The sequence below is a fragment of the Lathyrus oleraceus genome, chromosome 3 (genome assembly GCF_024323335.1).
Source record: "Lathyrus oleraceus cultivar Zhongwan6 chromosome 3, CAAS_Psat_ZW6_1.0, whole genome shotgun sequence".
Classification (NCBI taxonomy): Eukaryota; Viridiplantae; Streptophyta; class Magnoliopsida; order Fabales; family Fabaceae; genus Lathyrus; species Lathyrus oleraceus.
The window spans coordinates 334,239,393-334,311,481 of record NC_066581.1 but is presented as its reverse complement, the minus strand read 5'-3'; the positions used below and the strand labels follow the sequence as shown (position 1 = coordinate 334,311,481).

The window sequence follows — 72,089 nt, the reverse complement described above, 5'->3', positions numbered from 1 at the left end:
TTGCAGATTTGCAGGGTTTGAGTCGACCACAAGGGTCAGCGCATGAACCACGGGTCAACGCATAGCATAATGATGTTGGTCACTGGTCAGCGCATGGAAGCTTTGAGTCGACCACAGGTCGGCGCATGGCTTAGTGCAGTTGGTCACGGGTCAGCGCATGGAAGACTCGAGTCGACCATAGGGTCGGCGCATGAAACTTTCATTTTCCCACGGGTCAGCGCACGCCGACCTATGGTCGACGCATACTAAAGCATTCTTCAGCCTGTCCAAAATTGCAGGCCATGCATCGACGCATAGACCTGCTATGGTCGACCGCTCGTGCGCAAACTCAGTTCCTGAATATTTTCCACTCTGTTTGAAAAGCTGTTATTTTTGGTTGGTAAGTTGGTTACTATATATAGAAGTTTAGTTACTTGTATCAACTAACATTTGTCAAATTGATTCAAGTGTTCAAAGAAACAAGAAAAAGTGAAATAGGTGTCCAAGATTCATCATCTTCATCTTCAACATCTCACAACACATCAACTACACACAACCATTTTTGAAGTGCTTTGTGATTGGTTAAAGGTGATAAGGTTCGAAGCCGAGATTGGGGAATCCGGTTCGGGTTGAAGCTTGTGACAGGTTTTTTCTTGAATAAAACCGTTGGGGTTTTGTCCTCCAAGACTGGTTTGTGTTTGGGGGTTTTTGGACGAATTTCTTCATCAATTTTCAGCTGAGCGAAGGTGATTGAGAAGAGGAAGTCTTCGTCAATCTAGTAGCAGATTCAGTGATATTGAAGGGAAGAATTCGGGTTCGATTTGTTGTAGTTGAGATCAGTCGGGCCGAGGATTTGAAGAACTAAGGGTTATTCAACAAAGGGGCTGGAATGGGAGGTTTATCAACAACAGTCGAAGGGCTTGATTCATCTTGAATCAAGGAACAAGGAGTGGAAGCAACATTCAACATCTTGAGAGTTCTGTTGTATATTTGCTTTGCAATCCTTGTATAAACGGTTAAATTCAACAGGTGATATCTATTAAATCATCTCAATTCTAGTTTTAGAATTGAGGGCAGACGTACTCCGAAGCAAGGACGGCGGGGGAACTGCCTCATCAAATCTTTGTCTTCTCTAATTTTCTGCATAATTGTTTTAGCTTAAAAAATTAAGTGATTTTGGTATAAGCACTTTTGTCAAACCTTGGTATTAATTGAGTAAGAGGTTAAACCTCTGTTTTTGAATCCAAAGTATAATAGAATATTGTACTAGATTAATTGAAAGCACTTACTCAACATAAATATCACTTGGAGTGTTTTTGCACACCAAGTGTTTGATAACTTGCCTAAACCAAAATTATCTTAGTTGTGTATATAGTTTGATTTACTCTTTGAATCATTGGAACTAGGAATCCTAGCTAGTGAAACAAATCCTTGATAGTGTAACTAGTGGAGTGATTCGTATTCTACATTATCACTAATCCATAGGCTTGACGCATATCCGGTTTTCCAATAACAGTTCGTTTTAGACTATATTTTCCTCGGCCGCTTCCGCACTTAAAACAAATTTTCAAAACCAATTTTAATTGGTAGCGCCGACTCAAATTTTAATTGGGATCTATTCAACCCCCCCTTCTAGATCTGTGCCATAGTCTAACAAGTGGTATCAGAGCTCCGGTTTACTCTGTGCTTCAAAATATAACTTTGATAGAAAATGGCTAACGAACCTAAAGGAGCTTATAATAGAGCTCCCGTTTTCAATGGTGAAAATTATAGTTATTGGAAAGACTGTATGCGGGTGCACATAAATTCCATATATAGAAAAATATGGAACGTTATTCTCAATGGTCCAATTGAAATAACCATGACCAATGAGAATAATGAATTGGTGCCTAAGCCTGAAGCACAATGGACCGATGATGATGAAAAGAAATACAACTATGATTGGAAAGCCAAAAATATCCTAATTTCCTCATTAGGTGTAGATGAATACTATCGTGTATCCCATTGTCCTACTGCTAAGGCCATGTGGGATTCATTACAAATTACCCATGAGGGTGTCGCAACCTGAAAAAATACAGTGCGAAAAAAAACAACCGGCGAAGAAAAAAGACAGGAGAGTCGCCACCGTGCGTTATTTATCCCAAAGGAGGGAAAGGAAACGCTCGAAGTAAACCTGAAAATAGGAAAGAAAAAGACAAGGTCTCGCAACCAAATCTTGGGTTCGGGAGTCGGTTATGCGAAGGGAAGGTATTAGCACCCCTACGCATCCGTAGTACTCTACGGGATCCACTTATGCGGTTTCTGTTTAAAGGGTACGGTTTTGCCTAATGTGCTATTTACTAAAAAGGTTGAGAGAAATGACTCGCGCGGATGTCGCATCCACTGCATACGTATCTCATCTGAATATGAGAATCAGAGTCTTCGTAGCTCGGCTGACCTATGGGTTGGGGGTAATTGTGCTCGCTAAGACATCGCGTCTTATGCCTACGTATCTCATCTGGAATGAGAATCAGAGCAAGCCGTAGTTCGACTAACTACGGGGTTATGGATTATGTTACGGGGTGAACAACGTTACTACGCAATCTACCGGATGCTCGACCTTTGTAGACTTACTCGCCTGTAGTAGAAGGAGTAAACGTGTTGCTTTGGGTTTTAGGTTTTGTTTGCGTTGTAGGAACGCGCATGCAAAAAGGAAGTCCTAGGCGGAGGAACAGTGCTACCTAAATTGGCATGCAAACGGGAGACTATGCGAAGCCTCGCATCCTATGGGGAAACAATCACATCACACAAAACATATATCTTGAAATAGAAAAAATGCCACCAAGGGGCTCAAACATTGCCTCCTATCGAGGTCTTCCAGCTAAGAAACAGTAGAAATAAAAGGGAAGAAGTAAAATACCACACGGATCAAGATCCGAAGTTACAGCAATTAAAGGATAAGCGACCCTGAGATTCTCCCAAGCTGATGCCATCAAAGAAAACCAATCAGTACGAGAAATCGGAATAAACCTCCGGAGGGTATCCCTGCGAGAATATGTGAGCCCTGACAAAAACTCAACAAAAGGGGTTAGGCAAGCAGGATGAAATCAAAAGATAACAAGGCCATGGCAACACAAAGAACAGGTTAGAACAAAACGGAATAAAAGCAGATACTGTCACATTCGCGACTGCTTCGCCTAGCGAAAGCCTAGCGAAGCTTCGCTGCGTGCTCGCCTAGCGAAGCGGCTAGCGAGCACCTGCGGGATTTGGATTTCCCATTGGTACCTGCACGATGTTAAAGATTCCAGATCCTATGGCATTCACCTCATAAACGAAATTGTTAAACAGTCAAGGCATAAATCACATATTCATACACAAATATAACCCTGTGGGCCAAACCTGAGGTTACTTCATATATTCAGTATTCAACCCGAGGCATAGAGTAATAGGAACAGAGGCATACCTGATGAGAGACCTGTTAAAATTGGAAGACAAGGCCGGATTGGCGAAGCAACGTTTAGGGTTTGCGTGAGGCGGAATGAACTTCTCAGGGCTGCCCGAAGGTTGCTGCAGAGTAGTTCCTAGGTTTGAAACTCCACGTGAACTCCAAGTCTATTTCTCAGGGAATTTCCAAGTGTCTGAAACCCTACTGAAACTCTTATATTTATAGCTGATTTTCGTGGACTTGTGGGCTTGGAATGAGGGAGACCCAAGTCCAAAATAATTTGTTATATTTTAATTATTTATTTTAATTTTAATTTTTTTTTTTTTTTTTTTTTTGAAAAAAAAAAAGAAGGGTAAATTTTGGGGTATTACAGCTGCCCCTATTCAATCAACTGGAGACCCGGAAGGAAGATGACAGCTGCTTTCGTGCTTTCGAGGTGTCAAGGGATTGAATACAATAAAAGCCCAAAAATTTGCACTGAAGTGAAATGAAGTAACAATGTCTGTCAGAATCGGCAAAGAGGTGGTCTTGAAAGAAGAATCCGTCTGGTACGGTGAGAGTCAGTCTGAATAAAGAATGTTAACTTGCATACCAAAATAAATGGTAACACAGAAATAACCATGGCCGGAATGCCGCTCATCAGTCTGAATACTGGAAAGGACTTCGATCTGAACATCGGAACACTGGCCGGGACGCCACTTCGATCTGAATATCGGAAAACTGGCCTGAATGCCACTTCGGTCTGGATACCGGAAAACTGGCCTGAATGCCACTTCGGTCTGGATACCGGAAAACTGGCCTGAACGCCACTTCGGTCTGGATACCGGAAAAACTGGCCTGAATGCCACTTCGGACTGGATACCGGAAATTGGCCTGAACGCCACTTCGGTCTGGATACCGGAAATTGGCCTGAACGCCACTTCGGTCTGGATACCGGAAAACTGGCCTGAATGCCACTTCGGTCTGGATACCGGAAAACTGGCCTGAATGCCACTTCGGTCTGAATACCGGAAAATTGGCCTGAATGCCACTTCGGTCTGGATACCGGAAAACTGGCTTGAACGCCACTTCGGTCTGGATACCGAAAAACTGGCCTGAACGCCACTTCGGTCTGGATACCGGAAAACTGGCCTAAACGCCACTTCGGTCTGGATACCGGAAAACTGGCCTGAATGCCACTTCGGTCTGGATACCGGAAAACTTCATGCCTGTCAGCATCGGCAGAAATAGGGAATGATAATAGAGGCGGCGCATGGGCCAATGACACTTGCTGGGGATAACAAAGGTAAGTCATGAACAATCTTCAGTTTGAGTACTGGAAACAACTTCTAGCTTATCACTTGGGATACCGAGAATGTTTTATGCTTACATGCGTATGTTTGAATTTTTCAATGGCGTAATGCTCCATGAAAATGGAAATGCTACGCGATTTGGAAGGATGCAATGCAATATGATTCTACATGCAGGGATGCGAAATGCTGGGTAGAATGCCAAGCCGAGGCAAGGGGATCTGCTGGGGAAATGATTACCATCCTCTGGGCTCTGGCCAGGCTGCTGGAGATACACACCACAATGAACTCTGTGGGGAGATGACTAGCCATGCGGTGTTCTGGCCATACCGAGACTCTGATCGGGGAAAGAATGGCAATGGAAGCCTGCTGCTGAGGAAAGCTACAATGGTTCTGGCAACCACGATTTGCGAGAGATGACTCAGCAGGGGGAGCAAACACTGATACGGTACCGAGGTTCTGCTTCAAGGAAAGAAACCATGGATCTGGCATTGGGACTATCGATCTGGCATCGAACTCTAAGGAGCAGCCACTTCTGCTGGAAAGATACAGTCTGGCACTGTCAACTCCGCTGGGGATATATAGTCTGGCACTGTCAACTCTACTGGGGAGTGTATGTCCTGAAACAAACGCTTGGGGAAGTACAGTGGTGAAAACCTGCTGGGGATTGAAGAATCCAACGCTCTAATTAGCTCTACAGGGATAAGACACCGAAGTCTGTTGGTGACTTCTGGGGAAGATATTCACGATCATCTGCAAGGGGATTTTAAAGAAATGCCCCGAGGGTATCTGTTCTGAATAGACGATCCAAGGCACTCAAAATTTACAGCAATTTTAAATGTTTACTGAGCATGTACCTGTAAAGCCCTTATGTGTCATGATGCAATGTTTATCAAAAATTCGGACGTCATTTTCGCAAACAAAACAGTAAAATGAAAATGAAAACAGAGATATACTGAATAACATGATTTTATTGATTGAATGGCCTCTGAATAGGCATTTACATTAAGAAGTAATCCCTGGAAAGAGGTAATCGCACAATAGATAAAACAAAAATTAATCTAATGGCAATGTGAAGTGGATTTCTATTGGGTTCCAATTCTGCTATGACTTGCCCGTCTTCAAGATCCTCCAGATGATCAGCTTTCTGAAAGAGTGATTGGACTGTTTCCTATCCTTCAAAAATTTCCAGTCATTGGCACGAGATGAGATTCAGAGCTACTCAGAACGCAGTCCTTCGCTTAATCCCTAACTTTTGCCTGGATCGCCCTTTTCGGGTTTTCGATCCACCGGGATACCCATTTTTGCCTAAGTTGCCTTTTCAGGTTTTCAACTTACCGGGTGTACAATCTTTTTTTTATTTTTTGATCCCTAATTTTTGCCCGAACCTTTTCATTTTCTTGGTTCGTCGGGATGCCCATTTTTGCCTGGACTATTCTTTTTACTGTCCAGCGGGTCTATTTTATGCGAAGTATTTTTTAACTGCGTCTGAGTTCACAGGGGAAGCGAAGTCTTCACCCTCCATAGTTGCAAGCATTAAGGCCCCACCATCAAAAACCTTGGTGACAATATACGGTCCATCATAGTTAGGAGTCCACTTGCCCCTGTGATCTGTCTGAGGAGGAAGGATCCTTTTCAAAACTAAATCTCCAACTTGGAAACAACGAGGACGCACTTTCTGATCAAAGGCTCTCTTCATCCGACTCTGATACAACTGCCCATGACAAATGGCTGCCATTCGCTTCTCTTCGATAAGACTCAACTCATTGAACCTTGTCCGAATCCATTCGGCTTCGTCTAACTTGACATCCAACAAAACTCTTAGAGAAGGAATCTCCACTTCAACAGGTAGGACAGCTTCCATACCATACACAAGGGAGTAAGGGGTTGCCCCTGTCGACGTACGTACTGAAGTACGGTACCCATGCAAGGCGAAGGGTAGCATCTCATGTCAATCTCTGTACGTGACGACCATCTTCTGCACAATCTTCTTTATGTTCTTATTTGCCGCCTCAACAGCGCCGTTCATCTTAGGGCGGTAAGGGGAAGAATTGTGATGCTGAATGTCGAAGTTCTGACACAACTCCTTCATCATTTTGTTATTGAGATTGGAACCATTATCAGTAATGATTCTCTCGGGAATCCCATAGCGACAAATGATTTCTTTCTTGATGAAACGGGCAACCACATGTCTGGTGACATTCGCGAACGACGCTGCCTCGACCCACTTGGTGAAATAGTCGATGGCAACAAGGATGAAGCGATGCCCATTGGAAGCAGTCGGCTCAATCTTTCCAATCATGTCAATGCCCCACATGGCAAACGGCCACGGCGAAGACATCACATTCAGAGGATTCGGCGGTACATGCACCTTATCAGCATAAATCTGGCATTTATGACACTTCCGAGCATACTTGAAACAATCTGATTCCATGGTCATCCAATAATAACCCGCCCTCAACAATTTCTTAGCCATTGCATGTCCGCCGGCATGAGTACCGAAGGAACCTTCATGAACTTCCTGCATTAACATGTCCGCCTCGTGTCTGTCCACGCATCTGAGCAAAACCATGTCGAAGTTCCTCTTATACAGCACATTGTCTTTGTTCAAGAAGAAACTGCCTGCCAATCTTCTCAAAGTCTTTCTGTCGTTGTTGGATACCCCTGCAGGGTACTCTTGATTCTTCATAAAGCACTTGATATCGTGATACCAGGGCTTGTCATCGACTACCAGTTCAGCAGCAAACACATACGCGGCCCTGTTAAGGCGCATCACATCGGTCCTGGGAGCATGGTTCCAACGAATTACCTTGATCATGGAGGATAGAGTAGCAAGTGCGTCTGCCATCTGGTTCTCATCACGAGGTATATGATACAATTTTACTGTTGTGAAGAAAGTTAACAGTCTTCTCGTGTAGTCTCTGTAGGGGACCAGAGTGGGTTGGAGAGTATTCCAATCACCATTCACTTGATTGATCACCAGAGCTGAATCTCCGAAGATGTCCAGAGTCTTGATTCTCAGATCAATGGCTTGCTCAATACCCAAGATACAGGCCTCGTACTCAGCTTCATTATTTGTGCACTCAAAAGTCAAACGAGCGGTGAAAGGCATGTGGGCACCTTTCGGAGTTGTAATGACAGCGCCAATTCCACTAACTCTAGCATTGACAGCCCCATCAAACAACAAAGTCCACTTTTCGTTTGGATCAGGTCCCTCCTCAACAACTGGCTCTTCACAGTCTTTCATCTTGAGGAACATGATGTCTTCATCAGGGAATTCAAACTTCATTGGCTCATAATCATCAATCGGTTGCTCGGCAAGGTAGTCTGACAGAATACTCCCTTTGATGGCCTTCTGTGACGTGTACTGAATATCATACTCTGTTAAAATCATTTGCCAACGAGCGACCCTTCCGGTGAGAGCTGGCTTCTCGAATATGTATTTGACTGGATCCATCTTAGAAATCAACAAGGTAGTATGGTTCAACATATACTGCCTCAGTCGGCGAGCAGCCCAGGCCAAAGCACAGCAAGTTTTCTCAAGCTGCGAATATTTGATTTCACAGTCGGTAAACTTTTTGCTAAGGTAGTATATGGCATGCTCTTTTCGACCAGACTCGTCATGCTGTCCCAATACACACCCCATCGAGTTCTCAGTCACTGATAGGTACATTATCAGAGGTCTCCCAGGAATTGGAGGTATAAGGATTGGAGGTTTCTGTAAATACTCTTTTATCTTCTCAAAAGCCCTTTGACAATCTTCATTCCACCCGATAGCCTGATCTTTCCTCAGCAATTTGAAAATTGGCTCACACGTGGTTGTTAGGTGAGAGATGAACCTTGCAATGTAGTTCAACCTCCCTAAGAAACTACGGACTTGCTTCTCTTTTCTTGGCTCAGGCATTTCCTGTATTGCTTTCACTTTTTCAGGATCCACCTCAATCCCTTTTCCGCTAACAATAAAACCCAGCAATTTTCCCGATCTCACCCCGAAAGTACACTTGTTCGGATTAAGCCTCAGCTTGAATTTCCTCAAACGCTCAAACAGTTTCTGCAAATTCACCAAATGTTCTTCTTCTGTCTGAGATTTGGCAATCATATCATCAACATAAACCTCGATTTCATGATGAATCATATCATGGAACAGAGTTACCATAGCTCGTTGATATGTTGCTCCGGCATTTTTCAGACCAAACGGCATCACCTTGTAGCAGAAGGTGCCCCATGGGGTTATGAAAGTTGTCTTTTCCATGTCTTCTGGTGCCATCTTGATTTGGTTATAGCCAGAAAAGCCATCCATGAAGGAGAATACCGAGAACTGAGCTGTATTATCCACCAAAACGTCGATGTGAGGTAATGGGAAATCATCTTTAGGGCTAGCTCTGTTCAGATCCCGGTAGTCGACACACATCCGTACCTTTCCATCCTTCTTAGGTACTGGGACGATGTTTGCAACCCATGGCGGATAATTGGCGACTGCTAGAAACCCTGCATCCAACTGCTTTTGCACTTCTTCCTTTATCTTGACAGCCATCTCTGGTATTGTTCTTCTGAGCTTCTGCTTGACCGGAGGACAACCTTCTTTGAGAGGCAAGCGGTGTACCACGATGTCTGTGTCCAGCCCAGGCATGTCCTGATAAGACCAGGCGAAGATGTCAACGTATTCTTGCAGCAATTCAATCAGCCCTTTCTTCACATTGTCTTCTAAAGCAGCCCCTATCTTGATTTCTCTCTTGGCGTCCTCGGTGCCGAGATTAATCACTTCAACAGACTCTTGATGCGGTTGAATGACCCTTTCCTCTTGTTTTAATAACCTGGTGAGTTCTTCAGGGAGTTCACAATCTTCATCATCCTCTTCTTCAGCTTGAAATATTGGATTTTCAAAGTCGAAGCGAGCCGTAGCAGAAACGTTATCAATAGGATCCGGTGATGTGCATCTGCATGAGTGATGGTATGTGCTTATGAGTGTGAAAAAAATGTGGAAACTAAACAAAACATTGCCATTTTTTTTTTTTTTTTTTTTGAAAAACTGCAAAAAATAGAAAGACAGGGAACGAAATATTTGAATGCGAAAAGACGTCCTTTATTTATGATAAAAAAATGCAAGTGTCACATAGACGGGCCCTACAATGAGTCGTTACGCCCTGGGTGGAACGTAAGACTTGGATATGCATGGATAAACAAAGAAAATTACTCTTCAAGAAGAGTGACTTGAATAATCTCTTCAGAAGACCAATTGTTGATGACTTCACCCGGGATCCTCGGACGCACCCAGTTGTCGATGTCGCAGTCACTATCCCCATCTTCTTCGTTGACAGCAGAGACTTGACCATACTGAATGATGCCAGCACTGGAGAAAGTGATCGGCCCCTGAAGAGTCTGAAGTGCTGAAGTTGTAGAAGTCAGAGTTGGCTGGTACCCAATCCCGAACTTATCCTCTTTCACTGGTAATTCCAACAGACGCCCCCAACCGGGAGCAACACCTGAATCCGCCACGGCCTGTGCCTGCTTAAAGGATGAGATGGAGGCACCCGCTTTAACTTCTTCCACCGGAGCTGCATCCTTGACTTGAACTGACTCAAAAGCTTGACACAGAGTCTCATGAATTTCACCTTCTACTTCTACATACTTGAATGTAGACAGGTTACTGACCAGGATGTCCTCTTCACCACAGACGGTGATAATTCGTCCGTTGACCGGAAACTTAATCTTCTGATGTAGAGTTGAAGAGACTGCCCCAGCATTATGGATCCAAGGACGACCCAGCAGGCAACTGTAGGAAGGACTGATATCCATCACGTAGAAGACAGTGTTGAAGGTTTGTGATCCAATCAGAATTGGCAATTCTACCTCTCCCAACACCGATCTCTTAGAACCATCGAAGGCTCTCACAATAAGATCTGAAGGTTTCAAGACCAAACCCTCTACTTCTAACTTTGACAGGGCTCTCTTGGGTAGCACATTGAGAGAGGAGCCTGTATCCACCAGAACATGCGATAGCACGGTGTCTCTGCATTCCATCGAGATGTGCAGAGCCTTGTTATGATTGCGTCCGGCCGGTGTCAAGTCAGAATCGGTAAAACCTAACCCGTTGCCTACATGAACATTTGCAACGATCCCTTCTAGTTGGTTTACTGAGATCTCTTGAGGCACATATGCAGCATTAAGAACCTTCAGAAGTGCCTCCCTGTGTTCCTCCGAACACAATAGGAGTGAGAGAATGGATATCTTGGACGGAGTCTGAATCAACTGATCGACTACCTTGTAATCACTTTTCCTTATGATTCTCAGAAGCTCGTCCACGTCCCTTGCGAAAGTGGGCTCAGAACCAGCTTGGGGTGTAGAGGTACCCTCATTCACGACTTGCTTGCCTTTGGTTTTCGCCACAGCATCAGCATTATCAGCTTGGGTAACCGGTGGTGAGAGCAATCTACCACTCCTGGTGAATCGCCAGATTCCACCAACATTATCCACTGCGGGACCTTCAAGTTCAGGCTTCTGACCCTCTTCTACTTTCAGTGGCCGTTCCACCTTATGATCGTGCGTATACACGCTCCCCCCATAATGCCACGGAATGGCCCTTTCACTGGTGAAGGGTAAAGGACCAGGGGTTGTGATGGTCATAGTAGGTCGTCGCACTGGTGGCGCGGGTTGCGCTTCTGGCACACTGATCTGATTAGTTGGATAGAAAATAGTTATAGTTGCAATGTCACAGTCGTACTCAGAAACCTCATTTGTTGGAGCATAAACATCCGAAACATCGGAATCAAGTTCAAATACAAAAGAGTCAACCATATTGGAAAGAGTAAATACATCATCATGGACTGCAGAATCAGCAGGAACAACATCTAGGAACTCTTCAGTAGCACCTTCAAACCCTTCTTCCTCGACCCCTTCCATAGACTCTCGGACAGACAAATCTTCAACCTGGAGGATACCCTTGTCGAGCAAGGCCTGGATACCCTGCTGTAGCTTCAAACAACCTCCACTCTGAGTAGCACAATCCAAACAACCCTTCCCACAACCGGGGAAAACATCGGCCTTCAGCAAGCATCCTTTGATATCCAACAATGGAGTCTTCAACTTCAACACATCCTTAATGGACTTGGCTTCTCCTTCTACCAAATTAACATTCGCACCACCATGCTGCGGCATGGGATTGTTAACGACATTCGGAGCCGGTGCAAGGTCGATGGCCTTTGAATCTATGAGGTCTTGAACTACGTGCTTAAAAGCTTTGCAGTTCTCAATGTTGTGGCCAGGTGCCCCAGAGTGGAAACTACACCTAGCGTTGGCGTCGTAACCCACCGGAAGTCTACCAACAGGAGGAGCCAGAGTGCGTAATTGCACAAGCTGTAGTTGTTGAAGACTAGAAAGCAACTGGGCGTACGACATTGGAATGGTGTCGAAACGCCGATCCATCATCCTTTGTCTCTGTTGATAAGCGGGTCTGTTACCCGGTTGTTGCTGCTGTTGGTACTGAGCTGGTTGACGCTGCGGTGGTTGTTGTTGTTGTGGCACTGCAGCTGGAATGGTCACCGCCGCAACATACGGTTGTTGATGATAATTCTGAAAATTATTCCTTCTAACACCTCTGTTCTGATAGGAAGCCAAAGAATTCACTCCCCCCTCTCTCTGCTTATGCCCTCCAACGAACGACTTTTTTACCCCTGATGAGGATCCTCCTCCACTTTGGATCTTGCAGGTCTTCAGGTAATTCTCCACCCTCTCTCCGGTAGCGACCACATCAGCAAAGTTGGAAGCATTGCACCCCACCAGACGCTCCAGATAAGGTCCAGGCAACGTATTCATGAACATGTTGGCCATTTCTTTCTCCAACATAGGGGGATGAACACGGGAAGCTGTCTCCCTCCAGCGTTGAGCGTATTCCCTGAAGCACTCATTGCTTTTAAGAGACAGATTCTGAAGTTGAGTTCTGTCCGGAGCCATGTCTGCATTATACTGATACTGCTTCACGAAGGCCTCCGCCAAATCCCTCCAGCAACGGATGTGGGCTCTGTCCAGCCTCATATACCATTCCAAGGATGCCCCAGCTAGGCTGTCCTGGAAGAAGTACATAAGTAGCTTCTCGTCATCAGAGTATGCAACCATTTTACGGAAATAGGCTTGCACCTGAGTCTTGGGGCAAGAGTTGCCCTTGTACTTGTCAAAGACCGGGACTTTGAATTTCGGTGGCACTCTCACACCTGGGACCAGCCCTAAGTCAGCAACGTCTACTCCCAAAGGATTCTGTCCTTCCACTGCCTTCAACCTCTCTTCCAATCTCCTGAACATGGGGTCTACGCCATGACCCATGCCAAAGTCTTCCTGAAGTGGGGGAAACTGATCGTCCTGATCATCATGAACGGGTTGTTGACCGGGGTTGGCGTGCGGGATCGGGATAGGCCCTGGTCCACTGGGTCCGTTAACCTCTCCAGCTGGAGGATCAGTCACTGTCTCTGGTTGAGCAGGGGGATTCCCCTGTATTATCTGCCTGAGCTCTTGTTGTCCCTGAGCCACCCCTTGAACCACATCCATGAATTGGGTCATGCGGGCCCTCATCTCAGCGAGCTCTGCTTGTACACCTTCCATTGTTCTCTGTTGATTCCTCCGGGTACCGTATCGGTGAATGCCTGAGTCAGCTATCCTGCTAGTGGAACACCAAACAATATGAGAACACCGCAGCGGTACCTGTTATGCAAGATATGACAATGAATATGTAAATGCAATGACATGTTTATCAATTCCAAAAGGTATTCTACCCCCTTGATTCCAGTCTCACATCAAGTGGGTAGTGCAAGAAGGCCGAGTCATGGATAAACTTCTGAGATCAAGATGTAATAAAGGGAAACCATCATACAAATGAGTTCAAGGAAAGGGTCTTAGCCAAAAATACATCAAAGGAGGATCTCCACAACAAGCCTGTGGATCATCACTACATAACACCAAAGCAGTAAGTAAAGAGAGGAACAAGCAAATCAGAAATCAGCCTCCTGTATGCAACCCATAAGGACCGTTCCTCACTTTATCCAGTAGCGCCACCGTGTCAGGATGCTCTGGAGATTCTGTCAAACGTCGGATAAGCAGATTCCTCTTGCGAATGATCCTATCCAGTTCGTTGATGTGTTCTCCGTAGTAATTCCCATCATCTTCTCCAAATACCTCTTCAAGTCTGGATTTCTTCAAACTTGCCAGCGTCTTGAGTTCTTCGATATATCCTTGAGCCTCATTAAGTTGATCTGTGATATAACCATTAGTTGATCGGGTACACAGCAGCTCATGGTTCTTCCCCTTCAGCAAAGTCTTCAATTTCTCTATCTGACCAGTCAGTTCAGCCACCGTCTCTTCCTCCTTTGTCTTCCGAGAAGTTGAAAATGCATCCCATCGCTCTTGCCACCCAGCTAATTTACCACGAGCATCCATTAACTGCTGCTTGACTCGCCTCAACTCAGAACTGGATGATCTCAAGGCTTCGTCTGTCTTCCTGAAGAAATTCACCTCCACAGCAAATTTCCTTTCGGCTTCCTCTTGCAATTTGACGGCTTCCTCCTTCTGATATTCTGACTCATGGAATCGATGCATACAGTCTTGCAATTTCTCCCTTAACTCCGAGTTCTCGATTTGAAGTCCTTCCGTGGTGTTCTTCAACTTGTCATACTCCTCTCGGCTCACCGTTGCTGACTGCTCGAGAGTAGGTGAATACAAGGGTTCTTCAATAGGAAACGGTAGACCAAACTCTTCGATTCTTCCTTGAAGCCATTCTCCATACTGAGGGTAAGCTCTACAATCTCCTTTCCCAAGAACAATTCTTCCTTTCTTGATCACCTTGAGCCAGGCCTCAGCTGCCTTACGGGATACCGTCAAATCAGGCGAAGAATGGAAAAACAGATACTCTTCCACATCCTTTTCCACCGGCGGAGTTCTTAAGGCATATCCAAACTGTCTAACTGCAAGAGAAGGATTATAGTTGATTCCTCCTTTTCTTCCTACCAACGGAACATTCGGGAAGTTCCCACAACTGTGAATAATATCTGCCTGAAGCAAACTCCGGTCAGACCACCAAGAAATATCTTCAGCTCTCAACCCCATCAATCTCTTTGACCAACTCAACGAGTCCTTGACATCAATGAATGCTCCTGACTTGGGTAGGTGAGAACTGAACCACTTATAAAACAAAGGCGCACAACAATTCAACAATCCTCCTTTTCTATTCTTATTCCTGTGGTGCACTGAATGAAAGAAATCTCCCAGCAAGGTCGGCACTGGATTTCCCAACACGAAGAGGCGTATGGCATCTACGTCTATAAATTTGGCGACATTAGGGAACAAGACAATCCCATACACACAAAGAGCCAACACAGCATTGAAACCCCTCTGGTCACCATCTTCAAGCTTCTTCTTTGCTTCTCCCAATAAGAAACTCAGATGAAAACCGTTAACTTCTCCCTTCTGACACATATTAGCCTTCAAAACTGATTCCCTCAAATATGTGGTTGAAGCAACCATGCTGAGATCGGGCAGACACTCCGAGCTGTAGAATAGCAACTGTGACTTGATGGGAATTCTGAGAAAACTGACAATCTCTTCCAAAGTAGGGACCAAAACATAATCCGGGAATGTGAAGCACCTTAATGGAGGGTCATAGAACTGCAGTAGTGTGAAGAGAGCATCATGTTGATCTTTGGAAAGAACCGCGACGAAACTTAGAATTAAACCGTAATCCTCTCGGAATCCTTCTAGAGAACCAGGATCCATTAACTTCATCAGTTGTTGGATGGGCTCCAAACAGACCACCGGAAACTTGTAGGCGACGAGTCTCTTTCTGCCAATATCCATCTTAAGAGAACCAGAAAAAAAACCCCGACCGGAATCAAGAAGAAGATGTAAACCCCCTAGAAATGGATAAACATGTGTTAAATGATATGAATGCAGAATGATGTGATGATGTGAATGTAATGCAGCGGCGTGTCAATCAGGATTGCTGTATCTGCTTGAGCATTTGTCAGGTTGCACTGTCTGAAGGGAAAACCACTGAGGAATATAATACGAGATCAAAGCACTGCTCCAGAAAACCGGGTTGGTCGGAGGTTAAGGTTTCCTGAATTTAGCCCGCCCCTCACTGGTAGGTTCTAAGAACAGAAGTTCGTCAACTTCAGCCCTTCAGTTGCGAATAATACGTTTACCATTGAAGGTTTGGCATTATTACGGAATAAAAGACCTCCACTGACTCCCCTCAACAGGACATCCTAAAGCAAGTTCCCAGTCTCGGGGTCCTCGGATTGATCAGCGAGAATGCGCCCACCAGAGCTAACATAATCACGTCTCGGAGGAGAGGCCTCGACTGAGTTCTCGGGAAATGGTCACCAGAGTCGACAATTTCTAGGGGAATATTATGTCGTTACGGAACATCCGTAGGACATAGTATATCCAAGAGAAACCTCGTCTGGGTGTGGTTCTTCACGAACGACTTAACGCAGCAACATGCCATGCAAGCCTCATGAACATCCACTCTAAAACCTGTGTGTACACTCAAGCCTGGGTAATGGGCTTATCTCTCGTAGAACACCCCATCCCAACAAACAAACAAACAGCAGCAGATACAGCAAACATATGTACATGAATGCAATTAGGCAAATAAGTAACTGCACAAAAGAATGAACACTCAATAAACAAGAAAACACACAAGCTAGGAGGGACTCGCTTAGGGAAGATGGACCAGCAAGAGGTCAACTTCTAAATTCCCCAGCAGAGTCGCCAGCTGTCGCAACCTGAAAAAATACAGTGCGAAAAAAAACAACCGGCGAAGAAAAAAGACAGGAGAGTCGCCACCGTGCGTTATTTATCCCAAAGGAGGGAAAGGAAACGCTCGAAGTAAACCTGAAAATAGGAAAGAAAAAGACAAGGTCTCGCAACCAAATCTTGGGTTCGGGAGTCGGTTATGCGAAGGGAAGGTATTAGCACCCCTACGCATCCGTAGTACTCTACGAGATCCACTTATGCGGTTTCTGTTTAAAGGGTACGGTTTTGCCTAATGTGCTATTTACTAAAAAGGTTGAGAGAAATGACTCGCGCGGATGTCGCATCCACTGCATACGTATCTCATCTGAATATGAGAATCAGAGTCTTCGTAGCTCGGCTGACCTATGGGTTGGGGGTAATTGTGCTCGCTAAGACATCGCGTCTTATGCCTACGTATCTCATCTGGAATGAGAATCAGAGCAAGCCGTAGTTCGACTAACTACGGGGTTATGGATTATGTTACGGGGTGAACAACGTTACTACGCAATCTACCGGATGCTCGACCTTTGGAGACTTACTCGCCTGTAGTAGAAGGAGTAAACGTGTTGCTTTGGGTTTTAGGTTTTGTTTGCGTTGTAGGAACGCGCATGCAAAAAGGAAGTCCTAGGCGGAGGAACAGTGCTACCTAAATTGGCATGCAAACGGGAGACTATGCGAAGCCTCGCATCCTATGGGGAAACAATCACATCACACAAAACATATATCTTGAAATAGAAAAAATGCCACCAAGGGGCTCAAACATTGCCTCCTATCGAGGTCTTCCAGCTAAGAAACAGTAGAAATAAAAGGGAAGAAGTAAAATACCACACGGATCAAGATCCGAAGTTACAGCAATTAAAGGATAAGCGACCCTGAGATTCTCCCAAGCTGATGCCATCAAAGAAAACCAATCAGTACGGGAAATCGGAATAAACCTCCGGAGGGTATCCCTGCGAGAATATGTGAGCCCTCACAAAAACTCAACAAAAGGGGTTAGGCAAGCAGGATGAAATCAAAAGATAACAAGGCCATGGCAACACAAAGAACAGGTTAGAACAAAACGGAATAAAAGCAGATACTGTCACATTCGCGACTGCTTCGCCTAGCGAAAGCCTAGCGAAGCTTCGCTGCGTGCTCGCCTAGCGAAGCGGCTAGCGAGCACCTGCGGGATTTGGATTTCCCATTGGTACCTGCACGATGTTAAAGATTCCAGATCCTATGGCATTCACCTCATAAACGAAATTGTTAAACAGTCAAGGCATAAATCACATATTCATACACAAATATAACCCTGTGGGCCAAACCTGAGGTTACTTCATATATTCAGTATTCAACCCGAGGCATAGAGTAATAGGAACAGAGGCATACCTGATGAGAGACCTGTTAAAATTGGAAGACAAGGCCGGATTGGCGAAGCAACGTTTAGGGTTTGCGTGAGGCGGAATGAACTTCTCAGGGCTGCCCGAAGGTTGCTGCAGAGTAGTTCCTAGGTTTGAAACTCCACGTGAACTCCAAGTCTATTTCTCAGGGAATTTCCAAGTGTCTGAAACCCTACTGAAACTCTTATATTTATAGCTGATTTTCGTGGACTTGTGGGCTTGGAATGAGGGAGACCCAAGTCCAAAATAATTTGTTATATTTTAATTATTTATTTTAATTTTAATTTTTTTTTTTTTTTTTTTTTTTGAAAAAAAAAAAGAAGGGTAAATTTTGGGGTATTACAGAGGGGACGAACGATGTTAAGTTGGCAAGAATCAACACACTAACACAAGAGTTTGATCTCTTTTTCATGGAGCAAGGGGAAACCATTGCTGACATGCAAAAGAGATTTACTCATCTTATCAATCGATTACATTCACTAGGTAGGCCTATTTCCAATGATGTTGCTACTAACAAGATCTTGAGGTGTCTTAACAGGGAATGGCAGCCTAAAGTGACCGCCATCAAAGAAGCAAATGATCTTACCATATTAGACTTGACAACATTATTTGGCAAACTACAAGAGCACGAACAAGTACTCTTGAGCCTAGAACAAAACGAAAAGAAAGAAAAGAAGGACAAAGCTAAGGTGAGTGAAAAGAAATCAATGGCTCTAAAGACTTCCTCCTCAAAGTCGCAAGCAAAAGAGCAAAGTGATTATTCCTCGAGCGACGAAGAAGAAGAGGACAAGAGCGAAGATATGGGGTTGTTCGTTAAACGTTACAATCGTTACGTGAGAAAGAACGACATCCAACATTCCGAGAAGAACTTGGTAAACTTCCGGAAACAATCTAGGTACTCTAAAAATGATGACTCAAAAGGTAAAATGACTAGAGGGTTGTGCTATACGTGTGGAAAGCCCGGTCATTACAAACCGGACTGTCCGATGAACAAGAAGACAAAGGAAAAGGAATCATACAAATCACACAAGAAATCATCAAAGCCAAGGAGAGCATACATAGCTTGGGAAAGCGATAGTGACTCCTCCGATGATGAAAGTTCTAGTGATGAAGATGAAAATGCAAACCTATGTCTCTCTACTCATCAAAAGAACAAAAAGAAACAGGTACGACATGCTAAATATGAAAAATCCTTTAGTATGTCTCATCATGAATTACAAACTGCATTTGATACTTTACACTGTGAAGCTAAAGAGGCCTTTAAAAGGCTTGCCTCAAACAACAAAATTTTTACTCATTTAGAACAAAAAATTCGAGAATCCGAAAGGAAACTTGAGGCACTTAAGGCTTCTATAGTAGAAAGCATAAAAGCAGGTTGTGAGGACCTTAGAAGTAGAATGATGAACTTTGGGTGTGATAATTGTTACATTTGTCAAGGTGAAGTAAGAAACCTAAAGGCCAAACTTGACAAGGCTCTTGAGCCCAAGATTACCTTTGCTATCGATAAATCAAACTTTCGAAAAAGTATGGTTAATCCATATCAAAAATATAAATATATTATAAAGGATGAAGATAGCAAAGGCAATCAAAATGTAAATTTCTCTTGTCTTTATTGTTGCAAGAAAGGCCACTCCATTGCTAAATGCAGATTTAGGAGATTTTTAGTTCCTAAAGGCATTTATCAATGGCTTCCCAAATGCAACCATTCCGTTCCTCACCATTCAGGACCCAATAAGCCATTGGGTACCTTCTCGTGTTAATTTCATTTCCATAGGTACAATGCCTCGAGACTACCGAGAGAAGATGGGTTCTCGACAGTGGATGCTCAAGGCATATGTCAGGAGACATATCACTCTTCATTGACTTTGTGGCTAAGAAGAAAGGATATGTAACCTATGGTGACAACAAGCGTGGAGCAATACTTGGTAAAGGTAGTGTAGGTAATCCTTTTTCCACTACTATTTCTGATGTATTGCTTGTCGAAGGTCTTAAACACAATCTACTTAGCATCAGTCAATTATGTGACAAAGGATACAATGTATCGTTTTCAAAAGATTGTTGCAAAATTGTACATAATGATGATAAGAAGAGCATGTTTAATGGCCTGCGTGTGAATAATGTCTATATGTTTGACTTAAATGAAGTATCGTTAACAAGTGACAAATGCCTTGTAACAATGAGTGAAGATTCATGGTTATGACATAGGCGTTTAGCACATGTTAACTTTGACTTACTAAATAAAGTAGTCTCAAAAGATCTAGTCCTAGGTCTCCCCAAAATAAAGTTCACCAAGGATCACCTGTGTGATGCTTGTCAAAAAGGGAAGCAAACGAGGATCTCATTTAAATCCAAAAATATCGTTTCAACAACGAGACCTCTCGAACTTCTTCATATGGACTTATTTGGGCCGTCTATGATTAAAAGTCGTGGAGGAAACTATTACGGTTTCGTAATAGTGGATGATTTTTCTAGATTTTGTTGGACTAGCTTTTTAGTAAGCAAGAGCGATACGTTCGCCGCCTTTGATAGATTTGCTAAGCTTTCCCAAAATAAATTAAATACAAACATTGTTGCAATTAGAAGCGACCATGGGGGTGAGTTCGAAAACCATTTATTTGAAGAATATTGCGGTAACCATGGTATCGATCATAACTTCTCCGCTCCACGTACTCCTCAACAAAATGGGGTTGTGGAGCGTAAAAATCGAATTTTGGAAGAATTGGGAAGAACAATGATTAACGAAAGTGGTTTACCAAAATAATTTTGGGCAGACGCCATTAGTACGGCATGTTATGTTTTGAATAGGGTGCTCATTCGCCCCATTCTAAACAAAACACCGTATGAGCTTTTAAAAGGGCGAAAGCCAAATATTTCTCACTTACATGTTTTTGGTTGCAAATGTTTTGTATTAAATAATGGAAAGGAAAACTTGGGCAAATTCGATTCCAAGGCCGACGAAGGTATCTTCCTCGGATACTCTCAATCGAGTAAAGCATATAGAATATATAATAAACGATTACTTGCTGTGGAAGAGTCTGTACATGTCACTTTTGATGAATCCTATCCGAGAAATGTCGGAAAGGGTAGTGTTGTTCATGGTGCAGGTACATCTATAGAAGACATACTCAAAGGTGGCGAGCCGGGGATTGATCAACCCAACAAAGTCAAAGTTGAGGAGGATAAAGATGTACACCATGAGGAAACCGAGGTAGCTCATCCGCCTTCAAACGATGATCTCCCTCAAGCTTGGAAGTCTCCCAAAGACCATCCAATCGACAACATTCTCGGAGATATCTCAAAGGGTGTTACAACTCGATCGAAGCTAAGTAATTTCTGTTATCACTTTGCTTTCGTTTCGCAAATGGAACCTAAAAACCCTAAAGAAGCCCTACTCGATAAACACTGGTTTTTGTCAATGCAGGAGGAACTAAATCAGTTCACTAGAAATGAGGTTTGGGACCTTGTCCCTCCTCCGCGAGATCATCGAGTAATCGGCACCCGATGGGTGTTTAGGAACAAGCTGGACGAAAACGGGGTAATAACCCGTAACAAGGCGCGTTTAGTCGCGCAAGGGTATAACCTAGAGGAAGGCATCGACTATGAGGAAACTTATGCGCCGGTTGCCCGACTCGAGGCTATACGCCTTCTCCTTGCCTTCGCTTGTGCGAAAGACTTTAAACTATTCCAAATGGATGTTAAGAGTGCGTTTCTTAACGGTCACATAAATGAAGAGGTCTACGTCGCACAACCTCCGGGTTTTGAATCTCATGAGTATTCTGATCATGTTTATAAACTAAAAAGGGCTTTATATGGTCTCAAACAAGCTCCTAGAGCTTGGTATGAGCGACTAGGTAAATTTTTACTCGATCAAGGTTACTCAAGAGGAAAGGTTGACACAACTCTCTTCATTAAACGTCAAGGAAAGCACTTGATATTAGTGCAAATTTATGTAGACGATATTATATTTGGGTCTACTAACATGAATCTCGTGAGAGAGTTTTCGGATCTTATGCAGGGTGAATTCGAGATGAGTATGATGGGGGAGCTCACGTACTTTCTCGGTCTGCAAATTAAACAACTCAAAGAAGGAACATTCGTGAGTCAAACAAAGTACTGTTTGGACCTTATCAAGAGATTTGACATGGCAAAAGCCAAGGCCATTGACACCCCCATGCCAACATGTACAAACTTGAATAAAGATGAAAACGGTAAGGACATAGAGGTAAAACGGTATAGAGGTATGATTGGATCACTTCTCTATCTTACTGCTTCTCGTCCCGACATTATGTTTAGCGTGTGCATGTGCGCAAGATATCAATCATGTCCCAAGGAATCCCATCTAAAAGTTGTCAAACGAATACTTCGATACCTATCCGGTACTCCGAAGTATGGACTATGGTATTCCAAAGGTAATGATTGCTCATTGGTAGGTTTCTCCGATTTCGATTTTGCCGGTTGCAAATCGGATAGGAAAAGCACCAGTGGCACTTGTCACTTATTTTCAAATTCTTTGGTCAGTTGGCATAGCAAGAAACAAGTTTCAGTTGCTTTGTCAACCGCCGAAGCGGAATACGTTGTCGCCGGTAGTTGTTGTGCTCAAATCCTATGGATTAAGCAACAACTATTGGATTTTAACCTCAAACTCGAACGTATTCCCATTTTTTGTGACAATACAAGTGCCATTAATCTTACCAAAAATCCTGTGTTGCATTCTCGCACCAAACATATCGAAATTCGACACCACTTTCTTCGGGATCATGTAGAGATAGGTGATATTGTATTTGAACATGTTAATACTGAAAATCAACTAGCGGACATTTTCACAAAGCCGCTAGCTACTGAACCTTTCTTTCATATTCGCCGAGAACTTGGTATTCTCGACATTTCAGAACGGGCATTATAAATTGCTGGATTTATCTTATTTCATTTAGAACTATAGTCTTGTACTTCTAACAAGCTGATGTTGTTGCAAGCACAAGTGTATTGTTCATCAAGCTATTCCGGCATCGAGGTGATATTGTTCCTTTACCCTTCTCTCTCTCTCAACCTTCATAGTTAAATGGTTGTACTACATGAAAATATTGTACATATATGTATCGTTTCTTATGCCATATCTGTTTGGATGTTTAAATGTTGTGTGGCTTTGTATTTATGCATCAAACATGTAAGCATATGTGCATAATAGTGAAAATTGCAAATTTTGCCTGTATGAGTCGACCATAACAGGGCAATGGTCGACGCACACTTCAAAATTTTCTTCTTTTTCAAAAATCAAACAGTATGCGTCGACGCATGCAGAGGTATGGTCGACGCATCGCTCAAAAATTCAGTTTTTCTGCAGAAAACCTTCAAACTTCTCATGTATCTACATTCAAAATTCCCATTAAGTGTGCATTTACATTTACATTTCAAACTTCCCACTACACTGTGAGTTGCATCTACATAGTGCCTAGTGTCTCTTGGTCTCTCCTCTTCCCAAAACCCTAAATCCTCCTCTATAAAAAGGGGAAACCTCCATCTTGTAAACCATTCTCAAAAACTTTCACCAAGCTTCACTCTCTACCCACACACAAAGCTCCAAAATCATTTCCAATGGCTTCCTCATCCCGCAGACCTACCGGAAAGAGATCACGGGAACCATCCTCTGCCTCTCTACCCATTACCGATGTATCGCTAGTTCCACCGGTTCTCGTCGATTCCTTCAACAAAGATATTGGTAAAAGAGGAGTTGTGCGGCAGCATGCATTCTACAAACTCACCGCAGAACGCATGTATCTCGCAGAAATCATGTCTCTGCTACAGTACCACGGCATTATCAAATTCCTGGAATGCAATGCCAAGTATAGCGAAGACCTGGTCCGCGTGTTCTACGCCTGCCTTCATGACAAATTTCGTGGGCACAAATTTCACTCCAGGATCGGCACGAGAAAGGTATCGTTTAAGTCAAATGTTTGGAACAAATATTTTGATATGTCATTGGATGCTGATGAAAATCCTCTAGCTGAGGTAACTGACTCTCACCCAATAGAAGGTTATGAGTTTAAGAGCGCGTTGAACGACATGCTGAAACGACCCTACCCTGATCGGATTGTGAACAGTGATGCGTTCCCACGAACCGTCACTGCCGGTAAGCTGAAAACAGGAGAGCGGATTCTCCAGTGGATTGTCTTACGCATCCTGCGACCTAAGAAGGGTGGTCTCTCCAGAGTTGAACAGGCTGAGGTTCATCTCATATACATTCTGAAAAATAAGCGGAAAATCAACTGGCCCTACTACATTGCTAGTAGGATGTTCAGTTTACGTGACTCCGGACGAGGAACGACTCTTGCCTACGGATCTTTTATTCAAGAGGTCCTTACTGCAGCCGAAGTTGATTATCCGTCCTTCCCGTATACCTCCATTTCATCAGACAAAGAATTCAGCCCAAAAACTTTGTCTATGATGGGATATTTTTGGTGTGATGAGCGGAGAATTTACAAATTTGTTCGCAGAGGGTATGTCCCTACGACTGTTGAAGAAGATGATGAAAGTGATAAAAGTGAAGAAGAAGACGAAGAGGAAAATGAAGAAGAGGGAGCAGGACAAGCCTTTGATCAGCATGGTGGAGATGATAGTCCTCCACAAGTTGACACTCACGACTACACAAACTCCGCTTGGGTTCAGCATTCACATTCAACTGAAGAAGATTCCCCCGCCCAGGGTGGCTGGGGTGAATGGCAACATCTAGGCTGGTCAACACAACGCCAATTCTACCAGCCGTATCAATATGGTGATGAAGAATCTCCTCCATCTCCTCCACAGCACGCAAACTCTTCCGAACTGTTGGATATGATGCGAAATATGCAGCTGGCTCAACAATCCTTCATGCAAACTCAGGATGAGCGCTATGCTCATATTAGCAGCCAAATTCAAGCACAAAATGAGAGGCTCGATAACCTCTCTACAAGCATGAATGAACGGTATGCAGCATTTACCGAAACATTTGAACGCCAGGAGCGGTCGGTCGACGGGGGTATCAAGTATCTAGGTGGTATTGCTGAGCAAATATCGTCTCTGGCAGACCCCTACAGAAACCCGGATATATGTTACCATCGAGGACGAGACCATTAGCACATAGAACTACATATGCATCTGTATTTTTGTGTCGTTTGACTGAACTATTTTTCTGTTGTGCTCGTTTATGCCAATCCAATTTAATGTTATCTTCTTTTTTATTTCTTCAGTAATGATATTTGGTGTGATATTATTATCTGATTTGCTATCTCCTGTTAAATTTTTTTGTTCCATTGAATTATCGTTCCTTTTCTCTTTTTGATGTTGTCAAAGGGGGAGAAGAGGTACAAGCAGCCAAAATATTCACCACAATTAATAGCCGTTTGTGCAGATAGCCTTAGATTACAAAAGAAAGGGGTAGTAGGCATAATGTGTGTAAATATTGCATGTTATTTTTCTCTTTGGCTTTACACAAGTTGTCATCATCAAAAAGGGGGAGTATGTAAAGGCAAATTGTCATACAACACACAATCATAGGTTTCGATGATGACAAATGACCACCATGGATGAATCGGCATTGTCGATTCCACTTCTACAAAACAAATGCAACATATCCTTTTCTATGCTCATCTAAAACTGCTATATTTCATACAACATATGTGGATAAAATGTGATCATGACAAAATGCATGAAAATCACAAAAATATAAATTTTTGCAGATTTGCAGGGTTTGAGTCGACCACAAGGGTCAGCGCATGAACCACGGGTCAACGCATAGCATAATGATGTTGGTCACTGGTCAACGCATGAAAGCTTTGAGTCGACCACAGGTCGGCGCATGGCTTAGTGCAGTTGGTCACGGGTCAGCGCATGGAAGACTCGAGTCGACCATAGGGTCGGCGCATGAAACTTTCATTTTCCCACGGGTCAGCGCACGCCGACCTATGGTCGACGCATACTGAAGCATTCTTCAGCCTGTCCAAAATTGCAGGCCATGCATCGAGGCATAGACATGCTATGGTCGACCGCTCATGCGCAAACTCAGTTTCTGAATATTTTCCACTCTGTTTGAAAAGCTGTTATTTTTGGTTGGTAAATTGGTTACTATATATAGAAGTTTAGTTACTTGTATCAACTAACATTTGTCAAATTGATTCAAGTGTTCAAAGAAACAAGAAAAAGTGAAATAGGTGTCCAAGATTCATCATCTTCATCTTCAACATCTCATAACACATCAACTACACACAACCATTTTTGAAGTGCTTTGTGATTGGTTAAAGGTGATAAGGTTCGAAGCCGAGATTGGGGAATCCAGTTCGGGTTGAAGCTTGTGACAGGTTTTTTCTTGAATAAAACCGTTGGGGTTTTGTCCTCCAAGACTGGTTTGTGTTTGGGGGTTTTTGGACGAATTTCTTCATCAATTTTCAGCTGAGCGAAGGTGATTGAGAAGAGGAAGTCTTCGTCAATCTAATAGTGGATTCAGTGATATTGAAGGGAAGAATTCGGGTTCGATTTGTTGTAGTTGAGATCAGCCGGGCCGAGGGTTTGAAGAACTAAGGGTTATTCAACAAAGGGGCTGGAATCGGAGGTCTAGCAACAATAATCGTAGGGCATGATTCATCTTGAATCAAGGAACAAGGAGTGGAAGCAACATTCAACATCTTGAGAGTTCTGTTGTATATTTGCTTTGCAATCCTTGTATAAACGGTTAAATTCAACAGGTGATATCTATTAAATCATCTCAATTCAAGTTTTAGAATTGAGGGCAGACGTACCCCGAAGCGAGGACGGCGGGGGAACTGCCTCATCAAATCTCTGTCTTCTCTAATTTTCTGCATAATTGTTTTAGCTTAAAAAATTAAGTGATTCTGGTATAAGCACTTTTGTCAAACCTTGGTATTAATTGAGTAAGAGGTTAAAACTCTGTTTTTGAATCCAAAGTACTATAGAATATTATACTAGATTAATTGAAAGCACTTACTCAACATAAATATCACTTGGAGTGTTTTTGCACACCAAGTGTTTGATAACTTGCCTAAACCAAAATTATCTTAGTTGTGTATATAGTTTGATTTACTCTTTGAATCATTGGAACTAGGAATCCTAGCTAGTGAAACAAATCCTTGATAGTGTAACTAGTGGAGTGATTCATATTCTACACTATCACTAATCCATAGGCTTGACGCATATCCGGTTTTCCAATAACAGTTCGTTTTAGACTATATTTTCCTCGGCCGCTTCCGCACTTAAAACAAATTTTCAAAACCAATTTTAATTGGTAGCGCCGACTCAAATTTTAATTGGGATCTATTCAACCCCCCCTTCTAGATCCGTGCCATAGTCTAACACATAGAACCTCGTGTAAGTATTACTTGTGCTTTTTGACATTCTTTTATTTTTGCTAATGTATTACTTGTTTTTTGTGTGTATTAATTAATAACTATATGAAAATTATTTGTAGTTGCATAAACAACCCAACGACCATGAACGTGGATATTATGTGATGAGACATATGTTTAATATTGTCTTTAGAGGTATTATCAATTTACAGACTAAGGTATTAACTATCCATATACATGTAATTTATGTATATTTGTTAAGTTAATGTTGTTGTTATTAGATCATCATTATTTAAACTTTGTTCAAATTATAGAAGTTTAGCGATGAAACACCATTTCATGAGAAGATATAGATGACATTTGATCATGTTTGATCGGTGTCTTCCTATCTTATCAAGAATCTAGTAAACACTAGTTTTTGTTGATTTACATCTATACATTATAATTTTATAGAGGTTTTGACATTATAGGTGTAAATATGTATAGGTTCAATTATGTATAGGTTCTCTTGGTAGAAGTTTTTTGTATCTCAAATATCATTATAAGAATTGTAAGCATTGTACATTTGGTTTTGTAAACAATGTAAATTTTGTATTCTGTGTTATGTTTTGTATCAATTACAAATGATCTGATTATGTCACATAATTTGAAGTTTATGTGTAAAAGAAAATTATCCAGGTCAGTCAAAATTTGATTTTAAACAAAAAATGGTTAAACCCTTCAGTTATTAACAAAATCTGACGTAAATATGGGCGTATTTACCTCGATTATTTAATAAAATTGAGAGGTATGTGGCATGCACAACATGGTTTTTAAATTAATAAAAATGTTACTGTTGGGGACCAAACCCATGTGAAGAACACTTTATCCCTCGGTTATACAATAACCCAGGGGTAAATTGGCAAGCTTTCATGACGTATTTTGTTACCTCACCTCTAAAACCAAGGTTAAAGCCCTTTCACATCTGAGGTTAAATCCTTTTTTTAGTAGTGTTACATCTTCTACCATGCTCAATTCAAAGTCATACTGCATCTGATGAACCATGTGATCCACCATGTTGTCTGACACGACAACAACACACATGAGACCTCTCTCATTATCTTTCACAATGACCTCCTCCAGTAGTTAAACATCCACTTAAAATGTCAAATCTTATCTTAACAGCATCCTATAGGGGTTAGATATTTTCATTTCAGCACAATATCCTCATAAAGGTGAGATAAGTCACAAAGATCAGAATCCTTAGTAACACCTTCATTAAATAGTTCAAAACCATCATGAACTTCCTTATTCATATGGATATAATTGGCACAATCATTGACAACATCGTCAATGTTTTCATTCCCTTTTTTATCCTTTTCATGAGTAGCCTTGTCACAAGTCTTGTTCAAAATCTTCATGATCTTCTTCATCATGTTGACAAAAGGAATGTCTTCAACTTTCACATTCAAGTTCCTATTTATGAATGTACTTTGTTCATCTTTCTGTTTAAGTTTGAGCTTCAGGATACATGACAGTCTAGGTCTCAAATTGATGGCTCAAAAATTATTGGCATCACATACATTCCCATCTTCTCCAACAGGTAGCATAGGGTTACCTGAATTGTCAGTAACAACTTCCTTCATAACAAGACCACTGAGATCCACATCTTCATCATATAGGGGAGCCATATCATTTAAAGATTGTGTGACCTTAATAAACAACCCATACACCTTGTTATCTATAGCACAAGCTACAAGTAATCCCTCATCCTTACTTATCATATCAACACATAAAGTCTTTACATCTTCAGCATGATCAACATTTTCATGTATATGATCATCATTCTCCTTAAGCCTTTAAGACTCTGTCAACATGTCGGACAAGATGTCTAGCACATTTTTATCAACATATTGATTTCTCGAATTAGATTTCTGGGATTCGTCACTAATAGACATGTGAATGAGAAAATGATTTCTCTTAGGCTCATACATGAGTGGGACTTCAATCACAATTCGTACAGTAACTGGGTCAGTCTTATCAGCCTGTGGAAATTTATAGAGAGCAATATCTGGAACAAATTCCTTGTCAAATAGCACGTGGAAAGACGTCAAGATATTAAGCGAAACTCCAATTCCAATTTTACCAAATACGTTATCATGTTTATGGTTAAACACAACTCCATACATATGATAAGGTATTCAATAAATCCTCTTCTTTTTCAACTCCTTCTTCTGAACCACTACTAGTTGTTCCATGTTGGGAGGACCTCCAACCTTACCATCATCCTTCCCTTCAATGACAAACCCTTTCTTGAGTCTCATAAAGTCAAAATATTGTAAATCAAAAGTATGAGTAAGATGCAGGGCCATCTTGAATGACATCTTGGTTTTCTTCTCAGGATGGAAAACTTCATAACTACTTCCTTCTTCAAGACCAGTACACATGTGACAGAAAATTTCAAGCTTTCTGATTACTTAACCATGGTTTTCAACAATTTGCTCTACAGTGGTAGCCATCATCTTCATCTTTACAAACTTATTTCTATTCTGACTATCACAAGGAGAAACAAAGTATCTTTCTCCAATCATCTGCTTAATGCATCTAAAACCCTAACCTTCATAGTAGAACTCCTTGTGGGAGAACCAAGAAACAAGAATATTAGGATTGCCAAACCATAATTGCCTGAAACTTCTCATTCCACTTAGGATGCAATTGTTGTTGGTGTGGTAGACTACCATACATCTTAAAATAGTACAAGGTAATGAAGGATACATACTTAACTAGTTGATGATCATGTTTGTCTGATGTTGAGACTCGTTACCTGACACTCAACATTCTAATATCTGAATAGGTGCAATGCACCTTTTCTTCGAATTTGATTGCTCATCAGTATGCATATATTTAACAGAAACCATATTGTTTCCTTGATACTTTTCACCTTTTTCATCATTCGTGACATTAAATATTCTCCTTTGTTCCCTTGGAACACGTGAGCATTCAGCTTGAATATGTCCAAAGTCTTTGCAATTACAACATTGGATTCCTTTGCATCTGAGATTTTGACTATCACCATCTTTTCCTATATGCTGATTTGGAGAGACATTCTTCCCATATCTCTTATTTAGTTTTCTCAATACTTTAATAAAGATCTTATTAAGCCTGTGATATTCTTCAGAATTACATTCTGCTTGAACATCACAATTTTCATAACTGTCAATAATTTTTGGAGGATTCTTTGCACCATGATAAATATTGGATTGATGAACATCTACCCCTTCATTGAAATTCTCCATCTTGAACATAATATATCTTCCCTGAAGCTCATCCAACAAGTTAGGGTGTCTGCTCTGATGCCAATTGAAATTTTACTTCTCAGGGGAGAGATGTCGAACATGATGTCCTAGACAACTGGTTCGAAAAGTTATACTAGATCCACCATAATTAATACGGATTCAATTGTACAAGATGATGGTGCAGAAAAGGAATAAAGAACACAATAATTGGTAACCAAGTTTGATGTAATAACACATACATCTAGAGGGCTGACTTCCAACCCAAGAAAGGAAATTCACTATTAGTAGTTTAGTACAATTAGTTTTAGAAGCAACAAAAAGCCTTATGTTGTTCAATTCCTCTTCCTAACACTACCCAAAAACTTTATATTTAGGACTCCCCATAACGATTCAGCACTAATCCGGTTATGGAATTAGCATAGAAAGCAAGAAACATAATATTCATAAGCTTGTAGACTTAACATCTTGGAACAAGGTTTACAATTCAATAAAACAAAACTATATGCCTTATGATATGAAAATTAGTTCTATAGTGGTGGACATAAAGAGATACAAAAGGAGAACCCTAACACTAAGTATCTTCAAAATAGTCACGCCTTACGCACCTCAAAAGTGAGGTTTGAGTCTACTTAAATAGCAATGCAATCATGGGTTTTTCTTCTTGAATTTCTGATTTAATTTTGTCCATAACCTTTTCACAATTTGTTGGATAAGATTTGTTCCATAAATATCTCCAACAGACAGACATGATTTGTTATCAAATCAAATTCAAATTTAAATCTCCATTTAAATTGATTTTATCTTCAATAACTGTCCAATAAATCATATAATCATATTGCTAAATAAAAGCAATAAAATCTAACTGAATCTTCAATAGAAAATTTATTCCAAAATGTAGCAATCTGGCATATTGAGCAAGGCCCAAGTGTCGTACCCACATGTTGTGACATCGCGTTCAGCATGTGTCCCTTCCGCACCAGTACATCCAAATTCATTCTCTCCATAACTTGTATATCTTCTAATGTAGAGTGAATCTTGGATAGAAACTATTATGCAATATCATTAGTTCTTTGCAAGAGATCAGATGTTGTAGATAGCAATAATATTTGTCTTCTTGATGGGGACCAAATGTCATACTAAACATGTTGGAAAATCGTGTTCCACATGTTACGCCAGAGCTTCCAAAATGACTTTTCTTCATATAAGTCTTCTTTGTAGAGTAGTTCTTAGACCAAGCCTTCCTTGAAGGGACATTTAATCAAATCTTCTTTGACTGAAACAATTACAAATCTTCTCCAATTGATTTTGGATTATCAACACAACCTTCTTCCCAAAAGCAAAACTCTGGATCATCTGAAGAAATCAGCACCTCACCACTTCTGATGGACATCAAAAGACAATCAGATTCCAAACCTTAAGCTTATTGCTTAACTTGTTCTGCCAAGCACTTTAGTCAGTCAGTTATTTGGCACTTTAGCCAAATAACTCTTGTTGGCAACAACCTTAGATGTTGGACCACATGCTGGAACATCTTGTTCCATACATTTCCTAAACAACATCTTGTACATAAGTTGTTTTTACCAAATGCAACCAATTCTAAAGGAACAACATTCATGTTCAACAACTATAATTACTACTATAAGGCCAATGCATTTCGGCTCAAGAATGAAGGCCCCACTTACATAGGCTTCTGGATGTGGTCTTTTCAAATCAGATAAGGCGGAACCTCGAGTTCTAAAAATACAATGTGTTCGTGAAGACTCCGGAGGATGGAAACCAATGCAACAACTTAGAGGACATCTTAAATTCAGTCTGGAAGTACAAAAAATTCCTAAACCCTTATCAAGTGTTCATTTGGCGTCTAGGAAGGAAAACTAATGATATTAATGTTAACCCAGAGATGAATAAAGGCCAATCCAGATACATGTCATACCATCATTAATATGAGGAGCCCTACCATAGTGGAGGAGGTTCAACAATTAACAAGATGCATACACGCATTCCCAGATTAGGATTACATAATCAAGTCATAATTATAGTGATGGAAAGACTAAAAGAGGTTCGACAATTTTTCATAGGTCATTACCCTAGAGGAAAGTAAAGAAAGGCTAAAGATGACTCATCACATTCTGATAGAGAAAAAGTAAAGAAACAAAAAAGTCAAGAAACGCTAAAAGGGACTCTAAAGTTTATTCTCCTAAAAAAAATCATTTTCAAAAGCATAAAAGTTTGACTCGTGTGTACCAAACAAATTGAACTAATAGCCACATCCCGACTACATTAGTCAAGTTTATGTACTCTATGAAGGCCTGATAAGAGAAACGGTTCAAATAACAAAGAGCCTAAATACTCTGTTTAATTTAGGACTTTATGTCTAGTAAATTAAATGGGGAGGGTTACCCTAACTTATTCTTGGTTGTAATAAAATTACAACAATATATAAAATTAAGGAACAAAATTGTGTTTGAGGTGTTTAAAATTGCATTTCACATAAAAATAGCATGAGTATAAATACATTTAAATTTTAATGTTAAATGAAAAGTAGCACGACCTTTTTTTAGTAACTTAATAGTTATTATTTCACTTATTTATAAGTGAAATATTGCAAATTTAAATTTACATTCTTACAATTAGATGTCTCTGCAACTACATGTCAGATGAATTAACAAGACTTAGAATGACAATTCTAATTATCTTCGAATATAAATATATATAGAACTAAAACATTAATATTTTTTAAAAGAAAAATTCAATTGGTAGTAGAAGTTTTGAAATCCTTTTATCAAAAAAATATTCATTGATGTTTATCCACATACTTCAATTCAACTCTTCTAGTAAGTTTATTTCAGAGTTAAAGAACGAGTTCAAATATTTCATTCTTTTAGGAAGAAGAATGGTTGTGTATAGATATTTTATGGAGTCTCTTGTTGGAATCAATACCCTTTTATTAAATGATGTTAGTAAATTTTTTCTTTCTTTTTGTACCTTCCCACTTGTATAAAAAAACACTTGAACGCATTAATTGGGACGTGCATGTTACTTCATCCTCCATGAACATTAACTATCAATTAAGATAGAATTGATTTAGTAGTGATTGACGTTGAAATTTATAGGGACTGTCGTAGTTCGATCCCCACAATTATTATCCGAAGAGAGCTAGAATCACTTATGTCAGAGCTGACTCTTAAATCGGATTAATCGATTCAATACTAAGATGAAAACAAAAAAATATATTAATATTGTTCTAAGCCGATTTAAATTTGCGCCACTGAATTCTCACGATTTTGTCGACACATTTTTTTAATTGAGGTGTATATACTACTTTTAGCATCAATGATAAGGTAACCGCCACACTATTTTGGCCAACCCAAATCATTCATATATATGGATATTGAAATAAAAAATATCCCAAAAACAAAAGATAAACCCTTATTGGTAAAAAAAAAAAAAAAAAGTAAACCTTAATTTGTTACTAAGATTCGATTTTTTCTTTTGTACGTAAAAAATTTCTGTATTAGGGTTTTAGAAAAGTTTCCAAGTGCACTTTAAAGGTGACGTCAAGGTTTCTTATTTGTCTATAACAGCAACGTGACTGCAACTTAGACTCCATCACCATCAGCAATATTTAACTGTGATTTTTCGCAATATCAAGAATTGTGACACATATTTATTGACCTTAACGTTATGCTGAGATGTGTTTTGCTTTGATTGAATTATGTGTGCTATGAATTATGTTTGATATATTTGGTTATATATTTGTTTTCTCATATTCAATAAGAAAGAGAAACAGAATCGGCGAATAAGCGATCTGCTTTGATACTATGGCAGAAGATGATGACATTTATACACAAGATGGAACCATTACTATCAGAAAAAAACCTGCCAACAAAAAAAAGACTGGAAATTGGAAAGCTTGCTGGTTCATTCTTGGTACGTGATTATTAGTTTTTGTTCTTTTCGTTTCGATGAAATAGAAACATTGTTTTGTGAATTTGCATGATGTATACGAATGTTTGTATATCAGTGGTCAATCGCAGATCAAAGAAAATAGTTGTTGGTTCAAATTCTGCTATGCTATTGTGCTATAGTGCCAGCGTATTGCATGACAATAGCAATTTGTTCAAATACCGCTACTCTATAGTCGCGATTTGATATTGTTGAAAAAACATGTAACAGGAAATGAATGTTGTGAAAGATTGGCATATTATGGAATGAGTACAAACTTGGTGAACTATCTTGGAGAGCGTTTCAATCAGGGAAATGCGGCTGCTGCTAAAAGTGTCACAACATGGTCAGGCACATGCTACGTCACACCGTTGCTCGGCGCCTTTTTGGCTGATTCGTACTTGGGAAGATATTGGACTATTGCTAGTTTTTCTGTCATCTATGTAACTGTAAGTCAAGAACAAACCAAAACATTGTTTTGTTGCTAATCGCGCTGTTTTCAACTCAATGTAATTTTAGTTTCAACTTTTTGGTGTACTTGATCTCTGCATTTCGGAGCCGTTTATGAGGAATTAATGCTGATATTTGCTTTGCAGGGAATGATACTCTTAACATTATCTGCATCTGCCCCTGGACTTAAGCCGTCGTGTGATTCTAACGGTTGCCATCCAACATCAGCGCAAACCGCGGCAATGTACCTAGGACTCTACTTGATAGCTCTTGGAACTGGTGGTATCAAACCATGTGTTTCGTCTTTTGGCGCGGACCAATTTGATGAAACGGATGAGAAAGAGAGAAAAAAGAAGAGTTCTTTCTTCAACTGGTTTTACTTCTCGATTAACATCGGTGCACTTATCGCTTCATCGGTATTAGTTTGGATACAGATGAATGTGGGTTGGGGATGGGGGTTCGGAATTCCTGCGGTTGCAATGGTCCTCGCACTTATATCTTTCTTTGCTGGTAGCTATCTCTACAGACTTCAAATACCTGGAGGAAGTCCTCTGACGAGGATTTGCCAAGTCTTAGTTGCAGCGTCTAGGAAACTAAGGCTTCAAGTTCCAGATGATAAGTCTCTTCTTCATGAGACTATAGATGTAGAGTCTGTCATCAAAGGAAGCCGCAAACTAGATCACACAAACAACTTAAGGTGAGTTATTGTATTCACATATACATGCACTTCTACAATTAACATTAGCAGTGAAAATGAACTTTTCAATTGTTACTTGTAATGTAAGTGTAGGATAAAGATATTATTAGTCAACAAAAAGTACTTTCTAGTGATGGTGTTATTGATTATGATAGTAAACTAACAACTTATATCGGATATTGTTCCATTCGGAAACTAGAATTAGTGATGAATTGATGAGGTGGTTTCTTGACACGGTGCTGCGGTATCCAGTACGGCAGCGTAGGGGTTGGACCTGTAAGGTTAACACTCTAACGCCTAAGTCAGATATGGAATCCAGATTCTCTTAAAACCGTCATTATAGTTCTTTTACTCGAAAATTCAAGTTATATTATAGTTCTTTGATTAAAAAAGTGCTGAATCCATGCCATGCAGGTGTTTGGATAAGGCAGCAATAGAGACACAATCAGACCGCTTCTTGCGTGTGATAAACCCTTGGAGGCTTTGTACCGTAACACAAGTTGAGGAACTCAAATCCATAGTTTGTTTACTCCCAGTTTGGGCCACTCTAATCGCCTTTGCAACCGTATACAGTCAAATGAACACCATGTTCGTTTTACAAGGAAACACAATGGACCAACACATCGGCCCTCACTTCAAAATCCCATCAGCTTCCCTCTCACTTTTCGACACCCTAAGTGTCATCTTCTGGGCTCCAGTTTACGACCGCGTCATCATCCCGTTTGCAAGAAAGTTCACCGGCCACGAACAAGGCTTCACACAGCTCCAAAGAATGGGAATCGGTCTCATCATTTCAATTTTCTCGATGATCATTGCCGGTATTCTAGAGGTCGCTCGCCTCAACACGATCAGGAAGAACAACTACTACGATCTCAAGACTATCCCCATGTCGATTTTCTGGCAAGTACCGCAATATTTTCTTGTTGGATGTGCAGAAGTCTTCACCAACATTGGTCAGTTAGAGTTCTTTTATGGTCAAGCACCTGATGCTATGAGAAGCTTAGGCGTTGCCCTTTCGCTAACAACTAATGCGTTGGGAAATTACATTAGTACTTTGCTTGTTACTATAGTAACAAAAGTTACCACAAGACATGGTAAGATTGGTTGGATACCAGATAATCTGAATAGAGGTCATCTTGATTATTTTTACTGGCTTTTGTCTGTTCTTAGCTTTCTCAACTTCCTTGTTTATCTGTGGATTGCAAGGAGGTACAAGTATAAGAAAGTGGCTGGAAATGCTACGTGAGATAAAGCTTAAGACAGTGTAGCTCTTATGTTAAGAGTTTATCGTTTTTTATTTGATTAGTTTTTTTCCCATGATATTTGCATCATTTTCTTATACATTTACTTGTATATATAGATGTTATTTTGAGTTCATAGCAAGAAACTACGTTTTTTTGTCGAGGATAAAAAGTGTGTTTTATTGTCCAAGGATAAAAACTATGTTTTTTGGACAAGGAAAAAATATTTTATTTTTGGATGTTTATTTCTAGAGGGCTTTTGCAGGTGAAAAATGTTTCTCTTTAATATTAAAATAGAAAACAGATCATCCATTATTCCGTATAAAATAGGATTATATTGATGTCTAATAAAAATTAAGTTTAATTGCAATTTTAATTTTAATTTATTTATTTTATTTTTCAGTTTTGATTTCTCTATTTTAAAATTTAAATTTTTTGTGTTTTTTTTTAACTTTTTTTTAATTTTAATATCTCTACTAAATTGAAATAATTTTTAATGACATTAGTATTGATGATTTGTCATTGCCATTCATGCCAACATTTTTTCTAAATTATTATTTTTTAATTCAAAATTATGTAAATTATTTTATAAAAATATATTATATAATAATAATTTATTATTATTAAAAATAACAGAAATCAAACTCTTATAATAAAAGAGTTATTTTCTGTAAAATTTAAATTCGGTGTCGTCTTTTCCTCCTCCTCACATCAATGTATTTTCTCTTCTTCTCACACTATCTTCTTTTCTCTTCTCCTCCTTGTGTCTTATTATTTTCACTTCTTCATCTTCTCTTCACGATTCTTTTCTTTACTGCCACAATTTTTTTCATTTCATTCACCTCTTACTGATTTAAATTTCTCATTCGCTAAAACGAATAAGTGTCTGTCTAAGAAAAAGAAGGAAAAGATGTTAGTGTGACATTGAATCATCATTAATGACATCATGGATTTATGAAAATCTCGAAAGAAGTTTTATGGTTGTGGTTGTTTTAAGTTGAGGAGAAAAAAATGATGTAACTATTTTGAATATTTTAATGAAGAGATAAGCAATCGGACAAAGGATGTGATTAGATTATTGAAAGATGGGAATGATGAGCTTATGGATATAACAAGTGACACAAAGAAAAACAAAGAATTGTTGAAGATGAAGAATACATTTATGAGTTACTTTTTGAATTTATCATTTGTGTCTATATTGTTACTTGTATTTGCATTAGTTATAACACAAATATTGAAGTAATGTATTTTTTTTTTTTGTATTTTGAAATTATGCAATGTGTTTTCTTGTGCAATGTGATTGAACTAATGAAATGAAATGTTTATAACCTTTTTTATCACTACGCCAAAAACTGGAATAGACAGCGCCCCTTAGAGGCCGCTTTATTACAAAAGCGCACTCTAAAGTGAAGAGAAAAAATAAGGAGCATACTATTGGAATAGACTGCGCACTTTAGAGGGCGCTTTTGTAACAAAGCGCACTCTAAAGTGAAGCGAAAAAATAATGAGGAAATGGAGGGACACCAATAGAGGACGCTTCATTGAAAGCGCCCTCTAAGGGTAACCTTAGAGGGCGCTTTTTAAAAAGCGCTCTCTATGTCCATGTACATTTCCAGTTTATAAGGCGCTTTTGGAAAGTCTTAGAGAGTGCTTTTAGAAGCGCCCTCTTAGGCCCCCTTTAGAGGGCGCTTTTGTAACAAAGCGCCCTCTAAAGTGAAGCCAAAAAAAAAATAATAAGGAAATGGAGGGACAACAATAGAGGGCGCTTTAGTGAAAGCGCCCTCTAAGGTTACCTTTTGAGGGCGCTTTTAAAAAAGCGCTCTCTAAGTCCATGTACATTTCTAGTTTAGAAGGCGCTTTTGGAAAGCCTTAGAGAGCGCTTTCAGAAGCGCCCTCTAAGGTCCCCTTTAGTAAACATTAAAATTATAACATATACTGCATGTCTCTTTATTTTTCCTCTTTATCTGTAACTGGGTTTTCTCTCTACTGCGATTACTCTCTACTGCGATTACTCTCGTCCTCCGTTCGTTCTCCCTCCCTCACCGTCATCGTCGCCGTCGCCTTTTTCTGCTGCTGCGTTCACGTTCACTGAGTTATTTGCGTCCACCGTCACTGTTCACTTTCTTCTCCATCGTTACCGTCACCTTGAAGGTATTTCTCTTCTCCATCGTTACCGTTCACTTTCTTCATGTGTTTGATTAGGGCATTTTCTAAACTTAGTTTTACATTTTGTGCATTATGTTGATTAATGTTGTTTAGGGCAAACTGAGTTTTTTATTTCTGATTGAAAACTGATATCATTTGAAGTGTGTTTGAGCTTGTGCTTGGAAGTTTGATGATTATGGATGCAAGTTTGTTCATGTTCCAAACACCATAAGTTTGCATTGGTCTTTTGCATGCAGTAGGTGTGTGTGAGTTTGTATTCAATAATGATAAAAAAAAGAGTTTAGATTGTTGTAACATGAGAGAAATGGAAGGTATATGAATGTGTTCACGTATTGAATCATTGTCTTACTTGGGTCTTATTGAATCATTTCTATATTACAGATAAAATGGCTAACCAAGACGATACCCATGACGCGAATGGATCACGTAACAATATTGAAAAAGAAATCAAACGAGGATTGACTGTTATGAAGTCAATCATTCGTGCAAGAGACAAGGGTGTAAAATTTGAAGTACATTGGAGTGCTGAAGACTAACTAATTGAGCCTAACGGTTCAATGTTGGCAAGTTACATTGGTTTCCTTGTTCGACAACATATTCCGATTACATGTGATAATTGGAGAAGTCCGGACTTGAAGGTTGGCAAAGAAAAAATATGGTCGGAGATACAGGTACTTACCATATATTGTTATATGTTTTTTTTGTTGACTATTTGTTGACCATATATTGTTATAATATTACTTTATAATAACACACTCCATGTGTATGTTTTTTACAGATCCTTTCACATCGATGAAACCGGCAAAAATATTGTATTCAATTGGCCGGAAAAAGACTCCGAGGATTTCGATCCTTTTTGTCCAACAAATTTCTCAAGGATGAGGAAGGAAAATTTGTTGAAGCAGAATACTGCTGCTGTACACGGTGAACACAGAAACACTCTGTTTTTTGTTGCATCAACTTTGCAGCCCTGCATTGTAGGCAGAATTTAGGACTTCTCAAAGTTGATTTCTTGTTGCTTTGTCGTTCATAAAATACACCACTAAATTCTCTGTGTTTAATTTTTAATTTTTTTTCATCAGGCTTGTGTCTCAATAGAGGATGGGTATCTACCTAAAGTTACTTTTGTAGTGGTCCAAAAGAGACATCACACCCGTCTCTTTCCTGTCAACCCCAAAGAGACCGATAGAAGTGGAAATATTATGCCAGGTTTTTTTAATATATTTCTCAACGCAGCTGGTATATATTATCATTTGAATTTATCACTTTTTGCTGATTTTGTTATTCTAAATTGTCAAAGGAACCGTGGTAGACACCAGCATTTGTCACCCTAGGGAATTTGATTTTTACCTTAACAGCCATGCAGGAATTCAGGTAATATTAGCTATGTCATTTAACTTTATGCCATTGTTTACTATTTGTTGCTCAATCGCCTTTTGACAGTTCTGTGTTATTTGCATTTGGACGTGTTCTTTTTGCAGGGGACTAGTCGACCAACGCATTATCATGTGCTGTATGATGAAAATAAATTCACTGCAGACCAGCTACAGAGTTTGACCAATAACTTGTGCTACACGTAATGATATGATTTGCTTTTTTAATCTTAATTAATGTTTTCTAAACTTGTACTGTTTTCATTTAATTTTAGAAGCCTTCTGATACTATTTTTTTCCATTCAGTTATGCGAGGTGTACTCGATCTGTCTCAATAGGTTTGTTACTCGATTCCCTTTGCTTGTTTTTGTTTTAGGCTATACAAAACTTTAGTTTAACAAAAATGTTATCTTGTATGCAGTTCCTCCTGCCTATTATGCACACTTGCTAGCTTTCCGCGCTAGATACTACATAAGTGAAGTTGAAAATTCTGATTCTAGTTCTGCAACTGGAAATAGGAGTGCCACCAACTTTGTGTCGACTCTGCCATCTATCTTGGAAAACGTCAAAGAAGTAATGTTTTACTGTTGATCTTGATTTGTCGTACAAGCTTCGAGGATAGATTTGGGAGTTAGGATATTCACCATGCCTTTTTTGGATATACTACTTATGCTGCCATCTGTTTTTTTGGTTGAGCCTTATTTTGTATGGATGTGCGATAGAACTACTAGACAACTTTTGGATATACAGAACATGTTTGCCACCATGGGTGGATGGGCGTTATTTTGTTTAGTATTGGTTAGAACTACTAGACAGCTTTTGGATACAGTGGTCACTGGGTGTTGGTTGCTATGGATCTTTCGAGACTAATAGTGTATTATCTCGATTCGTTATCGGGTGATTGGAGTAAATATCCGAGTATGAAGAAGACGGTTGACGCGTAAGTGAAATTCCCCTAAATATTCGTGTGTATTTGTATATTTAATTATGTCTGTCAGATTGATCTCAATATACGTTTTTATTTTGTTAGGGCAATAATAAAATTTAGATCGAAAAAGAATTATCGTAATAGGAAGGACATTACCTGGGTCAGAGTTCAGGTATATATTAAGTATCTTATTTTTGCTTATAATAGTGTTTGTTTTTGGCTTATAATAGTGTTTGTAAGAAATTAACTATATATATATTGTTTGTTTTTCTGTGTAGTGTCCTCAGCAAAATAATTCGGTCGATTGCGGATTTTTTGTATTAAGATTTATGAGAGATATCATTGCGTTGAATCGTATAGACATCCCAAAAATGGTATGGAATAATAACTTAGGGTTTATTTTAATATCATCGGATATTTCATCTAATTTGTTACTAAATCATGAATATGTTTTATTCTCTTAATTGTAGTACTTTGAGGAATACAAATCTTACTCAAGAGCTCATTTGGATGAAATGAAGGATGAATTGTGTCAATTCATTGTTGATCAAAGAATCATATAGCTAGGTTGAATATTGTTGTACATATATGTATGGAATGTTGTTGTTGTATGCTGTTGTTGTATATATGTTGTATATTGTTGTTGTACTTTTACCAAATCATGAATATGTTGTTGTATATTGTTGATCAAAGAATCATATATTAATGTTGTATATATGGAGGATTAATGTTGTATATAAATGGATTCATGTTGTATATATCAATGGATTAATGGTGTATAACATTGGATTAAAGGATGAAATCAATATGAATTTTACACTTTTGCAGCATGGGAACAGGTTACCAATTAAATATCCACTGTTTTTCAAACAATTTTTTTTAAAATAACTAACACTTTAGAGGGCGCTTTGTCCAGAAAGCGCCCTCTAAACACTTTACATTGACAACTTTAGAGGGCGCTTTTTCCTGAAAGCGCCCTCTAAACACTTTACATTGACAACTTTAGAGGGCGCTTTTTCCAGAAAGCGCCCTCTAAGGTGTCCCTTTATGGACCACTCCAGAGGGCGCTTTCTTCTGAAAGCGCACTATAATGTGGCCACTTTAGACAACGCTTTCTCCAGGAAAACAAAGCGATGTCTTTACCTATGCCAGCGCCACTTTAGAGGGCGCTTAAAAGCGCTGTTATAGGCCAAAATAAGCGCCCTCTTTTCCCTTATTTGGCGTAGTGTATGAAATAAATTTAACATAACTTGTGCAAGTTGAGCATAACAGACCGATACAAGTTGACCACGACATGTGAAATTGGCCACAACATGCAAATTGAGAATAACATAATGATGCAAATTGACCTAACATGTTCATAATTTGTTCCACAACATGTTCATAACCTATGCAAATTGATCACTGCATGTATATAACTTGTTCCATAACATTTACCACAACTATAACAAAACCTTCCTGTTATAGGTGTTCGGGGATGTGAGTCAACCCGGGAATCTGTCAATTCAAACTAATCTAACCTACTAATTATTTGTACTTGCTCATTTACAGGTATATCTGAAACCATGACAATCCGCATAATTTGATTTGGATATTGGGTTTGAGTTTCTCAATTGATGGACTTGTTGACCCAACTCGTTAATGTGAAATTAGTGATTTATTATTTTTTAAAATAAAAATAAATAAAAATATTATATGACTAGAAACTACTTTTTTTCCTAATTTTTCACTCATCACCAATATTTCTACTAAACCAATACTTAACCAATAAATTTATGTAATTTCAATACTAAGTGTGAATGATTAATTGTTTTTTCATCATTTTTCAACTTTTGAATTTTATAGAAATGATATGTTTTGTGGAATTTGATATTATTATTAATGTTATAACATATGAATAAATTTTATTTGATACTATTATGTTTTGAAAATGTATGCAATTGTATTGAATTGTATCACAAAGTTTTTAGAAAGAAATTTTTTTATCAAAAAATCATTTTTTATTTTATACACTATCCACAAACCCAACCCAACTCATCCCATAAATGATGAGTCGGTTTTGATTGTGAAAATGTGGGTTGGAGGATGAACCCAATCCATTAAATTTTAAATGGGTTAGATAATGAGTTAGGTCAAACTCAATCCAATCCATCCCATATACACCCTCCTTCTTGTTATAATATTGACTCTGTGCAAATTGATCATGGTATGTTCCACAACATATTCATAACATGCAAATTGACCGTAATATGTTCCACAACATGTTCATAACATGTGCAAATTGAGCATAAAACCTATATTGTATATAACTTATACATAACCAGAAAAAATATACACATTTTCCACAATCATAACATAACATGTGCGTTGTAACATAACATGTATATAATATTGTGTTTGGAAGGTTGATATGTTGTCTCATTGGGAAGAACTATCGTCTAATATACACCAATATCAAAACTTATTTCGCATTCATCAGTCTCATCATCCTCACCTTTCGCACCTTCCTTATTGCTCATGTTAAAATTAGGATCGGTTTCACTTTCTTCATTAACCTCCATATTAACATCTTCCTCAACATCATTAACATCCACATCAAAATCAGCCTCAACATCATTAACATCCACATCAAAATCAGCCTCAACATCATTAACATCCACATCAACCTTAATATCATTAACATATGCATCAACATCAACTTGAACATCATTAACCTCCTAATTCACATCATTTTCAACATCATTAGCATATTCATTAACATTTACTTCTTCAAACTCCTCATTGGCAACTTCAAGTATATCAATATTGTGTTCAACATAAAAAAATATAATGATCTTAACATCCCCAAAAAATTTCAATGAACCTTAAAAGTTTTTTATCATTATTCAAGGTATAAGTCCCCAGGGAAAATAAATTTTAGGGTTCAAATACCATAGTTGTCTTATATTACAATACCCTTCATTTTTTTTATCATACTATCAACTTGCATATAAGACATTATGTTCACATTTGAATCTCAATTCCTTTTAGAAACTATGTCATCAACATACCACATCACAATATGATAGACCAATTGACTCCTATGGTGTATTTTAAGTCCAACAATTTATTTTTCAGATGACCTACACAAAATAAAATAGAAAAATAACCATAACTTAGTAATAAAACAGAGATACAATAAAATTGAGACCACAACAAAGTGATAAAATAACAACAAACATAACAGACATTAGGAACCACAACACACATCATTACATATTTTGTACATTAGGTACCACACTACGCCAAATAAGGGAAAAGAGGGCGTTTATTTTGGCCTATAACAGCGCTTTTAAGCGCCCTCTAAAGTGGCGCTGGCATAGGTAAAGACAGCGCTTTGTTTTCCTGGAGAAAGCGCTGTCTAAAGTGGCCCTTTAAGGGCCACATTATAGTGCGCTTTCAGAAAAAAGCACCCTCTGGAGTGGTCCATAAAGGGACACCTTAGAGGGCGCTTTCTGGAAAAAGCGCCCTCTAAAGTTGTCAATGTAAAGTGTTTAGAGGGCGCTTTCTGGACAAAGCGCCCTCTAAAGTTGTCAATGTAAAGTGTTTAGAGGGCGCTTCCTACAGAAAGCGCCCTCTAAAGTGTTAGTTATTTTAAAAAAAATTGTTTGAAAAACAGTGGATATTTAATTGGTAACCTGTTCGCATGCTGCAAAAGTGTAAAATTCATATTGATTTCATCCTTTAATCCAATGTTATACATCATTAATCCATTGATATATACAACATGAATCCATTTATATACAACATTAATCCTCCATATATACAACATTAATATATGATTCTTTGATCAACAATATACAACAACATATTCATGATTTAGTAAAAGTACAACAACAATATACAACATATATACAACAACAGCATACAACAACAACATTCCATACATATATGTACAACAATATACAACCTAGCTATATGATTCTTTGATCAACAATGAATTGACACAATTCATCCTTCATTTCATCCAAATGAGCTCTTGAGTAAGATTTGTATTCCTCAAAGTACTACAATTAAGAGAATAAAACATATTCATGATTTAGTAACAAATTAGATGAAATATCCGATAATATTAAAATAAACCCTAAGTTATTATTCCATACCATTTTTGGGATGTCTATACGATTCAACGCAATGATATCTCTCATAAATCTCAATACAAAAAATCCGCAATCGACCGAATTATTTTGCTGAGGACACTACACAGAAAAACAAACAATATATATATAGTTAATTTCTTACAAACACTATTATAAGCAAAAAAACAAACACTATTATAAGCAAAAATAAGATACTTAATATATACCTGAACTCTGACCCAGGTAATGTCCTTCCTATTACGGTAATTCTTTTTCGATCTAAATTTTAGTATTGCCCTAACAAAATAAAAACGTATATTGAGATCAATCTGACAGGCATAATTAAATATACAAATACACACGAATATTTAGGGGAATTTCACTTACGCGTCAACCGTCTTCTTCATACTCGGATATTTACTCCAATCACCCGATAACGAATCGAGATAATACACCATTAGTCTCGAAAGATCCATAGCAACCAACATCCAGTGACCACTGTAAAATAAAACAAAAATTTAGATGCATGAAAATTTTCTACGTAAAAGATATACATAGATTAGAATGAAATTATTAGAAAGAAAATCTAACCCGTTGCCAGAATTAAACGGTAAAAAATACAAACTGGGTGTAGTATTATCGCCGGCCGCCATGAATCTATCGACTAGTTCATTCTTTACGGATGTTGGATTTTTCGTTATAAACATTGTGTTGATACGGGAAGCAGCAATAAAATTGAATCGGTTACACAATTCAATTCCCCGCATCAATGTTACATACATATACCTTAAATAGAAACATAATAAACATTAGAATACTCATTGAAATGTGTAAATAAATTGTTCAACTAAGTAAATAATAGATTGATCGGAGTACCATATGTATGTATGAATGACAGTGATGCCCAATTCTTCGTGTTCAAAAAGTTGTTGCATGTCCTCCTTTGCAATTATTTCGGAATGAGCAATTCCGAAAACACCTTCATCAAAATCTACACTACGGATAGCGCCGTGCATAATATCGGACTCTTCCACCATTTTCTCAAGACGCATCATAATTTGAGATTTTGTCCCGGACGTCGTTGGAATATCCTTACCAGCTTTTTTCAACTTTCTACCGGGAACCTAAAAATTCATATAAATTAAATCATGACTTTTTGTGATGCAACAGAATCGTTGCGTATATAATTCAATGGGTATATATATTTGTACCTCTTTTTGAGATGCAACCGACTCGATGCGTCTTGAAATCCCTTTACCAGCTTTATGTGTGGGTCTTGTAGGAGTCTAACATTACCATGTAATAAGGATTGATTAAATATCATAATTGTAGCTGAATTGAAATGTGAATACTAAATATTCATAATCATTTAGAACATATATACCTCGGCATCTGGGAAAATTAGATCTGACGGCCATCCAACAAAGGATCCGACTACATCTCGCATCAACGTTGTCTCTGAAACAACGTCAGGTAATGGTAGAAGCGCGTCGGTATCTAATACAAGGTCAACCGAAACTTTCATATATCCCACCGGGAGGGGATTATGGTGAAGTAATTCACCCGAAGTGTTGTGCACTTTTCCCTTGCCAACTATGCGATAAGTTGGTGATGATAGATACAGCTGACAAGGTGTAATGCCCTAAGCCAATAATAAATGTTATTGTTAACGTGTATATGTGTCAAGTAAAAAAGTGTTATTTTAATTTCATAATAACATATATAATTACCTCGGGAAATTTCGGTTGACAATTGATACTAGCTCGGTCACTAGTATCTTTTGCCTCGGAACCGCACCTTTCCTCTCTATACCTTGCATTCTCCTTTTGCAGTTCGAGTACTTGTGCCCTTAACTCCGCCAAGGTCTCCATCACCTCTTTGTTGGTAGGATTTTTTGTTTTTGGTTTTTTATAAAATGACGACGGAGTCACACCAAAACCCTTACCCCTCACACGACCGGAATACTCAGGAACATTTAGTACTCGACTAAGTACGCTCCTGCAATCCTGGACCTCGGTTAAAGGTAAGGTTTGGGATAAAGTCTCCTGAAATATTATTAGAGGAGATTAAAAATGAATTATATGTCTAACAAAATTTTCGATATAATTAAAGAAATAATGTTACATATACTTACACATTCGTCATAAACATTTTGAACCGCTTCAACGACAGCCCCATCCTTCGCAACCCGAGCAGCCTTCCACAATACGTGCTCCGGAAGAGATGTTGCGTCACTTTTCTCCTCGGCTAGCTACAAATTGAATCAGATTATAAGATCATCAATTATAACATATTGTGACAATGTATAAGCTCATAGCATTTGAATATACTCACAATTCTTTGTTGTAACCGTGCATATCCCGTACGCCCTTTTTTGTACGGATACGCGGGTTTTGATGCCCTTTTCCGATTTTTGTCGCTTACTTCCTGGATAAAAAAGTTTAAGGCATATTAGAACTAAGTAACTTAACAATTGTATAATACCATAATTAATAGACATTACATGGAATTTTTCGTTTCTTCGTTTGGCGACAAAGTTATCCCATTCTTCGGCTGAAATAATCTCCGCATACTTCATTAGCCGTTCTGCTTCAACAAAGTTTCCTTCCTCATCCTTGAGAAATTTGTTGGACAAAAAGGATCGAAATCCTCGGAGTCTTTTTCCGGCCAATTGAATACAATATTTTTGCCGGCTTTCATCGATGTGAAAGGATCTCTAAAAAACATACAAATGGAGTGTGTTATTATAAGTAATATTATAACAATATATGGTCAACAAATAGTCAACAAAAAAACATATAATAATATATGGTAAGTACCTGTATCTCGGACCATATTTTTTCTTTGCCAACCTTCAATTCCGGACTTCTCCAATTATCACATGTAATCAGAATATGTTGTCGAACAAGGGAACCAATGTAACTTGCCAACATTGAACCGTTAGGCTCAATTAGTTGGTCTTTAGCACTCCAATGTACTTCGAATTTTTCACCCTTGTCTCTTGCACGAATGATTGACTTCATAACAGTCAATCCTCGTTTGATTTCTTTTTCAACATTGTTACGTGATCCACTCGCATCATGGGTATCGTCTTGGTTAGCCATTTTATCTGTAATATAGAAATGATTCAATAAGACCCAAGTAAGACAATGACCATATTCGTGAAGCTACACAAAAAACACATTCATATACCTTCCATTTCTCTCATGTTACAACAATCTAAACTCTCTCTTTTTTTCATCATTATTGAATACAAACTCACACACACCAACTTCATACAAAAGACCAATGCAAACTTATGGTGTTTGGAACATGAACAAACTTGCATCCATAATCATCAAACTTCCAAGCACAAGCTCAAACACACTCCAAATGACATCAGTTTTCAATCAGAAATAAAAAACCTTACAACAAGGTGCTCATGAACACCATATAGTGCTCGTTTGCCCTAAACAACATTAATCAACATAATGCACAAAATGTAAAACTCAGTTTAGAAAATGCCCTAATCAAACACCTGGAGAAAGTGAACGGTAACGATGGAGAAGAGAAATACCTTCAAGGTGACGGTAACGATGGAGAAGAAAGTGAACAGCGACGGTGGACGCAGATAACTCAGTGAACGTGAACGCAGCAGCAGAAAAAGGTGACGGCGACGACGACGGTGAGTGAGGGAGGGAGAACGAACGGAGGACGAGAGTAATCGCAGTAGAGAGTAATCGCAGTAGAGAGAAAACCCAGTTACGTAAACGAAATAGCATATAAAGAGGGAAAATAAAGAGACATGCAGTATATATGTTATAATTTTAATGTTTAATAAAGGGGACCTTAGAGGGCGCTTGTGTAGAAAAAGCGCCCTCTAAAGGGGGCCTAAGAGGGCGCTTCTAAAAGCGCTCTCTAAGGCTTTCCAAAAACGCTTTATAAACTGGAAATGTACATGGACTTAGAGAGCGCTTTTTTAAAAGCGCCCTCTAAGGGTACCCTTAGAGGGCACTTTCATAAACGCGTCCTCTATTGGTGTCCCTCCATTTCCTCATTATTTTTTCGCTTCACTTTAGAGGGCGCTTTGTTACAAAAGCGCCCTCTAAAGTGCGCTGTCTATTCCTCCTTATTTTTCTCTTCACTTTAGAGTGCGCTTCTTTAAGAAAGCGTCCTCTAAGGTGCGCTGTCTATTCCAGTTTTTGGCGTAGTGCCACAACACAAAACAAAAGAAAAAATTCATAACATACATAACCAAGACTTTAAAACAACAAATGCAAAACTAGTACAAGACATAACGACATGCTGAATATGTAAAACGAGTTTGGCATTTTTGAAGAATAATGGAGAAATTGGAGGACGAATGCACACTACTAAAAAATTGGCTTTTAGTGTCCGAATTAGTGACCGAAAAATTCTGATCACTCTAGCCATCGAAATTTTACATCATGTTAGTAAACCTTTAGAATTTGTTAAATCGGTCACAAACTAAAATTAGCCAACAAATTAGCGACTGCAATTTTGTAATCGCATAATCAGTCTCAAAAAACGTTTATATATAAAAGTTAATTTATAAATAAACTAAGCGACCAAAATTTTGGTCACTAATAATTTTTGTTTTTTCTCTATTTTTATAGTTCTCTATATTAAGTTCCAGTTGTACTATGTTCGACAACGGCATGAGTTCAATTTTTATATGGGCCAAATAATTTTAATTTATTTTACGCACTTTAACCAACTCAAAACGGTCACAAATTCAGCCACTAGATTAGTCACAAATTCAGTAAAAAATATATGTCGTAGGAGACGCCGCTAAAGGTTAGCGACTATGGTCGCTTTATTGGTTGTCGAACATTATGGTGACAGATTTTAAAGTTTTTTCGGTCTCTAATTCGGTCATTAAACTCAAAGTTTTCAATAATGGAAAAGGAGGAACGCGATAATTCATAGAAATTTTTGAGGATGAATGCAAAAATGATCGAGGGAGAATGAAGGAATATTGTTGTTGAATACAAAAACAATGCAAATGTTGAGGACAAGGACAACGCAGAAACTGTTAGGGATTAAGATTTCGAATTTTGGGAAAGAACTCGTTTCCAACTTCTTGCAATAGAAAACATGTTTGAAGGGATCAATTGATAAATTTTTATTAGTATTATTTATTTATTTATTATTATTATTATTATTAATATTAATTATATATTATTAGTACTAATAAAATATTATTATTATTACTTAAAATGACTTGGAATAAAATTTGGCACAAGTGCCATTACCAGTGCCATGTTATTAAAAATTGATCTTAATTTAGTAGGGATATTAAAATTCTGAAGAAAAAAATATTTAAAAAAATTAAAAACTGAAATTCATTATGCGGATGTTAAAACTGAAGAATAAAATAGGAGGATAAGAGTTGCAAATGAAATTCTTTAACATAATTAAAATTTGAAATGAAAGAAAAAAAACTAATTTAATAATGCACATCGCGGAAGTATCAATTAAACTCAAATTTTATATTAATATTTCATTTATTTCCAAAGTCAAGAAATGAAATTGTTTGCTTCTCTTGAAATTACTTTTTTTGTGTTGTAATGTACAAAAGTTAAACTTTTTTACTCAAATCTTTGTATTGTGTTGACATATGGCAATTGGTATTATTAGATCCATCATTAAAAAATAACAAAAATAAATACTAATAAAAAGAAATATTTTATAAATTTTAGTCAAGTTCATATCACCCATTGAGCTTCACATGTAGTATTGGCTATTTCATGTACACAGCCTCTGAAGTTAATCTAGAAATAACTTATTGTTTCTCGTTCTTCCAATAAAACCAAAACAACACTAAAATAATTAATATCATGCTTACTGAAGAGGAAATAGTCATATTTGGATTGACAAAAACTATATTCAAGAACGGTGGTGGTTAAGTTATGATTTTATTGTCCACTATCTTATTTCAAATCATATATAGATCTTTATAACTTACAAACTAAAATTTTGTCAGAAACATTTAATCCATATGGGATTCTCATGTAGATTTCTTTATCTAAATCTCCGTGAAGAAAAGTTTTGTTTATTCTAACGGGTGCAAATACCAATTTTGAGAAGCTTCTAGAGAAAAGAAAATTCTAATGGTGGTCATTTTAATCACATGGTTGAATGTTTTGAGGTAATCTAGAATTTTAGTTTGATTGAATCCTGTGTCAACTAAGTGTATGTCTTATGATTCATGTAGTATTCTTGTAAAATATATTTTGGGTCCATTATCAAATCTTATGATTTTTACATTAGTTTAAATTTATGTCTAGTTAGAGAAAGAAACTATTTAACACGGTTAAGGGCTTTCTAATTGAGCCTTGTCAAGTAAATCCAACAGAATCTAATATGATCGTCAACAATAATAAGGAAATATACATGTTCTAACATAGAGGGAACAGAAGAAAAAAAAAGCCCCTAAATGTCTCTGTGTATTATGATATCAAAAAATTTACATGATGCAGTGTTGTTAGGAAAATGGAGATCTTTGTGCTTAGCATAAAAACAAGAATCACATGGTACAACATGTTTAGAAAAATAATCTATATGAAAAACGTTATTGTTGTGTATAATGGGAAGGGTAGCAAAAATGATTACGGTTATTTATTATTGGGTTCTTATAAGTGATATTGAAACTATCATGGTTATTATTATGAATAGATGGAGAGGTGAGCATATATATCCCTTAATGTAACTCAGTTGCACCAGTCATCTTCAGGGTATAGTTCTCATGCATTATGAAATTTTTAGAGTTAAAATAAACATGATAGTCAAGATACTGGGCTGGTTTAGGTATAGAAATCATATTTGTACAGGTATAAACAAAATATTAGTTAGATAGGAATCTTTTTAATATTATTTATAAATTTGACTTAATCTATTTATTTTTATTATTTCATTTATTTCAACCATAATCGATTCTCATTTTGTAATATTAATGGTTAGTATATTTTATGTTATATATTATATCAAATTTATTATTTATTATTTGTATTTTTATATATATATATATATATATATATATATATATATATATATATATATATATATATATATATATATATATATATATATTAATTTGGATATCGAAAAATCTATTCAAATTAAATCTCATCAAATTGAATCAGATTGAATTTTGTTAACCAAATATCCAAAATCAAACAAAATCGCAAGTAAAATTATCTTTGGATTAGATGCTTGCCTCAGAATTAATAGAAACTGCACCACGAAAACTCATAGCCCCGGTATCAAGAATCCATGTAGTATTTGATGTTTATAAAGTGTATGGTGTGAGGAATATCTATGAGAATTTTGGTATGTATGGAGATGGTGCATAAATGTTGTTTAGGAGATTCTTACAAAAGAGCTTGGAGTTCCTCTTGTTGATCAATAGTGAAAGCAATGGTGCTCGTTTTAGTAACTTTGTCCTCAATTTTATTTTCGTAATTGTATTCTCCTATATCATTAGGACCGCTAGGTTGAGTAAGATTCATTTTCTTGAGGTATGGGGGTGGGGGCGTTTACTGGTATTTTTAGTAAACAATCACGAGTTTAGTTCATTTAAGAGATTAACTCGAAAAATCTCAAAGAACAATATGTGTAAAGAAAATATATAATAAAAAGTGTGTGTTATTTGGATTTAAAACGTTTGAATAATAACCACTTGGATGAAAACAATAAACTTTGGATAAAATAATACACATTTTTCTATTATAAATATCCTCTCATTTTTCATTTTCCACTTTCTTCTTCAACTTCTTAAAAGTCTTAACTTCTCAAACTCCCATACCATCTCCATCTTCATCCTTATTCATTTGAAGAGTACAAAAATGGCTTATTCTTCTACACCGAGACTTTCAGTTCCACCTGCTTCTGAAACTAATGCTCCTACTGTTGTTGGTAAATGCAGTTATATTCTTTAGCCATCAATGGGGGAGAAAAAGATGATTTGGGCTTCACATGTACTTGCCCCTTGTCATACCCCAAAACTTGCCTGTTAATGATAAATTGATTCATGCATGGCATTCATTTCACATTTGCATTCATTCATTAACATACATTCTCATATAAATTATAAATTTTAATTTATTTATTATGTGATACAGATATAAAAAAATAATAATAATTTTGGTTATCTGTATGATATAAATAAATTATATATATATAAATAAAATAGTTTTAATTTAATGATAAATAAAAATAAATTTGAATTTTAATTGTATAATTAAAATTTTAAATTAATTTTATTTGTTAAAGCTCATTAAATTATAATAACTCTTTTTTATAATTTAGTGACTCATGTTCCATTTATTCATTATTTATAAATAGTATTTATTTAGTAATTCACGTTTTTTACTTAATAAAATTTATTTATACGAGTAACATTTTTTAAAAGCCCATAATTTTGGTTGATATAAGTAAGAATAATTTTGATTTTTTTTTAAATGATGAAAGCAAAAATAGAAATAGGTTTTAATTTTAATTCAATTATGTAACGAAAATTTAAATTAATTTTTATTTGTTAAAAGTCATTTAAATTATTCATTATTTATAATAATATTTGTATTTAATAAATATTTAGCAAGGTTAAATCCTAACTCTCCTAAAGTATAGGAAGGGATCCAAATATTTAGCAAGGTTAAACCCTAAAGTATAGGAAGGGATCCAAATATTTAGCATGGTTAAACCCTAAAGTATAGGAAGGGATCCAAATATTTAGCAAGGTTAAACCCTAATCCATACAATTATAAATACTTCATATGGCTGCAGCAAAAGGGGAGGAGGAAAAAGAGGAGAGATACAGCAGAAGAAGATACATAAGGCAAGGTTTGCATGATTAAAGAATTATATCTGTCATTTAACTATTATTATATGAGTGTTATTTCTAGCATGATTATGTTTATTTCACATGCCGTTCTTACATAATAATGACGATGATGATATAATGGTGATAATATAAATCCTTGGTTGTCTTTAACATGTATGTGTAAGGTTTGTTTTATCATTATCACTTGCAATAAAGAGAACTAATACATGAGTAAAATAATATAAGCTTCTTGATTTGTGTATGGCTATTGTTATTATTGCATGATGATTACATATGATCTTATTTTATGTGTGTGATTTGATATAAGATGAAGTTACAGGTTTGTTGTATTCACATGAAAGAAACAGCATGAGAAAAAATGAAGTAGCTTGCCGTAAGAGAGAAAGTTGTAACATGCATGGTGGTATTGTGTCAAAATGGAAAAATCCATGTAGAATTAATATATATTTTAATGAATGCGAATAAATAACGAATGGACCAACATGGCTCGTTGGTAGCTCCCCCCTCACTGCAACGTAGAGGTCTTTTAGGTGTTTTTACTATGTTTACTCCCTTTCCACTATAATTAATTCACCACTATTTTTCTATTATTAAAATAAAACCCATTTATTAATTTTCTAATTAATATATTATATTAGTTATTTAAACTAGGATATAATTTAATCTAGTTTATTAATTAAATTTTCATATATCACTTAATTAATTAAAATGGGCTATTTTGAATAATAAAAATCTAATTATATTTTTTTTTCCTCTTTTCTTTTAAAATATCTATCAATTTAGTCTAAGTTTTTCCATAAATTCATAAAAAAAAGTTTCTATTATTATAGACTAAAAATATTCTTAAATTTAGTTTATTTATTTCATTTGTCATGAACTTTCTATGTAATAGATTTAATTAGGATTTTTTTTATTTCTTTCTTTTTAGTTTAATTAGGTTTTATTATTTTGTATGCCCTTTTAATTTTGTACTCGTTAATTAAGATTTAGATATTTTATATCCCCTTTTAAATTATGTATCCCCATCCCGAAGTCATGTAATAGCGTAGTCTTATTTTTCGCACTTTAATTTTTCTATACTGTGAATATAACTGTCTAGATGTATGCTAATAGGATTGCATGGAAAGATAAATAATCGAACTTAGATAAATTAATTCAAGATAATATATCTGAATCCAATCATTTCCACACTTGCACCTCTAGGGTAACCCTCTCTTTGTTGCCTTACGATATTACGGTCATGTCCCGCGAATGTGGGGATACCCTTAGCAAAGACCCTTTCGATTAAATCATCATCATCCCTAAACAGATAAGTCATAGTCCCTTCGATCAAAAGGTCAATGTCCCTACAAGATAAATCATAGTCCCTCGAACGTTGCCTTCGAATACATGACCTTGTCCCTCGAACGTTGCCTTCGAATATATGACTTTGGCCCTCGATGACCCTTCGTTGTAGCCTACGATTAAATGATTATCGTCCCTTCGAATGCTAAGGTATCCTTACAAATGTTGCCTTCAAAGACCAATCGACGACCCCACGATGTCCCTTTACATCCAAAGGATAAGACTACTTACTTCTCAATAGTAAGGATATTTTTACCCTCCTAAGGATAGGAAATACCTATAAAGACTTTGGTTAGGTATAACTCTTAAATGCTTGCTCACAGCTTAAAATACTTTTCACACCTCACACTTTTCAAAACATCTTTTAGAAAATCACCACTTGGTATACATTCGCGCCAGAATCATCGTCGAGTTATATTTTTCTAAACATCTTTCAAAATCAAACGAGATAAACACTTTGTATACATTCGTACAAGAATCATTACAAAGTTAAACTCTCCTTTCAAAATATTTTCTAAACACACCACATTTCTCAAACACTTTCTCAAACAAGGAAAACATAAGTCAGTTAAGCAATTAAGAGCCCATGGATAACCATGGATACAAAGGGTGCTAACACCTTCCCTTTGTATAATGTACCTCCCGAACTCAAAATCTAATCAAGGTCTTTTCTGTTCTTTTCCGCCTTTCCTTATTGGATAAAAGAAAAGTCGGTGGTGACTCTTGCTATCCGCAACATTGCTTTTCAAAGCAAAAACACAAAGTCAGTTCACCGTATCACAGAACTGGCGACTCTGCTGGGGAATCTTAAAAAGAGAGGTTACCTTAAAGATAAGATCACTTATGTTTTCGAATTGTTTCTTTGTCTGATTTACTTTTAAGGGATTGTTTGGGTATTCTATGCTTGAGTGAAAGATCCTACACCCGGATCTAGTGTACCTTATGTAAGTAGCAAGAGATCATCGCGATTGTCCGGCGTATACTGGAATGGTTAAAATGATGGCTATGGTTAATGTGACACTTTGGATGTCCTGATGTTCCTCATGTTTACTTGAGGAAAAATTTGGCGTCTGCGTGGTGTCATCAAAGCATTAACCAGACCTTTAGAACCCTAATTGACTCATCCTTGCCATTAGAAAGTCGTGAGATAACTGACTTCGGTTCCGACTGGGGTTGGTTGATACTTGATACTACACTCTTTGAGATTGGACTTTAGGGAAATTTTGGTCAACCGCTTGGTGTTGCACTGAAGTGGACTTAAGGAAAGGTCAATGATTTGAGATCCTTCTAGAACCCGGTTACTATTCTAGGACAGGTTGAACCAACCAAACTTCAGTGGAGAGGGTACTTACCTATGGAACTCATGCAAGCCTTAAAACCTAGGAATGATTGTGGTGTGACTTGTTTGTGCTTGTTACTTACTTGACATCATAACATCATAACATCATGACATCATGGCATTGTACTAACCATTTCGAGGACTCGGGGATTTAACTTTGCTCTATTTTGTAGGGCTATGGCTTCCAGGAAGACCATCCGGATCAATTTTGTAGCGACCTCTCCTCAACTCAAGGATTTAGTGTCAGAACTTCCCGATCATGCTCAGTTCATCAAGAAACATGGTTATCTCCTCAATTTAGTTACCACCGGTTTCAAGGAATATATGATGAGAGTTCTATTCCAGTTCTTCGATCCTAAACATCATTGCTTCACCTTCCCAGATTATCAGTCGGTACCCACATTAGAAGAATTTTCCAGGTTGCTTGGGATACCTATCCTTGATCAAACACCTTTCAGTGGTTTAGAAAAGATTCCGAGGTCTGAAGAGGTTGTCGCGGCTTTACACATGACAAAGTCCGACATTGAAACTAATTGGGTAACAAGAAGTGAAGTTAAGGGTTTACTTGCCAAATTTCTGATAAATAAGGCCCGAGAATTCCTAAAAGCTATGAGTGTCCACGCTTTCGAAGATGTTCTAGCATTACTAATCTATGGTTTGGTGCTATTTCCTAATCCGGATCAATTCATAGACATGAATGTTGTTAAGATATTTCTCACTCATAACCCTGTGCCCACCTTGCTTGGAGACATTTTGCATTCCCTTCACACTCGTACTATGAAAAGGCAAGGGACTCTCATGTGCTGCGTACCTTTATTATCTAGGTAGTTTATTTTGCACCTTCCTCAATCAGTCTTGAAGAATGAGCAAAATTTGAAATGGTCTCAAAGGATAATGTCGCTCTCCCATTCAGACATCCATTGGTGTCCCCAACCCAAAGAAAATGTTATCATCATTGACCGTTGTGGAGAATTCTCTAACGTACCACTCCTGGGGATAAGAGGAAGTATTACTTATAATCCTGCTTTAGCCCTACATCAGTTTGGTTATGCTCGAAGAGATGGTCCACATGAAATAATTATCCAAAGCACTGTGTTTGACTATGACAACGATTCTCAAGGTCTCCGTCAAAGGTTTGTACGAGTTTGGGGCATGGTGAAAAGAAGTACTTTAGGAGAGAAAAACTATATTCTTATGGAACCTTATCTCAGATGGGTACGCGCCAGAGCTCGTGAGCTTATCATGCCATATCTTGCAATCGGACCTCTGATTGTTGAACCAAAAGTTGAAGGAGGTACCCCTCATATCATTCCTTATCCAGATATGCCTACCAATGTTGAAGAATTGAAGAAATCTTGGATCCAGTTGAGAGAGGAAAGGGATACTTTCGAAGCTCAGTTCTGTGCTGAAAGGAAGAAAGTATTAGAGCTCACCAGCCAGCTTAATGAGGAACGAAGTCTCAATGCATATCTCCGCCCAAAAAGAAGTCCTCCCTGGGAGACTTGAGCTTTCATTTTTTCTTGTAATGAACATTGATTAAAGAAATTATTAATAAAAGTTCCCCTTTTTGGTGGTTTACGCAAAGTTAAATTCCAAAAGTCCTTGAAAACATTTCATACATTGCATAACATAACATAACATTGCATAACAGGTACTCTAAAGGATCAATGTTCTCACGGTCTTCCTCTCAAACAGAAAAATGGCCCTCGAACAAACTGTCAAGGATCTCCAGGCTCAGAATGCTCAATTCCAGGAGACGATCTTGAACTTATCCAAGGGGCAGGAGGAACTGAAGACTCTATTGCTCGAGAAGAAGAAAGACAAGAAATCTGTGAGTTACATTAACCCGGGAAGAAGGCTTAAAGGACAGACTCTAGGAGTCAAGATTGGAATTCTGAAAGATAAAGAAGATGAGACAAAAAATGATTCGGAAGATGAGAATGCTGATCCCTTCAACCCTGAGGACGACTATGAAAATTATGAAAATGAACAGTACTCTCCGAAAGATGATAAGTATAAGTTGCTGGAAGAACGTATGCTAGCTATGGAGGGTCAGAAGGCACCCGGTCTGGATTTCGAAAGCTTAGGTCTGGTCTTTGATGTGGTCATTCCTCGCAAATTCAAGGTCCCCGCTTTCACTAAGTATGATGGTGCGTCTTGTCCTCAGATGCATCTGAGAGCTTATGTGAGAAAGATCCAACCGTATACTACTGATAGGAAGCTATGGATCCATTTCTTCCAAGAGAGTCTGTCTGGCACACAGTTAGAGTGGTATTATCAGCTCGAGAGCTCTAACATCCGCACCTGGACTGATTTAGCGACAACTTTCTACAAGCACTACCAGTATAATTCTGAATTAGCGCCTACTCGGCTACAGCTGCAGAATATGACTATGGGCTCTAAAGAAAGCTTCAAAGAATATGCTCAAAAATGGAGAGACTTGGCTGGCAGAGTCAAACCCCCTATGATTGATCGAGAATTAGTGGACATGTTCATGGGTACACTGACTGGCCCTTTCTACAGCCATCTATTAGGAAGTTCCTCATCGGGTTTCACTGAACTTATATTGACGGGTGAACGTGTTGAAAGCGGCATTCGAAGTGGAAAGATACAGGCGGCTACCTCTGCAAGCACCAAAAAGTCCTATCAGGGGAAGAATGAATCAAATGCTATGTACGGTCAAAGGGGTCATAACAAGAAAAATTGTGACCATACTGTTGGAGCAGTTACGATTGCAGCACCGCCATCTCAAAACTTCCAACACAGACAAGACAGGCCAAGAAGGCAGTTTACCAAGATCAATATGACTTTAGCACAAGCACTGCAGGGTATGCTAAAAGCAAATTTAATTACCCTCAGAGATCCTCCTGCAAATCCCAACACTACTTCTCCTCGTTATAATCCCAATGTCAGGTGTGCATATCACTCCGATAGCCCCGGGCATGATACAAACGATTGTTGGTTGTTGAAGAATAAGATTCAGGATATGATCGACGCTGGAGAAATTGAATTTGATCCTCTGGAGACTCCTAATGTCATCACTGCTCCTATGCCTAATCATGACAAGACTGTTAATGTTGTGGATGACAATTCTCACATTACTAATGTAGCTGACTTAGCATCTCCTCTCCTGATCATCAAGAAGAATTTATTGCAAGCTGGTTTGTTTCCAGGTTGTGCTGAAAATTGCGATCTCTATATACTTCGACCCAATGATTGCTTGAAGTTGAGGAATGGTATTCAACGGTTGATGGATGATCGTACAATTCTCTTTGAAAAGATTCCTAAGGTGGAAAACCCTATTGAAGAAATATCTGTGATTGCTAGGTCCAAAGTTCCAGTGAAGATTACCGCTACTAGAGTGCGTGTGAAGATTACTGCTGAGCCCAAGGTAGCTCCCCTAATTATTACTGCACCTGGGCCAGTACCGTATTCCTCAAGCAAAGCTATTCCGTGGAATTATGGAGGTGATGTTTACATCCACGGCATAAAGCAAGACGATAATTCTGCTAATCCTAATGACGTTGACATTGTTGGGACTAGTAAAATTACTCGAAGTGGAAGGATCTTCTCTCCAGAAATATCACCTCCCGCCCCTGAAACTCGAGGAAAGGGACCAGTAATCAATCCTTCTCAGTCAAAGACACCAGTCAAAGTTACTACCGAAGATGTTGCCAAGCAGGAAATGGAAGAAATGCTGAAAATCATCCGTAAAAGTGATTTTGATGTGGTAGAACAGCTGGGGCATACTCCGTCTAAAATTTCGATGTTATCCTTGTTGTTATCTTCTGAATCTCATGCCAATGCGTTGATAAAATTCTTGAAGACCGCTCATGTACCTCAGGAGACATCTGTCAATCAGTTAGAAAATTATGTTGCTAACTTGGCTGTTGATAATGGCATAGGCTTTTCTGATGCTGACCTGACACCAGCAGGAAAGAATCACAATAAAGCTCTGCATATCTCCATTGAGTGTAAGGGGATCACCTTGTCTCATATGTTGATCGACAATGGCTCTTCTTTGAATGTGCTACCGAAAGTTGTGCTCGATAAGCTTGATTGTAAAAGCATTGAACTGAAACCTAGTGACGTTATGGTGCGTGCTTACGATGGTGCGAAGAGTGTTGTCCATGGTGAAGTGGTTCTCCCTATCAAGATAGGACCTCAAGTCTTCAACACTACCTTTTACGTAATGAACATTCATCCTGCCTATTCCTGCTTGCTGGGACGCCCTTGGATCCATGGGGCAAGTGCTGTAGCTTCGTCTCTCCATCAAAAGCTGAGGTATCCAATAGAGGGCAAGATTGTCACTGTGTGTGGAGAAGAAGAGTATATTGTCAGTAGTGTGCATACCTTCAGATACATCGAGATGGATGGTGAATTCTTTGAGACTCCTTCCCAGTCATTTGAAGTAGTTCCTCTGACCAATCCTGTCCTTAAGCCAACTTCCCGTGTGCCCAAGGTTATTCGTGCTCCTCCTGCTATGATTTCTCTAAAAGATGCTCAAGTCGTGGTTGAAGATGGTGGTCGTACTGGCTGGGGTCAACTGATCGATGTACCGTACAAGTCTGATAAATTTGGCCTAGGGTTTAGCTCTGAAAAGATAGTCAAAGATCAGATTAATGATGTAGAAGATGCTGATAGCGATTGCGACTTGGATAGCTGGATTTTCCCAACAATTGGTGACGGACTCAATAATTGGAAGGCTGAAGACACTATCCCGATTTCCTTTAGTCAGGAGTAATTGTTATTTCTTATTTTAGGGTTTCAAATTTTGTAATTTTTATTATGAACAATTGAACTTCTTAAAGCATTGTGTCTATGCCCGGGGCACAATAGCTAATTTGTTAAGGGTTTTGTCATTTTCATAAGCATATTCACATTCAATAAATCAATGGACTTTTTGCATTCAAATATTGCGCTCTTTATCTTTCCTGTCATCTTTCAAATAAGCTATGTTTTCTTACACACACTCACGTAACAAATTGCAGATCCATATCCACTCTGGATCCTGTTGATAATAATTCTGCTACTGTTAATTATGGCTTTAAAAATCCGATCTACCAAGCCGAGGATGGAAGTGAGGAAGATTGCGAAGTGCTTGAAGAGCTTGCCAGACTGTTACTGCAAGAAGAAAAGACTATACAGCCGCATGAGGAATCAATTGAAATTGTAAATCTGGGTACTGAAGTAGACAAGAAAGAAGTCAAAATAGGAGCAGGCTTGGAAAACAGTGTCAAAGAAAGATTGATTCAGATGTTACATGACTATGTAGAGATTTTTGCTTGGTCTTATGAAGACATGCTAGGACTGGATACTGATATAGTAGTACATCGTTTGCCGATGAAGGAAGATTGTCATCCTGTTAAGCAAAAGGTTCGTCGCATGCGTCTTGAAATGTCTGAGAAAATCAAAGCCGAGGTTATGAAACAATTTAATGTAGGCTTTCTAGCTGTTACTTCTTATCCTCAATGGGTTGCTAATGTGGTACCAGTGCCAAAGAAGGATGGTAAGGTGCGAATGTGTGTAGATTACAGAGATTTGAATAAAGCAAGTCCCAAAGATGACTTTCCACTTCCGCACATTGATGTTCTGGTAGATAACACCGCTCAACACAAGGTATTCTCATTCACGGATGGATTCTTAGGTTATAACCAGATTAAGATGGCACCTGAAGACATGGAGAAAACTACGTTTGTGATGCAATGGGGCACTTTCTGTTACAAAGTAATGCCATTCGGTTTAAAGAATGCAGGGGCAACATACCAGCGTGCTATGGTGGTTTTGTTCCATCATATGATCCATCATGAAATAGAGGTATATGTGGATGACATGATAGCCAGATCTCATACTGAAGAAGAACATCTCGATCATTTATACAAACTGTTTGAGAGGTTGAAGAAATACAAGTTGAGATTGAACCCGAACAAATGCACCTTTGGAGTAAGATCCGGTAAACTCTTGGGCTTTATTGTCAGTGGTAAAGGAATTGAGGTTGACCCGGATAAGGTGAGAGCTATTCAAGAAATGCCAGTTCCCCATACAGATAAAGAAGTCAGAGGTTTCTTGGGACGCTTGAATTACATTGCCCGATTTATCTCCCATTTGACTGCTACTTGCAAACCCATCTTCAAATTACTGAGGAAAAATCAAGAGATAATATGGAATGATGAATGTCAAGAAGCTTTTGTAACACCCCAAAATTTGCCCCCCTCATTCATGCATTCATTTAGCATTTCATATTGCATTTCATCATGTCAATCAGAATTAGATCAAAAAAAAAAACGAAAATAAATAAATAAATAAATAAAAATAATAATAAAAATATAAATAAAATATAATAGAAAAAACTTGGACTTGGACCTCTCTCATTTGAGCCCACAAAGCCATGAAAATCAGGTTATAAAAGAGGGAGATCAGACAGAAAAAGGAAGAGAAGCAAAATACTTTGAGGTTTCCTTGAAACAAAACCTGGAGAGAAACCTGACAGAGAACTCAGAGCAACCCCCAGGCAGCTCTGAAAAATTCAATCTGACTCACACACTTTCATCTCACGCAAACCCTAACATTTCAACCGGTCTCTCCCATCAAGTTTGCCTCATTCCCATAATTTTATGCTCTTAATTTGGATCATCCGAATGTATGAGGTATGATAGATGAATTTTATTATGTTTTTGCCCACGGGTTTAATTATGCATGAATGGGTGAAACCTATGCCTTGAATGTTTAATCACATGATTTCTGAAATGTATGCCACAGGGTTTGAGGTTTCTGAAACCATACTGTTATCCATGAAAAAAATGCTTATCGTGTTTCACTAACCCTTTTGTTGAGTTTTTGTGAGGGCTCACAGACTCTTGCAGAGATGGTTTGCGTGGTTTTCCCACTTTATTTGTGGGGTATACCCTGGAGGTTCATTCCAATTACCTGTACTGACTCACCTTTCTTTGATGGCATTAGCTTGGGAGATCCCTGGGTTTCTTACTCCTTTAATTGCTATTACTTCGGATCTTTATGTTGGAGAATTGCCATCCAAGGCGCAGCGGAATTTAAAAATTTCTCCATTTAGTGATCCTTACGAATGGGCATGATCAGTGATAGAATCGTTACCTCTTGTGGCGATTCAAACCTTTGGTGCAGATCTCTGATAATGATCGGATCCTTTGAAGCAAATCCACGGGGCGATCACGAACGTTGAATGATGACAACGTCTCTACTCAGTCCACACGAACGGATTCCTTCAATCGCAGTGCTAGCTGTTATGAATGAAGGCTTTGAGTGAGGGAAAGAGGGAAACAAAATTCCAAGTCTCTACTTGAATTTGTGTCTGAGTGGAATGGAGTCACTATGCTTCTACCCAAGGGGTTCTATTTATAGAACCACTTGTGTGGGCTTCAAGCCAAAAAGCCCACTTAAGTGCATTTTGGACCATATCTCATAATATGCCAAAATCACTTAAGTATTTGGTACCTTACCATATTTCGTCTCCCACTTAAGTGCACCGTACCTTACGGTGTTCCTTAATTATTCTATCTCTCATCAATCCGTCCTTTGTGTGTGACCCTATAGGTTTTCGCGGCGTTGACAATTATATTAAATCACGCATTTAACATAATAAACAGTGAGCGGTATCTAGCAACACATCACTGCTACCCAAGTCACGAAAATGTCATGTGATCTGACAAAACCTCCTGTGATAATAATTATGTGTATAATTACCCCTTTGCCCTTATGTCTATATTGAACACAAGGTATAGACCATGTCACCCTTGTCCAGTTCAATATTGGGCCCATAGACATTTATCCTGTTAAGCAGGATTGGCAAATTCCATCTAGGACACTCATGTCCCTCAGTATGCTTCGTGGAGTACCCATCAACTGTCTTTATGGTTATCCAGTTACGGACAACGTTGGATCAGCAATAAAGCATTCGACTCTACATCTAGGATCCATAGTGGTTTCAGGTCGAAGAGTGGTATACACTATTATCACCATGAGAATAACTTATGACACTTTGCATAACTTTCTATATAGTATTCTCATAGCGGGTCAATCCAGTATGAATATTACTCTTAATATTCATACCTATGTTTAAGACTTGATAACTCTTTATCCATGATCCATGAGACGTGATCATCAGTCTACAAACATAATAGTCTCCATGCTTTAATGTTATCCCATTTCATAATAAAGCTTGACTACGGACACTTTAAGAATAGTGTCCTTATGTTTAATGTGATCTCATGATTAAGTCATACTTGATACATTAAATGGACTATCTATTCCAGGGACTTTATTAAACAAACATAATAAAGAAAAATGCCTTTTATTATTAATAAATAATTCGATACAAGTACCAAAAGTATTGGCCTCTAGGGCTTACACCAACACTTTATCCGTGTGGTACTTTTACCTCTTTTCCGCATTTTATCCCTTTCTTAGCTGGAAGATCTCGAAAGGAGGCATTTGTTTTCTTTTGTTTATTTACTTCTGAGCCCCTTGTTGGCACATTTACTTTATACATGTTTGTTTTGTATGTGTTCGTATCCCTGCAGGTAGCGCGGTTCCTTCGTCAAGGACTGCCCTTTTGCCCTTGAGCATCCCAAACCCTAAAACCCAAAGCAACACGTTAACTCCTTCTACTACAGGCGAGTAAGTCTCCAAAGGTCGAGCATCCGGTAGATTGCGTAGTGATGTCGTTCGTCCAAAACCCAATCCATAACCCCGTAGTTAGCCGAACTACGTTTTGCTCTGATTCTCAGGCCAGATGAGATACGTAGGCATAAGATGCGATGTCTTAGCGAGCACACATCCCCCCAACCCATAGGTCAATCGAGCTACGAAGACTCTGATTCTCATATTCAGATGAGATACGTATGCAGTGGATGCGACATCCGCGCGAGTCATTTTCATTTAACCCCTTTTTTTAGTAAATAACACATTAGATAAACCCACACCCTTTAGACAAGAACTACAAAAGTGGATCCCGTAGAGTACTACGGATGCGTAGGGGTGCTAATACCTTCCCTTCGCATAACTGACTCCCGAACCCAAGATTTGGTTGCGAGACCCCGTCTTGTCCTTTCCTTTTTCAGGTTTACTTCGAGCGTTTCCTTTCCCTCCTTTGGGATGAATAACACACGGTGGCGACTCTTCTGTCATTTTCTTTCGCCGGTTGTTTTTTTCGCGCACTGTATTTTTCAGGTTGCTACAGCTGGCGACTCTGCTGGGGACACTAAGAAGTTGACCTCTTGCTGGTCCATCTTCCCTAAGCGAGTCCCTCCTAGCTTGTGTGATTTCTTGTTTATTGGGTGTTCATGCTTTTGTACCTTTATTTGCTTACCTGCTTGCATGCATCTGTTGTATCTGTTGGATCTGTTTGTTTGTTTGTTGGGATGGGGTGTTCTATGAGAGATAAGCCCATTACCCAGGCTTGAGTGTACACACAGGTTTTAGAGTGGATAATTATGAGGCTTGCGTGGCGTGTTGCTACGTTAAGTCGTTCGTGAAGAACCACACCCAGACGAGGTTTCTTTTGGATATATTATGTCTTACGGGTGTTCCGTAACGGCAGGATGTTCCTCTAGAAATCGTCGACTCTGGTGACCATTTCCCGAGAACTCAGTCGAGGCCTCTCCTCCTAGACGTGATTATGTTAGCTCTGGTGGGCGCATTCTCGCTGCTCAATCCGAGGATCCCGAGACTGGGAACTTGCTATTAGGATGTCCTGTTGAGGGGAGTCAATGGAGGTCTTTTGTCCCGTAATAATACCAAACCTTCAGTGGTAAACGTATTATTCGCGACTGAAGGGCTGAAGCTGACGAACTTCTGTTCTTAGAACCTACCAGTGAGGGGCGGGCTAAATTCAGGAGACCTTAACCTCCAACCAACCCGGTTTTCTGGAGCAAAGTTTTGGTCTTGTATTATATTCCTCAGTGAATTTCTCTCCAGGCAGTGCAACCTGACAAATGTTCAAGCGGATCCTTCAATTCTGATTGACATGCCTTTGCATTGCATAACATCATCTGCATATTTGCATCCAACATCTCATGCTTATTCATTTGCAGGGTATTCCCTTTCAAAACGGGGGTGCCTTAAAACTGAACAAGCAGTGCATCGCATACCATGCATATTAACCCTTGTCTGTTTTGCAGGTGTCACCGCAGTGTCTAATGTTTGTTCCCTGTATCAGGCAGTTATTGGTCTCAAGCGAGTCCACAGGTACCCGACAAAGGAAAATCGTCCACAACTAGCGATGGACCAAGTACAGAAAGAGCTGGCTGATATGCGTGAAAGGATGGATCAGTTCATGACATTGATGACTGGTATGGCAGAAGGCCAGGAAAAGCTGAGGGAATTGGTTGAGCAACCGAGACCCGATCCGGAGGTGGAGATACCAAATGCTGAGGGAAACCCTAGTAACCCTGGGAACGCTGATAACCCTATAAACACTGGTAACGCGGGTAACGCAAATGCTGATGGAAACCCGGGTAATGTTGGCAACACATGGAATGTTGGAAATGGTATTGGCGGAAGGTACAATATGAATCAAGGAATTCGGATTAACGGGCGCCCTGTTACTGAAGATTATCAGTATGATCAATTTTCTTTGCACGACGAGGCCCTCGAGACCACTCGCCGTATGGATGAGCTTGCTGAGAAGCTCAAATCTTTGGAGTCTCAAAATTCCTTAGGCTTTGATGTCACAAATCTTGGTCTGGTTCAGGGAGTAAGGATTCCTCACAAGTTCAAACCCCCTACTTTTGAGAAATACAACGGGGCTTCTTGCCCACACACTCATCTCCAATCTTATCTGGGAAGGTTGGGAGCTCACACGGAAGATGAAAAGCTGTGGATGTACTATTTTGAAGACAGTCTAACTGGAGCTTCTCGTGAATGGTATTCTCATTTGTCTCGTACTACCATCAAGAGATGGAAAGACTTGGCAGAGGCTTTTGTCAAGCAATATCAATACAACTTGGACATGGCTCCAAATCGGACCTTGTTGCAAGGTATGTCTCAGACTGCCAAAGAAACCTTTAGAGAGTATGCTCAGCGTTGGAGACAGATTGCTGCGTCCGTCCAACCCCCTATGTCTGAAAGGGAGATGGCGGACATGTTCATGAACACTCTTCAAGGCAATTATATTGAGAGATTGGCTGCTTGCCCGTCAATCAGCTTTGCAGAGATAGTAATTGCTGGAGAAAGAATCGAGAGTCTGTTGAAGATAGGCCGAATTCAAGACAATAGTGCTTCCAACTCATCAGGTCCCAAGAGACCGTTTGCTGGTAACGGTCAGCGAAGAAAAGAAGGAGAGGCAAGCGTTGTGTATGCCGGCAGAGGCAGGGGTAGAGGACGCCCTAATTATTATCAAGATCAAGTGGCCGCAGTCACTATTCCAACACCTGTTCCTCAACCGCAATATCATCCGCAACAACAACCCAGGTACAACAATCAACAACAATGAGGTAATCCGGGTCAGCAGAGACACTATCAACAACGTCCAAGGCAGACGGACCGGGTCATCGAGCCAATCCCAATGCCTTATTCAGTATTACTTCCCAAGCTGATTGACATGAATCTGGGTACGTTGAGAACTCTGGCCCCACCAATCGATCCCAATAATTTGCCTAGAGGTTATGATGTCAACGCCAGATGTGCTTTTCACTCCAACGCACCTGGCCATACTACAGATAATTGCAAGGCTCTCCAGTTAAAGGTACAAGATTTGAGAGATGCCCAGGCTATCAATTTTTCTCCGGTGCCTAATGTTATCCAGAACCCGATGCCGGCTCACAGCGGGCAGAGGATTAATGCTGTTGATAGTGGGGAAACTTTGAATTTGGTTTCTGATGTGACTAAGGTGAAGACTTCGCTATCGGTGGTTAAAGACTGACTTCTGAAAGGACAGATTTTCCCGGGCTGTGGGGAAGAATGCAGAAATTGTCAAGCTGCTGAAAACGGATGTGACAGTTTGAGAAGGGGTATTCAGCAACTGATAGATGAAGGTTGTCTTCAGTTCGATCAGGCCCGTCCAGTGAAGAATGATGTATCGACGGTGACGTTTTATTTCACTCCTGAAGAAATATATGTTCCCGAGAGACTCGCTCCGACAACAATATATTTCCCAAAAAGTACAGAACCAGCAGCGGTGAACATCGAAAGTTCAGCACCAGTTACAATTTACTCTGACAGCCCTCAACCGACTTTGGTTGGTCCGATCACCATCACAATACCAGGACCCGTTCTATATGAGAAAGACAGTGCTATCCCGTGGCACTATGGGGCTGATATCTACTGCCAGGGGCAAAAAGTTAATGAAGAAGACATTGACATTGGTAGCTCCGTTGTAGACAATGTTGGAGGGGTTGGTGGCTTCACTCGCAATGGACGCCTATTTGCACCATCAACATTACGCGCGAATACTGAAGCCGAAGCAGCTGCCAAGGCTAAAGGGAAACAGATGGCCGCCGAAGAGGTTACTACTGAGGAAGATCCTCCTAAGACCGCATTCGAGAAGGAAGTGGATGAGTTTATGAGGATTATCAAGAAAAGTGACTACAAGGCAGTCGACCAGCTAAATCAGACACCCTCAAAGATCTCCATTCTCTCACTATTGCTGTGCTCTGAGGCGCACAGAGCAGCCTTGTTGAAAGTACTGAATATGGCCTATGTTCCACCGGAGATAACTCTTAACCAGCTGGAGTCGGTAGTTTCCAATGTAAACGCTAGCCGGGGGCTAGGTTTCACCGATAATGACCTGACATCTGAGGGCAGGAATCACAACAAAGCCTTGCATATCACAATGGAGTGCAAAGGGGTGATGCTTTCCCATGTTTTGGTTGATACAGGCTCTTCTCTGAATGTTCTTCCAAAGAAAGCCTTAATGAAGTTGGATTGCGATGACACCATCTTGAGGCCAAGTAACTTAGTTGTGAGGGCTTTTGATGGCTCTAAGAGAGCAGTCTTTGGCGAAGTTGAGTTGCCAGTTAAGATTGGACCGCAGGTGTTCGAGAGCACCTTTTATGTGATGGATATCCAACCTGCCTACAGCTGTCTGCTAGGTCGGCCTTGGATTCATGTTGCTGGTGCTGTTACTTCTACCCTCCACCAGAAGCTCAAATATGAACTAGAAGGTCAGGTCGTCACTGTCTGTGGTGAAGAGGATATTTTTGTTAGCCACCTGTCTACATTTAAGTATGTAGAGATGGACGACGAGATGCTGTGTCAGGGCTTCGAAGCCATAAACATCAATGAGGTCGCGCCCGAAGCTGTCTTTTCACTTGAGTTTCAGAAGGTCGGGACTTCTATCTCTTCATACAAGCAAGCTGTCGAAGTGGTTAAAGCTGGTAATGCCCAAGGCTGGGGCAAATTTGTGGAGCCAGTCATCAAAGAAGACAAGTTTGGATTGGGGTATGCTCCGGGATCTCAGAAGAATGAAATCGGTACTCTCTCCAGCGGGGGTTTGGTTTCTCCCCACATCGTCAATGCTGCAGATGAAGACAAGGCTGACAGCGACTGTGACTTAGATATCTGGATTCGCCCGTGTGTCCCGGGAGAAAATCTCGACAATTGGTCGTCTGAAAAAACCGTCCGGGCTACTCTACTGAAAGAGTGATTTTTATTGTTTTCCTTTATTACATGCATAATAAAGTCTTACACTTTGCCCAAGGTGTAACGGCTCATTTGTAGGGCCATCCACTTAGTTACATTTCGCAATTATTTTTATCATCAATAAAGGACGGCTTTTGCAAACAATTTTGTGTTCTCTTTCTTTCAGTTTTTTTTTTACAAAAAAAAAATGGCAATGTTTCTTTTTTCGTTTTTTCTTTCTTTCCAAAAAAAAAATCTCTCATTCTAAGGTAAAGCATGATCCTCCATCATGCAGAGTGGACCACCCGGATCTCACTACTAACGACACTGCTATGGCCAAGTATGACTTCGACAATCCTATCTATTAAGCCGAAGAAGGGGTTGAGGAAGATTGTAAATTTCCTGAAGGGTTAGCCAGATTGTTGAAACAGGAGGACCGAGCTATTACACCTTATCAGGAGGTGATTGAGACCGTCAACATCGGTACCGCAGACGACAAGAAAGAGATCAAGATCGGGGCAAGTCTACAGGACGAGAGGAAAGACCATTGATCATGTACTTGACTGTGTTAGAAAGGTCAATGGGTTGTGTGCTCGGTCAGCATGACGAGTCAGGTCGAAAAGAGCATGCAATATACTACCTTAGTAAAAGTTTACCGACTGTGAACAAAGATACTCATTGCTCGAGGAAACTTGCCGCGCTTTGGCATGGTCTGCTCGCCGACTAAGACAATATATGTTTACTCACACGACTCTATTGATATCAAAAATGGATCCAGTCAAGTATATTTTTGAAAATCCAGCACTTACCGGAAAGGTTACTAGGTGACAAATGATACTGACAGAGTATGACATCCAATACACTTCACAAAAAGCCATCAAGGGAAGTGTTTTGTCAGACTATCTTGCAGAGCAACCGATTGATGATTACCAACCTATGAGGTTTGACTTTCCTGATGAGGACATCATGTTTCTCAAATCGAAAGATTGAGAGGAACCACTCCCGGAGGAGGGGCCTGACCCTAAATCCAAATGGGTTATGATGTTTGATGGGGCGGTCCATGTCAATGGTCGCGGAGTTGGTGTAGTGTTGATCACACCAGAAGGGGGTTCATATGCCATTTGGTGCCAGAATAACTTTTCCCTGCACCAACAATGAAGCCAAATACGAAGCTTGTATCCTAAGACTTGAGGAAGCCGTCAATATACAGATTAAAACCCTGGATGTATACGGGGATTCAGCTTTGGTCATCAATCAAACCAACGGGAAATGGTAGACACCTCAGCCTCATCTGGCTCCTTACAGAGACTACACGAGAAGATTGTTGACTTTCTTTTGAAGAAAACCAATTTGCTGATGCTTTGTTTACCTTGTCTTCGATGATTAAGGTGCTATGCTGGAACTACGTACCCAGAATTGACGTATCTCGGTCAGAGACGAATGAAGAAAGCATTTGGTCAGAAAGTGCGCCCTCGGGGGTATCAAGTCGGTGAATTGGTACTCAAAAGATTTCTTCCTCCCAACACAGATCACAGGGGCAAATGGACACCGAACTATGAGGGTCCGTACGTGGTTAAAAGGATTTTCTATGGTG

General features: G+C 39.0%; 1 protein-coding gene across 1 annotated transcript; it reads left to right on the top strand.

Moving 5' to 3' along the window:
* The first annotated feature begins 34,178 nt into the window (after positions 1-34,178).
* Positions 34,179-36,794, top strand: LOC127129231 (protein NRT1/ PTR FAMILY 8.1). Its single transcript, XM_051058492.1, has 4 exons — positions 34,179-34,386; positions 34,633-34,850; positions 34,998-35,548; positions 35,963-36,794. The coding sequence occupies exons 1-4, from the start codon at positions 34,278-34,280 to the stop codon at positions 36,792-36,794; spliced, it is 1,710 nt and encodes a 569-aa protein (XP_050914449.1). The 5' UTR covers positions 34,179-34,277.
* Positions 36,795-72,089: the final 35,295 nt, after the last annotated feature.

What these genes read in the sequence shown, in the direction of transcription:
- LOC127129231 (XM_051058492.1), top strand. Translation starts at nt 34,278, where the DNA reads ATGGCAGAAGATGATGACATTTATACACAAGATGGAACCATTACTATC. An exon ending in TTTCTGTCATCTATGTAACT is followed by an intron (nt 34,851 to 34,997) that starts GTAAGTCAAGAA and finishes TTTGCTTTGCAG; the next exon opens with GGAATGATACTCTTAACATT. An exon ending in GATCACACAAACAACTTAAG is followed by an intron (nt 35,549 to 35,962) that starts GTGAGTTATTGT and finishes CATGCCATGCAG; the next exon opens with GTGTTTGGATAAGGCAGCAA.